The sequence below is a fragment of the Dipodomys spectabilis genome, unplaced genomic scaffold (assembly GCF_019054845.1).
Source record: "Dipodomys spectabilis isolate Male_0828 unplaced genomic scaffold, ASM1905484v1 ptg000019l, whole genome shotgun sequence".
Classification (NCBI taxonomy): domain Eukaryota; kingdom Metazoa; phylum Chordata; class Mammalia; order Rodentia; family Heteromyidae; genus Dipodomys; species Dipodomys spectabilis.
In genome coordinates, this window is record NW_024870696.1 from 16,674,348 (window position 1) to 16,742,286 (window position 67,939).

Below are 67,939 nucleotides of genomic sequence, written 5' to 3' on the forward strand. Positions count from 1 at the left end.
CTGAGAAGCCTTATAGTGCCATGGAGGCTGGTGAAGAAAGAAATCAAACTGTTCAAAGAAGTTGACACTCTGGAATGCATATACTCTAACAGCTAGAACTCTTCAACTGAACATGGTCCATGGCAGGGTCAAAGTAGTAAGGAATGCAATGAATGGTAAGAGCTGGATAGGATCAATAATATCTATTCTGTTTAGGCTAGGGCTGATGATAGGAGAGGCCAACATCAAACTAGATTTCCTAATAGCAATGAACTTTATTAGTTTCCCCAAACCATCAAGAAAGTTGAAAACATTCTTGTGAAACAGCCATAGGTATCACAATGTGTGGCAAAACTCACATAGATTGGGCTGGATGTATAGATACTAACATTCAAAGAGCCAAAGAAGAAGTATTAGTGGAGTTTGGTATTCCCAGTGGCACATTAGATGAGAAGTGAAAGGGGATAATGTTTATTTTACACAAGCAAATGATGTCAAGGATAAATGAGAAGAAGTCTGAAGAAAGCCTCTCAAATGAAAATTTATGTCCCTTTGTCAAGTTTCCCAACAAAGAGACATTGGATCCAAATAAAAAGGAATCTTGCAACTCCAGAGCGATGGTATTCTGCTGAGATTTCTCCATTCCTCTCCCAAGGGACGACAGCCCTCTACTCAAGTGATTGCATTTGGCATAAGGAACACTCAATGATCACCAGACATTCCATCAAAAGTGATGTGGGTACTCAATAGCCCTCCTCTGAGTGTAGGACTGTGTGGAGCACAGAAATAAATGGAATCTTAGAATCTTAGGTCTGGATCATAGTGTGTCCACTGAGCCCCCCCCCCTTCACCTGATGGTCATTTACTGGTTAATTGCAACAAGTGTTGGAATTTGGTCAAAACTTTCACTTGGTTTCTTATTCTATAAAGTAAGTAAGCTAGTAATAGGGAAACCCAAGTTAAAGCTTCTAGTCTGTGCTCCTACCCAAACTAAGATCGTAAAAAAAGAGTAGTGCAACCTTTGGGAAATGGCAGATTAATGTTAATATCAAAGATGTAAAGAATGCAAGAGTGATGGCCCATATCACATCCCCATCAGCCCACCAGAACGAGCCTACAAAAATAAAATGATTCATGACTGAATGAATTACTACTGAAAACTTAATCAAGTAGAGGCCCTAATGGTGGCTGGTTTGCCAGATGTGATTTCACTAAAACTGATTAGGTATAGACTCCGGCACATACCAAATGACCATTGATCCGGCTAATAAATTGTTTTCCATCCTCATCAGAAAGGAAGAACAGAAAACAGTTCACATTCATGCGAGATGGACAAGACTATTCAATTATGGCATTGACATTGGTTATGTTAACACTCTGATCCTCTGTCACAACATTGCTAGAAGGAAGATGGAGTGTCTGGCATTCATTGAACATCACAGTGGTTCACTGTATTTACAGTATCCTGCTAATCAGACAATGTTAGCAGTAAATGGCAAGGATATTGAAAGTCTTGGCAAAATGCGTGTGTTCCAGAAGGCGGAGGTTAATGCTGCAAAGTCCCAGCATGTTAATGAACCTCTTAGGTTCCAATATTTTGGAGCATTCCAGGACATCCCTTCGATTTAAGCGACAAAGGAGTGCATCTTCTACTTCTCATGGGTAAGAGAGTAGCGCAAAAATAATAATATCTCCAGGTTCTGGAAGCAGCATATTCTGCACTAGGGAATACTACTCCTTATTTGCATAACACAAAAGGCTGGAAGCTTTGACTAAAGACCAAAGTAGGGAAGAGGTTGATAGGAGGATCAGGCTACGGTTAAAGTGGGCTTGACGCTTTAACCGTGTAACCCAGGAGATTCTAGAGGTCAAAGGCATTAGGACAAACAAAGACTATGCAGCAGGGCATTAGGAACTGACTCTTATAATCCTAGCTACACAAGAGGCTGAGAGCTAAGCATCTCAGTTCCAAGCCAGCCCGGGGAAACAAATCCAAGAAACTCTTATCTTTAATTAGCCAGCAAAAAGCCAGCACTGAAGGCACCTGCCTGGAACAAAAAAGCAAGGGAAAGAAGCTCTGAATTCAAGCCCCAGTACACTCTCTCTGTGTCTCTCTGTGTCTCTCTCTGTTTGTCTCTCTCTGTCTCTCTGTCTTTCTGTCTCTCTGTCTCTGTCTCTGTCTCTGTCTCTGTCTCTCTCTCTCTCTCACACACACACACACACACACTATGTAGAGTCTATGAAAACCCAATAGAAAAAGAATCATAATATAGATGTTGGGCTTCTGGGCCAAGCCCTGTCATCAACATCAGTGACTTACACTTCAACAGAGAGTCCTTCCTACAATACTACTTGACCTAGGTAAACACAGAGCTTCTCACTATCAGACACCAAGAGACCTTATCACTCGAGCTACTTGTTATATAATAAATTCGGCAAAAGTTACCCAATCCTGAGGTGGGACCATCTTTATACAAATCAACTTTTGTTTATTGAGAAAAGGCCTTGTTATGTCACCCAGAAAGGCCTTGTACTCACTATGCAGACCCGGCTGACCTCAAACATGCTATCCTCCAGCCTTAGGTTCCTCAGTGCTGGGATGATAGTTATGTATCATCATACCTGGCTTGGTGGCAATTCACTATAAGAGAGCAGACACAGCGAAGCATAGAAAGCACAAGTTAAATAAATAGCTAACTTGAAATTCCATGTCATCTATCACTGATGTAGAGGATCATTTCTCCCACAGTCATATCTGTGGCTTAGACCTTTCTAGCTTGCTAACACAGAAATAAAAAGGTCAAACTTTGTTTATAGGCTACTTCTGATGGATGGTCATCAGGGAAAATCCTCTTAATGGTCAATGGTCTTATGTGGGTGGCAATTGGTCATCAACTTTGTGCAGGAAGAGCAGTGACCTGAGATAAAAAATATACATGAACACACAAGCAGTGGCTAATGACTGGTTTGGGTGCTTACGGACCCATAAAGAGAAAGATGAAAAGATCATGTAATAGGACCAGACACCTAAATATGCTCACAACCTAATAACTAACTCACTCCACTAGCCAGCCTGATTTCAGTTATGCATGTTAAAAAAAAAGTTTAAAACATGTTCAAAACCCATTTTCTCCACTTTGGAACTTGTAGATTTTGAGCTAGCTCAATGACATCTTCATTTTTGCCTTGGAAAAATGAATAAACCTTGACTTCCTTGTCTTCAAAATCCTGGTCTCATTGTTTGTGCATTATTATTGAATCCAGAGGACTGAAAATCTTCAGCATCAATCAGATAATAAGGAGGACTGGGAAAGAAGCCTGTATCAGGAGCTGTAGAAGTGGACAGGACATGTAATGATGTTTGAATTAGCTGTTGATGACTACCAGAGAGTATTTAGTATGAAAGAGGGATGAAGTACTAAACAATTAGACTCAATGATGTGGTCAGCTGGTGAAAGCCAGTCTCTTGCACTGGCCAGGTAATGAAGGGGTGCGGGAACTAGACAGCCAAGTGAGCAAGGGAAGAGAGCATGCATGGTTTCCATCAATTAAGATGACACAGCCCATGCTACCGTACACTTAGACAGCTAATAATGTTTGAGGTGGGAAAAATTAAATAAGTACTCTCTCTTGTTGATTATTCTCACCCTTTGCACCATACCCCATTTTTGGATAATTTTTGTGTAGGCCTACAGACAATTGGAGGAACAACATATTCTTCTATAATCCAATCTAACTCTGTAATAAAATAATTTTTTCCAGGGCTTCTTGTAAGAGCACAAGAAACAAGTCTTTCTATATTTATTCTGGCAAGAAGAACCAGACTACTATTGCTGAGAAAAAGGCCTTATAAATGAAGGGGGCAGTTTGTTAGATGATATGATCCTAGATATAGAAAAAGAGAGTGTGTGCGCGCACGCACCCACACACCCACACACCCACCCACCCACACACACACACACACACACACACACACACACACACCCTAATGAACAAGAATAACATGTTCAGCACAGTTTCAGATCCACATACAAAAGATGATTGTAGTTGTATATGCACAGACTAATCCAAAAATGAAATCAGAGACACAATTTCATCCACAATAGCATCAATATAATAAAATACTTAAGAATAAATTGAACAAAAGAAGTGCAAAACTTGTTCATTAAAACTACATAATATAATTGAGAAAACAATCGAAGACTTAAATTTATGGAAATCCATTCCTCTGTCTAATAAGTTTAAGATCACAATAGTCCACAAATTGATCTGAAGTTTCATAACGATTGATAGCAAATCCCACCTGGTTTTTTGGAAGGAATTTATGAACTAAACCTAAAGTTCAGTTGTGAGAGATCCAGAAGAGCCAAAATATCTTGACCTTAAATCAAATCACTATAAGGCTTCAATAGTATGATACTGACATACGAATAAAAACATAGCTCTATCATATGAATATAGATAGCTAAACTGGATTTAGGATCTGGGAATCAAGCCTATTTTTATGGTTTATCACTTTTGATACTTGTACCAAAACAATTCTATTTCACAGAGCTGGATATTCACATGCAAAATATTGAAGCTTAAATTATTGAGCTAATTACACAAAATTAGCCTGAAATGCATCAGAGGATTACAACTGAGAACTAAAACTATTAATCACTTAGGAAAAAGAACAGAAATATTGGTGACCTTGGATTTTGTGATAACTTTTAAATATGACACCAAAAGTATAAGTAATGAAATAACTAGTATATAGGTTGCATTTCATCAAAATGAATAAAACAAAGCTGGGTGTGGTAGCTCAAGCTTGTAATCCTAGCTACTCTGAGGCTGACATTGAGAAGATCACAATTCAAAGCTAGCACAAGCAAAAAGACCCCATTGCAAGCAATAAAAACCTTGATAGAGTAGCATGCATATGTCATTCCAGCTGTATAGGAAGCAAAAATAGGAGAATTATAGTCCAAATTTGCCTGGGCAAAAAGAGAGATGCTATTCAAAAAATTATGAAAGCAGAAGGGTTGGGAAATATGGCTAAAGTGTTAGAATGCCTACCTTTTGAAAGAGCAAAATCCTAAGTTCAAACACCAGTACTACCAAGGCATGAAAGTAGGAAAGAAAGAAAGGAAGGGGGAAGAGAAGGAAGAAAAGGAGAATGGAAAAAGAAAGAAAAGAAGGAAGGGGAGAGGGAAGAGAAGGAAGAAAAGGAAAAAGGAAAGAAAGAAGATGATAGAAAGGATAAGGAAAGAAAGAGAAATAAAATGAAAAATCTCATTTAATGAGAGAAAACATTTATAAATTATATATTCAATAAGGGCCTTGTATGCAGAACATATAAAGAAAAGCTTACAATTCAATCATAAAAACATTTATTTTCATCTTAACAATGAGGAAAATATTTGAATAGACATTTCTTCAAAGAGGAAATACAAATAGCCAAGAAGCATATGAAAACACGCCCTGTATTGTTCCTTGTGAGGGAAATGCAAATAAAATACAAAATGAGATACCACTTTACATGCACTGGGATGGCTATAATCAAAAGACAGATAATAACATGTGTTGGACCGGATGTGCTGGTGAGAATGTAAAATGGAGCAGCTGCATTGGAAAACAGGCTGACAGGTCCTCAAAATGTTAAATATAGAGTTACCATAGTACCCAGTAATTCCATTTTAAGTGTACACTCAAGACTAAACACATATACGATCTTCATGGCAGTATCATTCATTAATGGCATCGAGTAAAAACAGCCCAGATATCCATATCAGACCAATTAATAAAGAAACAATGATATAGCTATTTGCTGGAATATTATTCAACTACTAAAAGGGAATAACATTCTGATGTATGCTACAACACAGTGAACTTGGAAGCCATTATGCTCAGTAAAAGGAACCACCAGAAACAAAAGGCCACATTTTGTGTGACTCTGTATATCTGAAATATTTGGAGCAATACAGACAGAAAATAGACTCAAAGTTGCCTAGAGTTAAAGATTCAGCAGGAATGTCAAGTGCTTGCTCATGTGTGATGTAATCTTGATTATCACTTCCTTGGACTGAGAAGTTCCTAAAAGATTAGTAAAGCACACCTGTGGGTATGTCTGCCTATGATGGCATTTCCAGAGAGGATTAATAAAATAGGAAGAGTTGGCCTGAATGTGTACCTATTACACTAGGGACCTGGATGGAATAAGGGAAAGAAGGAAGAATACAGCTAGTACAGTATTCTCTTCTTCCTCCTGACCACCAGGAGATGAGCTGTTTTACTCTATTATGTCCTGCCTGCCATGATGGACTGAGACAGAGAGCTTTCCTCTCTTAATTTGCATGGTCCATGTATATTGTCAGAGTGGTAAAAATATGACTAACGGGTACAAGATTTCTTTTGGGGGTACTGCAAATGTTCTAGAATTAGATAGTGATCATCTGTGCACGTCGCTTTCTGAATGAAAATGACTGAATTGTGCACCTTAAAGTGTGAACTTTAGGATATATACTTTACATATCAATAATGAAGCCATTTTCTTTGGAAAAAAATGAGGGGCACTGTATCTGGAGGCTAGTGATTTGTCAGCATGTCTGTGAATATGTTCAGAGACATATACTATTACCACTGCCTAGAATCTTTTCTCTACCTTTCTTCCTATCCATACCTAATACTTCCAATGTAACTGGTATTTAGATTCTGCCTTCCTCATGTCTGTATCTAAAACCTTATGGCAATACTACACCCAGGTTTCCCATCAAATAATTCAACCAGGAATTGACTACACTTTGGTACTTGCTTAAAGTGTACTTAAGGTGCACTATTTGAAGGAGACAGTCTAATGGCCATGTTAACTAGCCATTCTCTTAGACACTTCAAACTTTCTATCACTATAATAAGTTATATCATCAGAGCAATGTTCCTGGACCACATGACCAGCTGGACACAGACATTGCGGAGATGACCTATGGTGTGATATTATATTCTCTGCTTTTATAGAGGGTCTATGTAAGAAATATCCATTTGAATGGCTTTTCTGTGTCCTCTGAAAAACTGTAAGGGAGACCTATTTACCATTATAATATTCAATGACCCTATGAAAGGGCCCAGATGATAAATTTCTGTTTCCAGAAAGATGTTTGCTTTCTCAGGCAAGTAAAATATCTCTTCCTCTTCTCTTCTCTTCTCTTCTCTTCTCTTCTCTTCTCTTCTCTTCTCTTCTCTCTCCTCTTTTCCCTCTTCCCTTTCTCCCTTCCTCTTCACCCACTTCACCCTTCTTCACCCTTCCCTTTCTTTTTTGCCTTGCCTTGTCATATATTTTACCCAAACATACACACTAACACAATAATAACAACCCATACTCGTTGAGATTGTATATGCTTGCTCTTAACTGGCCATCAAAAACATCCTATGAAATATATGCCATTATGGTCCTTCTTTAAAAGGTGTGAAAAACAGCTGGCTGTCTGTGGCTAATACTTATAATCCTAGCTACTCAGGAGGCTGAGATCTGAATATCACAGTTCAGAGCCAGGCTATGCAGGAAAGTCTGTGAGACTCTTCTCTCCAATGAACCATGAAAAAGACAGAAGTGGATCTGTGCCTGGAGTGATAGAGTGCTACCCTTGAGCCACAAAGCTCAGGAACAGCACCTAGGCCCTGAATTCAAACCCCAGGATTGACCAAAAAAAAGCGCATACCAAGATTAAAGGAGTTTAAGTGGAATGTGCAGCTCTGTCTGTGTAATAATTGGCAGCTTGAGTCATGGCAGCTCGACTCCAGAAAGCACAGTGAGTCCAGTTTCTGTTTACATGTAACTGCAGAGCTTCTCCTAAGTTTTATTTCCTAAGTTATCTACAGGCTTCTTGAATAAGGGAAATGTATGCATTCCATCCATGCTGGCATTATTTCCTGCATATCCTAGTTGAAAATGCTCAATAAATAATTTTGATCGATTGATTCTTCCAAGTTTTGAGATCCTTGGCAGAATGGCCCTCCATAAATCTTGGTGGATTGTTTCTATTAATGATGCATGGGTGGTAATCACACAGGTTGGAGGTGAGAAGAATAGAACTGGAAACAAAAAAATATAATTCATTTCTTTTCTTTGATGAGGTGGCTAGAGTTCTCATGAAGTACAGTCTAAGGTCCGGGGCCTCTGGGTGTTTGTACATTGCTAGTATGGATTTTAATAATCTCATCTGATATATGTTTCCATAGCATGACAGGTATTCCCTGTCTCTCTTCTGAGCAGATTTACTGTGATAGACTTGGGAGAAAAGACCTTTACTCAGCCAGCATGATTCAACTAGTCCAAGGGACTGCCTGTCTGTAAACACATTCATAAGTGTGTCAGTTTGGAGACCTCAGAATTTTTATTTAGTTGTGTTTCCTTTCTTTCTCTTGTCTATTTTCTCACTTCCTGAGGTGTGATAGTGTGTGTGTGTGTGTGTGTGTGTGTGTGTGTGTGTGTGTGTGTGTGTGTGAAGGCCATTCATCTTGCTTCTAAATGCTACAAGAATTAAAAGCCAGTAAAGCATCAAACTTTTTTTTTATCAGCAAGGTCCCTATTTTAGAGCTATATGCAATTGACTCCGGTTTCTTAGCCCATGTATCTCCTGGTAAACTCCTGTTTCGAGTCCCAAGTGGAATAGAAAAATAAGAGACATAATTTCTAAAAGCTTTTTCTGCCAAGTCAAGTGTGGCCCCTGGTCTAGCAGAATTAGCATCACTGGAGAGCGTGTCACTCTGCCTTGACCTTGTGAACCAGAATCTGCAGGTCAATTAAAGTTGAGGAAGCACTTGTTAAACACCACTGTTCCCTTCAGGGGTGGAGATGTCTCACCTACCAAAAGTACCATCTGCGCAAATCCCTTGAGAGATCTTAGGTGAGAAACAAGGAACTGATCTTGTGTTCTGGACAGAATGATGGGCGTTTTATGGGGACATCGGCCTGCTTTGGGTCTCTGCTATTAGCTCTGAAATAAGATTGGGTACATCCAGGGGTTGGGGGGACTGCTCCAATAGTTATTAAACAGTTCATAGCAAATCCTACCATGGTCTCTTTAAGGGAATGATTTGTGATCTTTCTGTACCCCGTACTATGTACCTCTACTGAAGAATGCTATTTGTTGAAGCTTCCTCCTCCGTTACCTACACATATCACCTTGTATAACACATCTAACACATGTTTCTTAGTTTTGAATATCTTGCATTCAGTCTAGCATCTAGTATTTACTACTTAAAGGAAGGAAAGGCAAGAGGGGGGAAGGAAAGGAGAGAGGGAGAGAAGAAGGAATGAGGCTCAGATTTAGTGAATCAAAAGGGTACATGTATCCCAGAAGTTAGGGAATATGGATCCAAAACATGCAGAGGTTCACACAAGCAAGGAAATAAAAATTGTAAGGCGGTAAAAATGAAGCAGTTGGGCTGCAGATAAGAAGACAAATGAAGAACAAAGGTCATATAAATGATAAGTATGAATCAAGCATACAAAGCAAGATCTGACCTTTGAGCCACACAGTGTTCTCCTCCATACCATGAAGGATAACTGTAGAAGGACCCTCACTCAGTACCTGAGTAGGACTCCAACTTCCTCTTCCACAGGAGAGCAAATCAGGGCCAAGTGAATTAGAAAGACTCACTCGTGGTCACAGAGCTGGCTGTTGAGAGGAGCAGACTGAGAAGCCAGAAGAAATGGGTGCTTAGTGCCATCCAACTACCTACAGATTCCAAGCCTGTATTTCCTCCTTAGCATACCCAATGTCTGTTTTTTTTTTTTTTTTATTAATTTAATTTTATTTTATTTGTGAACATACTGTACAGAGGAGTTACAGTTACATGGGCAGGATAATGTGTACATTTCTTACCAAGCATTGCAGCCTCCTCCTTTGTTTATCCTTCACATCCACCCAATGTCTGTTGTAGAGAGACAGAGGCTGTCCCAGGAGCACAGTGCTGTGTCTTGGGTGAGGTGAGTCCCTCCATGATGATTTTCTGCACTAAGTTGTGGGAAGGAGCTGGAACTCTTGATGTAAATCAGCGTGTCATTTCATTTGTATGCTTAGCCACCCTTCCAGATGTAGACCACAATGTCCATAAAACCCTGAGAAGAATGGTAGCTGGTGATACCTAGACACTCCTGGCCTTCACAAGGAAGATGTGTTATAGAAACTATCCAGTTTAAGTGATATTCAAACTCTCTGGTTAGGGTTTTATAGGAAGCTATCAAGAAATTAGAGGCAGAGTGTTACAATTAAAGAAAAAAAAGTGAGCTGATAGGCCCGTTGGGAACCCAGCAAGTTGATTGCACTATAACCAGCCTAGATGGGAACATATCTACTTTACACTTAAAGCTTCTCAGGAGAGACGCTTCAGTCTTTTTCCTTTCCCTATTATGGTAGTTGATGATTTTTGTTCGAAACAACCAATTGGGAATGCTAATCAGATTTCCCCACCCTTTGTTAGTCTTTTTCTCCCTTCTTCTCCATTCAAGTCCTGAACTGGGTATCTCTCATTTCTCAGGACCCTGGGGTGACATTTACTGTCAAAGAGAAGAAGAGGAGAACCCAGAAGACAATGCCGTTCCAAGCTCTGTTTGTAGATAAAACTTGAGTCAAGCTCTTTAATCTCTCAAGTTTTTAAAAGTCCTGTTTTTTCATGTTGGAAATGAGTAGATTGGACTGAATGCTTCTAAAACTCTTTCAACTTCAAAAATACCTCTAGTTTTGCCATTGGGTTAATTCGTAAGGTTTACTTTTTCCAAAGGGTATTTTCATTTTCATGGAGAATGTGAGAAAAAAAAAAGCTTCTGAAATGCAGGAGAATGGCCTTATAAAAGTATAGACCCAAGTTGATATTCAGGGTAAGACATCCTGTCTGAAGTATATTCTGTCCATTCTCAAGGTAGCTTTGCCTATTATGATCACTGTATGTTTTAAAAGAGGCCAATAATTGGATCTAAACTATTTGTGATATCCAGTGTTGAAAGAGATCTTCATTTATATTTTTGGCTCAAGATGTCTACAGAACATAGCATTATAATATTCATAGCAGGTGTTAAGTATATTATTTAGTATTACAGGTATTAGTCTAATGCTTAGGGTAGCTTAGCATTTTATGTATTAGTTCTTTGGGGTTACAATTAAGGCTTTAATTCCTGACTTTTTTTTAATGTAGTGCATGGTAGTTACTGAATTGGGATCTAGCTTTTAATTCCACAATGAATTCACCAACACTGACAAGCCAGTACTAATTAATGGCAATTCTTTATTTGCAACCATGTCTCAGAATTAGTGCCTCACATTGTTTGATTATTGTATGTTTTACAGGTGAAAATTTCAACCGGGGGCAGCCTTTCCTTATCATAGCAGTTCTCTCAGTCTAGTTTTATGAGAAACTCTGAGTTGAAGTAATGGCCCTAAGCCTTTAAAACCATTCCTCTTAAGGGACCCTGCTCACCCATTACACCTCCTTTTCTCCTCATCTGTCTTCTAAAGCGAAGTCTTTGGTTTGTTGCTTTGACCCAAGCTCTTCTACATCAAGCACCCTATCACTGTTTCAGAACAAATGAATCAGACATCCATCACAGATAAGAAATGTGTTAGCAAAATATTAAAGTTTCTATTGCTGTAATTACTAACGAGTGCTTAGACTTTCTATCAATCTTACTTGCACTTGAGTCAAAACGGCACTCCTAATATTTACCAATGTTTAGTAGTACTTTCAGATGGAATTGTTATACTCAGCTCCATAGCTTAAACCTTTAAGCAGGCACAGAGTAGAAATCTCTGTGTTGTGATGGATACAAACCACAATCCATTGTACTGTTTCTTCCCACAGGTCTCCCATGATACAGCTCTCATCTCAGAACATTCTTAGTAATTCTGCAGGTGTATTTCTTCACTGTAGTGTGGTCTCTGATTCAAAGCTAGAATAGGTTTCCTATCCCTCAGCATTACTGTGGAACTGGGCCCAGGTGAGACCTGAGCCCCCATGCACAGAGTCAGCTCCCACTGTGTGAATCACGTTCACACCACCATGACTCCACACTGCTAGCTCTGCGCATAATATCTTCTCACTTTCTGTCTTCCCGTTCTGAATACCGCTGTGCTTGGCAGTTGACAATTTGCCACATGAAAAAGTGTGCTCGTAATGCACGATGGAAAGTTTCTGTCCACCCACACCTACAGCATGTAGACATAATCATTTGGAGTGCTAAAATCAGACTCTAGTCTGTTTTATACCTCTCAAAGCCTACCACTGAATGTGTCAAAAAGCCTCCCTACCATTTGCAACCCCCTTCCCAGCAAAAGTACCTTCCTTGGGTACATCTCAATATCCTCATGGAGGAAGATGTCATCTGCTGGCTTCAACAGTCAGGTAAGAAGCTTAGTATAAACTCCACAAAGTAAGCCATGACTTGAACTAGAAATAGACAGTCAGTAGCTGTTTTCAACACCTCGATCATTTCATTACTGGTTTTCCACCCTAGAACCCCTTATGGGAGTAGTGAAGAAATGACCCAGGCTGCTTATCTACCAAGGATTTCAGGTTCTTGTAGGTTGGAGGATGGTACAATATTTAAATGCAATATCAAATTATTCTATGTGCAACAATAACCATAAGGGTAGACAGACATAGCATCTTCTCCTTGTCTCCCATTTTATTTTCTACCAAACTAAGATGAAACATAATTGTGGAATAAGTATTGATGTGGCAGCCTTCTCTTGAACAAAATGAGGGTTGTCATGCCTGTGTACTGTGTTGGGACATGTGGAATACAGACAGAAAAAGAGACTCTCCAAACGTTGTGTTATCAAGTGATTGATTCTCATACCGCTGGACCCCTGGAAGGGCCACTGAGGGGAGAAGGGTGCACTGTTCTCTGTAGGAGGCTAGGAAAATGGCAGGCAGAGTGGAAGAAACAAATGCCACACTTGTCTCTTCCCCAATTTCCTCAAAGGATGTTCCTGGACCATCAGCTGTGGCGTATGTAGATTTCTCTTAATGTCTACAGTAAGCATTGATAGAGAGGATTCCCCTTAACAGACATTTTCTAGCACAAAAGCTGAGGTTTCTTTGCGAATGGGAACTTTCAAATTCTTGTCCTGATAATAGGATATCCTGGATGTAAGTCCTGGGTTAGTTCTCATATTTTGGAAAGTTACAAGGGAATATGTATAATGAGATAACTCTCTGGCCAAGCTTGGCCTTACTGCATTTAATCTGTCTTTCTTTTTTATTTGGGGGGGGGGTCTGGTCGTGGGGCCTGAACTCTGGGCCTCTCAGCCTCTTCAGCTCAAGGCTAGCACTCTACCACTTGAGCCACAGTGCCACTTCTGGCTTTTTTCTTTTTGCTTATGTGGTGCTGAGGAATCGAACCCAGTGCCTCATGCATGCAAGGCAAGCACTCTACCACTGAGCCACCTTTCCAGCCCCTTTAATCTGTCTTTCTGTCATGTCTACACACACACACAAATATACACATGCACACACACACACACACACACACACACACACACACACACACACCTGAGTCATCAACAGAGGCAGATACTCATCAGCAGTATCATTCACCCAGGAAAATTCCTGTGTTACACCCATGACAATTTAAAGTCAATCTAGGCAACCCACGGAACTATTTCTTTCTCTTTTCTTTCTTATTTTTTTCCCTCAAAAAAAGGCCTTTAAAATATATTAAACCAGGTAAATTTTTACTCAGATGTTCATGTGTCTGAAGCAAGTTGACAAGGAAAACCATCACAAAATACTTTTGTTATTTTTTTGTTTTGTTTTTAAAGAAACGTATCCCTATACATTGTCTCTCTCTGCCTAGCTGGATGGAACTGCTTTCTTAGCACAAGTGTTGTGGGAACAGGAAGTCTGGATGGACCATGAGGGGTACTTGGAACAAACCATATCCTCAAACTGAGGAGGCTGAGGGAGTGGGGGCTGGTAGGAGGGTGGATGAGCCAGGAGGCTGCTGCCTGCCCTTGCGGTTGCTTCCTCGGTTTTTCCACTTCTCCCACTTCCTCAGGAAGTGGCTGTAGGAGCAGTCAGCACAAGCCTCCAGGATGCAGAGGAAACAACATACAAAAAGTAAGATCCAAGGTAAGGAGTCACAAAACAACATTGTAAGAAATCTGATTAAAAAGAATACAAAAGTGACTCCATAGAGCGAGGGGAAGAACTCCCACCCATCCCATCTCTGACCCCTTTTGCTTTCTCAGATGACAAGTATCACGTTGAAGGAATTCTCGTGGCTTGCATGACTTGGCTGGTTCTTTTCCTTAACTCTTCCTGGCTTAGATTTTCCTTCAATCGCATTCATTTTAGAAAGCACCAACTTTACAGATCTGAGGCTGTTGAGTTGTAGCCTCCCTGTGAGAGTGTACGTGTGTGTGTTTGTGTCTCTGTGTGTGTCTATGTGTGTGTGTGTATGGGAGAGAGAGTGTGTGCACAGGTGCACATATGCAGTGGCTGTTTCTTTCTCTCTGATCTGCTTCAGTCCAAGCCTTGAGGTCCCATCATCTGGGTGCTGAGAGACTCATGGGAACACCCTGTTGGCACTAAGGTGAGGGCTTGGATTATCTTCGCACCCTGGAGGTGTGGATCCACTCCCTGCCTAAGCACTGGGGTAGGTCCTCCACTAGCTACAGAGTTTGCCAGTCTCGTACTCCACAGGATTTGGCAGTTTGGAATTGAAGGCCCTCAGGGAGGACTGGATCCTGCCCACCTCATTGTTGGCTAGCTTGAGCCGATGTCGGAGTAAGCAGGAGAAAAGGTCAAGCCTGACTTTGCCAGGTGGAGAAAGCTGGTTCACCCGGTCCCTAAGCTCAATAAGCTGTAAAAGCGCAGAGTCCTGGGAACCTTGTGTGTATGGATAGTCCAACTGGAGAATTAAGTCCCGGATGGCATCGGGGTCAAAGGGAAGGCTGTAGCCAAAGACCTGTAAGGTATTGATTTTCATGTAGCCTAAATTCTTGGAGGGATCCGTCATCTCCAGGGGCTCGTAGTAGATTGTCTCATTGGAGCTGTCGTCCAGGGACTTGATTCGGCTCCGTAGGTAAACATGGACTGTCTCAAAGAATGTCTTCCACCGATTCCCCAGGGTTATTGTCCAGTTTTGGCACTGGGCAGCAGCATCCACGTTAGTCCTTTCCCAGTCAGGGAAGCTGCCTTCGTTCACAGGCATGAACCAACTCTCAGAGTGGCTGCCCCCAAAGGGGTTCACATAGATCGCCATGACAGGCTCCAGGGTGCTGTTCTTGGTGAGGCAGATCTGCAAGGACAAGGCCAACATCACATGCACCAGCCCGGGCTTATACTTGTTGCTCTTCAGGGTGAGCAGCATGCGCTTCCTCCAGGAAGGGTCAAACCAGCTGCCCAGACGCATGTCATTGCTGATAAAGATCGAGTGTACCTCAATGCGGCTGTCCCGCTTCTGCAGCAGGTACTTCAACTCCAGGTCCTGCAAGTCTGTTTCCAGTCCAAGAAAGTTCTCCAAGGACTCGGCCACTTCGGGCCGGCACAGCCCCTGGGCCAGCACGTAACCTGGGTTGCAGCTTCCACAGCGCGTGCTATTGTCTGAAGCGCAGTGCGCACATGCGGGCCCTTCACCCAAGGCACATGGGATGGGGCCCTGGCAGGAAGATTGGTCATAGGGACAGGTGCAGCTGTGGCTCTGCTCCAGGAAGGTGCCAGGGAAGGTGCTTTCTCCACAGTACAGGAGAGACTGGATTCGGTTCCACCAGTAGGACAAGGACCTTGAGGAGGTTAGATTAGAAACAGAGCAAAGTCAACGGAAGCAGCATACCACCACCTGCCCCCAACAGTCGCAGGACCTTGGCTGACAAGCAGGGAAGGTACTGACGGAAGGAGAAAGCCTTGTGTTCACTGAATGATGGAAACCTGACCGAGCTATTTGGGTCTGATTGAGAAAAGCTTGTTCAGGCCAAGTCTGACATTGAGCATCAGACTTGTACTAGAAGCAGCAGGCTACTATTCTGTTTCCCCCTTAAAAAAAATTTAGAGGACCTACATCTTCTACATCTTACATTAAATCTAGGTTTTCAACCTTCTATCTAGAGGATGACTCCAAGATTTCAAATTCTTTCCAGTTTTATTCCCACTTCAAGGTCTTATTCCTTTTTCATTCTCTCTGCTTCTGTCACTCTTCCACCAAGGCTTAGAATATTCTATTGCCAACCCTCTTAAAACTTTAATAGCAACTTTTACATTAGCTCTTCAGAGAGGGCTTTCCTGATGTCTGTTTCAAAAGAACCACTCTTGTCACGATCGCACCACCTGGTTTTTATTTAATCCATGACGATTATCAATATTTAAACTTAGCGCATTTGTTGCTTACTTATTTATGGGCTGCTTTCCCTGGAGAAGCTACAAGAACAGGGATGCTGTATTACTGGCTAACATATTCTCAGAGATCAAAATTGTTTCTCTTGTGTAGTAAGCACTTACTAATTATCTTTGGGGGAAAATAATGAATCCCTGCCAAACAGCCCCATTGCACTGTCCTGTCCTTATCATCCTTACCTGTGCTTCACTTGGAGTTACGTCTTTGAGGAGCTCTTCTCTCCTAGAATAGTGTCTCACCTGTGTGTACCAGCCCATCATTTCTGCCCAAGATGGCCAGGACTTCCTTCTCCAAGGAAACCTTCCTCCTGGAGACTGTGCCACCATGAATCTGAGTAGCTGCTCTTTAGTCATAATTTTCTACTTTGCCATATGCTTACAGCTAAGTAGTAGGGCATGGGATATAGCCTTAGTAAAATCTTGCGGAAGGAAGGAAGGAAGGAAGGAAGGAAGGAGTGGATGACAGTACAACGAGAGTACAGTGCTGAGAGTACAGTGCACACTCCTCAGCTTTCCTGCCTTCTAGGGCTTAGAGTGAAAGATTAAAAATTAGAGTTGCGCAAACGTCAAATAAACTCCTCTTGCTTGTTGCATCTCCTGGTCTGGAGTCTGAGTTTCTGGGGCGCCCTCCCGTCGACGGAAGTATCCTAGGGGGCTAGGGTCTTTCAAGAGCAGTTGCTTATTTAAAATCATTGAATGTGTGCATTTCCTCTTAGATGTACAAGACTTATGAATAATAGACAATGTGAGCATCATTAGAATAATATATGAATCTACTATAATTTTGTTTTGGTAAGAAGGAGGTTGTCTCACTTCGGACATAACAAAATTGAGAATGACACAGGGGAACGGGTCAAAATCACAGGAGGTTAAAAGCTGTGTGTCTCATACTTTCTCACCCATTTTGGACAGGGGACTCGCCCCGCCCCACCCCAGCAGCCATTGCCAGGGCGATGCTGAGCCTGGTTCTCGAGCCTGGGATACTCACCTCTCCTTGGGTAGCCGGAAGCGAGGCTGGCGATGGCAGCGCTTGCAGAGGTTGAAGAGCCGGCGGATGATGCGGTGGGTCTTCTTGAACAGCACTTTCAAACTGGCTCCCAGCTGCTGGTAGCGGTGCTGCAGGTTAGTGTCCATAGCCCAAAACTGAGAGATGGCGGTGGAGTTCAGGAACCGGTCAGCAGGGAGCCTTTTCAGCAGGATCTGGAACTCTTCTGTGGGCAAAAAAAACACAAAAAACAAAAACAAAAACCGGGCAGCTGAACAAAGGGCAGTTCTGAGGAGTCCTGGGAGACAGGTCGGTGTTGCCTACACCCAGGGGGATGTGTATCTACTTTCCTTGTTTCCTTTTCACTAATAGCTTTATTGAGAAACAACTAACATATAATGTATGGTTTCAGGATTGTTTCCATCCTTTCCCACTCTAGAATGTCTCTGAGTTTCAAAGAGATTTGCTATCATGTGGAGGGCAAAAGATTCTACCTTTGTTAATAGCTTGTGGATGTACCTCTTTGCCTCTTTATACCTCCTGATAAGTCATCCACAACATTATCACAGGACAATCCTCTTCAATGATGCCGGGACACCCTGATGCAAGAAATAAAGCATGCAACCAGACACACAGTGTAGACACAGCAAAGGTACTATATCCAGCTCAGCTATTTTAGAACTATTTTCAGGCCCCTGAAGTTGATTTTTCCCTCCAAACTTTTCTATCTGAGCATGTAACTCTTCTCTTTGTTCTCTTGGTTAGACATTGTTTTGTATTCCGTAGCTGATCCAGAAGCTATATGCTTTGGAGTTTCTAGGCCCAAGTCTGAGCTCTCCTCGGAGCTTGCTGAGCATAGCTTTTCTGAATTCATACTCATGTCTCTGTTCTCTGCTCTTCTTGTACTTGGGACCCACAGTCACCACATCTCCTGCCTCTGATAGGAGACCTACTCTGGTTTCATGGTTAGCAGTACCTTACAATGCTGAACAGCCTGCAGTCACATATTCTGCCACCATTAATCCAAAGCATGGGGGTTGAAGAACATTTTTATATTCTCCTTAGCTAGTTCCAGCAGCCTATTTTTACTTTCTCTCTTTCACAGGTGAGGATGCTGAGGCGTTGAGGTGCTTCATGGTTACCAAGACAAGTGCAGCTGGCCAGCAGCAAGGTTAGGAAGGGAAAGCAATTCCTTTGAATCTGCATCTTAAGGCAATGTTGACATGAGTGACAGCAGCAACAAACGGCACCTAGCTTTCACCAGTGTCACTTTGAGCCATTCTACACACTTCATTTATTCAACAACTACTTATTGTGTACCTTGTGTGCAAGCATTGTTCTAGTAGGCACTGTGGATTCAGTAGCAAAGAAGACAGACAAGAAGATCTATACTTAATATTTATCTCACCTCATTAGGTCCTTAAAACACACTTGTTAGTTAGAAACGATGTCCATTTACATGAAGGAAGAATAAACCACTTGAGAGTCTGGGAGAGGGATATCGCCTCCCTAGGTCCTAGGGATGGTAAGTGGCTGAGATGGGATCCGAGCCAAATTCCTATGGTTTTTGCCTTGCACTTCATAGCCATCTCTCTTTCAGGGAGGAATTCTGGGACTAGTTGACTGCTTACCTGACTCCTCAAACTGCCGGTTGTGAGTAGCCCAGGAGTCCTGGATCTGTAGTAAACTGTCTTCCATGGCCTGGATGTCAGCGTCAGGACAGTTGCATTCTGGGAACGTGGGGCTGCACTTGCACCAGCAGTCATTCTCCTTGCAGACCAGCTCTCCCTCAGAGCTGCATGTGATGTAGCTGAGAGCTGCAGCCACAAAGCGCTCACGCAGGTACTCGGGCAACAGCACCTGCAGGCCTGTTCAAAACGATGTATCAGAATCGCTGGGGAAAACCAGGGGAGACTCAGTTTCCCACACCTAAGGCCAGAGAAAGCCTATCTGGGGGTTCTGCTGACTTGTGTGTCCGGAACTCAAGAATGATCACCCCAGGGCCTGATCCTGCTAGGCTGGTTGGGAGACAGGGCTGTCCCTGCACTGTGACAGATGGAGGATGATTGGAAAATGCAGACAGGGAAGATCAAAGCCCAAACTCCTCACATCAGCCAAATTAAGAGTGTGCAGATCATAAGAACAGACTTATTGGCTACACATCAGCAATTCTAGAGAGAAACAAAATGTTTCGGATAAAAGAAGAATTTACAGCCTTCATAGGGAAAGGAATCAAGTCTTGCTGGGCTGCTCTGCCTCCAGTAGCCATCCTGTTTCTAGCTTAACTGAGACAAATAGTAGTCATAGTAGAACATTACTGAATGATGCTCTCATCTTATCCCCGATGAATGATGAGGCTCAGAGGTAGGGTTAGGTGTTCTGTGTGTATAATAGCCAGGCCCTCTGCCAAGTACTTGCTATATATAACTGCATGTAACCCTTGTGGCCATACTGAGGTTCTTAAAGGTAATGAAACACAAGCCCAAAGACCACAATGACCTACCCAAGTTTCAGTGCTAATATGCTTTTCTTCGTGGCGTACCCTGTCTTTATCTCAGAAAGTCATGCTGCATGCCTGATTGTAGCTGTCCATTCTCAATATGATTTAACTCTTAAGGAGATCTAAAACTAGGATGATGATCATTTCCCTGAAGACCAGTAAGGCCTAGATAGATATGAATGACTCATGGCTCTCTTTCCATTGCCTTCCTCTGCTCTTGAATATAATACACAAAATTATCCCAAGCTTTGGTTTTCTCACTGATTTGTGATGAATATCCATACCAGTAGCAGAATGTACCCCTAGTTGGCTTCAAGACACAAATAAGATAGCTGTCTATTGGAAACTTAGCAAAGGATGAATGAAGAGTAGATCAGACTTTGAATGCATTGTGGGTCATGTTTGAGGTCAGACCTGAAGGAGGTTCTCCTCTAATAGGAAGGCCGTGGGTTCTTAGGCTTAGAGGGTGAGGGATCGGAGCACCTCTGCATACAGTCTCCTTTCCTCAAAAGTTTGCTACCTCTTTTATTTCTACACTCTTGACCTTGTCTGGCAGGAAATCACAAAGCCCACAGTCTATATCCTAGTCTCAGCAGACCTCAGACTCTAACTAAAAATGTCATCCACAGAGGATTTTTTAAATTCTTGCTGGAGGTCTACCTTTTCTTCTGAACTGCGTTTAAATTTTCTTTCTTGACTCTCTGCCCATCTTGGCACTTGAGCAAGTCCTCCTTCCGCACTGTGCTCGCATGCTTGCTTTCAACGCTCACCCTCTCCAAGCAGTTTCCTTCTGCTTCCCCCTTTCATCCTCCACCAGAACATTTCCCATCGCTATAAAATAAGTGCCCCGAGCAATGTCTGCATGAGTGATGGGCTATAAAATTAAATGGCATAAACTATTTCAAATGAACCACCAGGCATTTCTAACTTCACTCATTGGTAATTTCCAGACACAAACCAAGCCCATCCAGGGACAGAAGAGAAGAGAGATGCTAATTGTATTAGGTAGCTCTAAATAAAAGTCTTTTACTCTTCTTTATTATACATTTCTTGATTCCTACAGCATTACTGGGTCACATCTGGCTCAGATTGCCTGGAATTTGTAATCGTAGATCCTGAATGAGGGCTATTGATTTTGTAATGCTGGGATAATAATATCTTAAGCAGAGTCCAATTCAGTTAGGCCTGAAGAAAAATGGACTTTTCCCACTGAATCAGTGTGGGTAGGCCTTTCCCAAAGATGCTTACAAAACAGAGCAGGAGATGTATACCTCCTTTATCTTCCACCTTTCAGACCTACTGTGGTTGCCTTTCTTTTTTCTTTCCCTGTTTTGTATGTTCTTTCTCCAGAAAAAAAGGCTCCCATTCCTTTAAAATGCCTCTTGGCTTTGAAACTACCACAAAAAACCCACAGCCTAATAGCAGAAAGCAAGGGCCACCCTTGAGGTATGGTTACAATAGCCAGTGGTACCTGTAGTAGATCCCTTGTTTGAAATAGAGATCGTTACCCCATTTTCACTCTGCAAAGGCAGGTTATTCCTCATTGTGTCTTCAAGATAAAGAAGAAGAGTTTGGAGGTAATAAAGATGATTACTGAAGTGGGTCCAATTCTCTAAGGATAGATGTGCTGTTTCTTATAGGATAATGACAGAGTGTTTGAGAAAGAATAAAAGATGAGAGGACTTTGGTGTCCAGTGATAAGAGCAACAGGTCTTGGCTGTAAGATATACTATCAGATGTTTGTTGTATTGTTTTTCAAAAGAATGATATAGTCTGGTGCTTATAGTTTATGTCTCTAATCCTAGCTTCTTGGGAGGTGGCAATTGAGAGGATCTTGGTTCAAGACCAGGCCAGTCAAAAAGTATGAGCCCCATCTCAACCAATAATAGGTATTCTGTTGTGTGCCTCTCATTCCTGCTATGTGACAGGCTGAGATCAGGAGGATGATAGTTCTAGGCCACCCTGAGCAAAATTAATCAAGACATGGATACTAAAGATGAATAAAACTTCTATTTAGAGCTACCTAATATGATTATTACTTCTCTTCTTCTCTTCTTCTGTTAGAAAACATGAAGCCCTGTGTTCAAACACTAGTACACACACACACACACACACGCACACACACACACACACACACAGAACACAAAGGAAAGCTGTTAGATACAGGTCTCGGAATTTGTGGTAGTTCTTCTCTTAAGAAGGGTTTAACAAAGTGGGAAAGTAGGCCCCTTTCTGTTCTTTGGTGACCCAGATTTTTCCGCCAGGTGTGAACTATGCGAAAGCCACCCTGGAGCTGCTTACCTAGTAGCTGCACTTTGTTCTCTGGACTCTGCACCAGGACAGAGCTGACTGAGTCCAGATTATCATAGTTGCTGCAGCCCAGAGGACCGGTCCTCGTCTCTGTGACCTACACAAAGAAGGAACAGGATATGGATTTAGAAAACAAGCAAGGTACCTTTGTCCTTTTCTTCCAGTCATCCTACTCCATCCACATTCTGTCTTTGAGCAGCCAAAGAACAGCATGTATCTTTGGTTACCCACCCCACAAATCCCTGATGCTCCTCTCTCAGGAATATAAGGTCATTTCGTTTTCTTGTTCTACAGTACCTGTGATATGTGACCAGTGTCACAGTTGTACATAGATAGGAGCTTGTCAGATACAGCCAAAGAATATTTGTGAATAGGAAGAAAAACAGAAAGAAGGCAGAGGATCCTGGAAAAGAAGTGAAAGCTGGAGTCAATCCCATCCCTCCCTCCCCAGGAAGGACAGGGGCAGGGCAGTTATAGTCCTTAATGGCCTGCAGGTGAGCGCAGTTGTACTATTTGATGTGGTCCTCATGGGCTTTAGGGGTCCTGAAGATGGAAAGCACTAGAGAAATATGAGTTATGAGTATTATTATTAGAATTAAACATTTAAGTCCCACCTCAGCACTGAGATGTCCTCAGAGAAAATCAGCCATGGGCTTTCTGCATATTTTAATAAGTATATTAAATATACATAAACTCTTATATTCCAAAACACCGTAGTCATTTTAAAATATTATAAAGTTAGCCCATCCATTTTCCCTGATGTTTAAAGTCTAAGATGAAAAATGGGGAGTTTTAAATGCACAGAAATAATTACGTAATAAGAATGATGGGGACCTGAGGCCCTTTCTTCTCAGGATCTCTGAAGTCTTCGCCAACAATCAATCAACCAATCAACGAGAATTTATTGAGCAGCCACTGTGCAATTGCATACAATTCATCAAGCATTCATAGAATGCATTTCAGGAAGTCCTTTAAAGAAGCCTGCCTGATACCTCCGACCTCCTCCTATAGTTTCAGGCATGTCTGTTTTGCAGCAGACTTGGGAGGTGTAGTGTTACATCCTTTTCTGAGAGTATTGGGTTCATGTCTCGGTCCTGTATACTCTAGTTTATTTTATCCCCTAAGTTATTGACCACGAAGGTAATATCCAGCGTATTACAGGCACTCAGTGTGAGAGAATGCATGTGAAAGGTGTTCTAAGGTTCACAGCATGGGAAGGGGTACACAAAGATGAACCAGTTATGCACTGAGTCTTTTAGTCAGTCAGGTGAGTATATGTACAGATGATTGATAGGTATTCAAGTTGTGGGAAAAGGAAGTGCCCCAAGGAGCACTGAGCAACATATATCTCTAAGCAAGGAAAACAAGACAAACAAAAATAGCAGAGGAACTAGCATCTGATCTGCTTTTAAAAACAAGTAAACTAGCAGGGTGCCAGTGGCTCATGCCTGTAATCCTAGCTACTCAGGAGGCTAAGATCTGAGGATCACGGTTCAACGCCAGCAGTGGCAAGGAAAGCCCATGAGACTCTGATCTCCAATTAACCACCAGAAAACTGGACTTGGTACTGTGGCTCAAGTGGTAGAGTGCTAGCCTTGAGCTGAAGAGCTCAGGAGCAGCACCCAAGTGCAGAAGTCAAGCCCCACAACAGACAAAAATAAATAAATTATGGGCCTGTAAAGTTTACTTCTCAGATAAGTAAACTTCATTGGCCAGACAAGGTAGGTAGAGGAAACATGCTATGAGGAAGAAAAGACAGAGCAGCAAGATTTATAGCACACCAGCTCCCAAGTGCATAGACTGTATACATGTCTAGCACCCTGCTGATTCCAACAGGGAAAACAAATATACAAGTAACACAATTGAGAGGGTCTTGTCTATCCAGGCTTAAAAAAGGGAGATGTAACAAAGTAATCAGGGAGAGATGGTGTGATGCTAGCTAAATATACAGGGCTGAGGAGACAGGAGTTTAAAGTAGTCTGAGAAGGGCTTAGATTCCTCAATGGACGAATAGGGGTGTGACAGAGTTGGAAGGGGATGGAGGAAGAACAATGTCTCTAGGCAAAGACCAAAGGAGAAACAACACACCAGGCCTACAAAGAAGCAAGAAAACAAAAGGACCAAGACCAGTAAAGAGTTGGAACAACTTCTCCACAGCTTTCCATACTTGTAGAACCATCACAGAAACCTTTTGATAGAAACCTCACTACTTCTACTCTCCAAAAAGGGTGCCATGGTTTCAAGAGCCAAAATACCTAACACCATAGAGTTGGAGTGTGGTGGAATCTCCAGATTCTAGTTCAATACCTTTTGGTCTCCTGATAATACTGGAGCCAACAGGGACTTTAAGCCACTCAAGACATGCCCACTTCCTAAAATAATAAATGTTCTCAACAGAGACCAGTTCACCCAAAGTGAGTTAGCAATCTGCCCTCTCCTCAAACCGTTTCTCTTCTGAAGATTGAACTGCATGGACTTAGGATCAGTATTCTTATCCCTGAATGAGGGGAGAGGCCAGATCATCATGAGGAAGGCTTGTTTAGATTTCACTAGATCCCAAGATAATACCTCTTTATATCCGAGACCACCTCTCTCCCCCTTAGGAAGTTAAGGGAAGAAGAGAGGAAGTTGGACAGGTCTGCCTGCAGATACAAGAGCAGGTTGACTAGAGTAAACAGTTCCCCTCCCCTACCCCCAAGCCCCCTCTACAGCCCCAGGGTGACAAAAGCTGCAGAGACTCTGATGTCAGGAGAATCTTGCAGCTTTCTTTACAGAAGAGTCAGACAGCTCCTGGAGATTATAAAGAGGGCCTATAGAGGAAATGCCAAGTGCAGTTCACTCAGGTGCACAGTTTCAAAGCATGCCTCTGATAAGCTTTCAGAAGGGGAAAATAATTGTGTGCTAATTGGTCTGTTGACAGACACCATCCTGCCTTCAGAAGGTCCCTGATGGATCCAGGTTCATTAGCACATCCAATTTTCCATAAATCCCCGATCATGCAAACCGTAGCTCCAGCAAGCCTGTTTGCCTTCCCCTGTTCGGACTTCCAGGCTGCTCTTGTTCTACCTGGGAGGATACCTGTAATGCCTACGGGCAGAGTAAAAAATGGGCTTCTAATGATGAGCAATGGGGTTGAGCTTAGCATAGCTGATGTGGTGTGTACTAAAAGAGGCCAAATGGCAAATCCTGGGCTACTGCAGTGAAAAATGCCCACAGGTCGGTTTGCAGGATGCTTCGTGACAATGCTCCTTTTCACCAGCCTGGGGTGCAGCTGAACTTTCGTGGGGGGATCCTCAGTTAGCTTATAAACATCTCCATTTGACTGAAGGAACTCTATGTAATAGAGAGTGAGCTATAACTAAGAAAAGGGCCCGATTTCCCCCTTGGTGGCCTGACTCCTTCCCAGAAATTGCTGATGAGATGCATACACACACAAGCTGGTGTCATGACCCTATAGCACAGATAACATTCACCATATTTATCATTAGTCCAGAACAATCAGTCTGTTCTTATTGCTCAGTGGTCAGTCTTGAATGGCCAAATAGAGTTCTGCAGGTGTCTTGGGCTGCATGTACACTTTCGTTGATATCAAAAGTTGGGCTACGGGTTCCAGGAGAGAGATAAAGGTGACTAGGGTAGCATAAGTGGCTTGGAATATATCAGTGTTTCAATATTCCAAAGCCCGGTGTTGCCATCTTAGCGGAATTTAAGTCCTGTGTACAATTGAGTCAAATAGTTGGTAATTCTGACCTTCCACAGACACATGGGGTTCAATGATTCCTCAAGGTCATAGAGGAAATATCAAGGCTGAAACCCAATTCTAAACATTCTGACTTCAATAAGTTTGTCTCCCCCTAAATTGTATGTATCAGCTGCCTTCACCAATGGAGAATTTTACTGAGCATACTGCTACATACCAGATGCTGTAAAGGAACCTGGAGCTATGTGCATGCTGCCGAGTCTCTACAGCTCTAACACCTACTGTCATGGCTAACGCAAGGAGGGGAGGAACAGGCTTAAATGTAATGGGACAAATCCTATAATAGACGTGTGCTGATCAGGGCAAACCTTCCAACAGTGATGCTTTATTGGGGTCCCATTAAACATGACGAACAAGCAAGAGAGGGCCCCTCTTCTTCTATGTTAGTGCAGAAAGAGTTTCTAGGAAAGAATTTTTAAAAAAAGAAAGCTAACTACACATTTGCTTGGAGGTCAAAAGAAATGGACACATATGCTGTAGATCTTTCATTTCCTGAAGGCAGAGCCGGTGATCAGAACCTAACCCATTAGCAGAGTAATGACTGCGCTGGAAGATGACTCAACTACTAAGGCATATTCAGGACAGGGAGGGAGATGAGGGCCCACAACACCAAGGAAGGACTGTTAGGTAGCAAGAGTGTGTTGCAGAGGACAGCAGGACTACTGGCACTTCCTATCTGAATCTGTAAATACTAAGCACTTTAGAGCAAAGAGATGGCATTTTGTGGGACACTACCATTTTGGGTCAAGAGCATCAGATGAGCAAAGGTGTGGGAAGGGAAACAGGGCAGCCTTGTCCTCCTGACTCAGGGGCTACGTCCTTGGGTATGTCATTTCAAGCCTGTAGACCTCACTAAAGAATTGGGATGAGTTGAAGGAGAGAAAAAGCAAAGTGAAATCACCCTCATTTACCCATGTTTTTTAGAACTGTATCCCATAGAGAGGATCCATCACGTTCCTAGACAGAGAAAAATCCCAGGTCAGTCAGCCCGGTGGAAACTGAATATTCATCTCACATTGAGTGTGCCCTTTGAGGAATTCCAAGAAGAGGCTTCCAAGAGTAGTGGGCCCCTCCTTTGAAGGGATGAGCAGTGGCTCTAGCTGTGGAAAGTGTACCCAGAGGACTTCAAACTGATGTGATTTGAAGATCTACCTACCATTTACTCTACTGCTTTTAACTTAACAAGAGGCAAACCAGGCTGGAGACAATGCAGAAAACCCCACCCTTAGGCTAAGGTTTGACTCTGAACCAGAGGGGGGGGGGGGGCGGGGAAGGTTTGAAAAATGACTGTAGGTATTTATAAAATTCCGATAATAAATAATTATCAAACACTTTCTAGGTGCCAGGAACTGAAAATACAGTCACAAACAGGGAATAAAACCTCTGCACTGGTGGCACTGGCTGACAGACAAAACAGAAAGAATAATGTGCAGTCAGGGCTAGAGACAGTTCCAGAGCAAGGCAAAACCATGAGTTAAGTTGAAGCCACTGGGGTATAGAAGAGTCTGGGATAAACAGAGGACATAATTCTTGCACAACGGAAGCAAGAAGATGAAGCAGATGGAGATTAAAAAAAATAAGTAGAAAGTAGAGGCATCTATTCCAACAAGAAACAGAGATAGTAACCAGAGTGCGACCATCATTTTACAAGTCCCAGATGTATGATCTGGATTTAGCGTTCTGCCCTTGCAGATCTGGGATACTCTTCACCAGAGTCCTTTTAATAAACTTCCTTCCTATCAAGCTTTCTTAAGTAGATCTCTGTTTCTTTTAACTAAACATGCTTGAAGGTATTTGCATACACATACCGAGCAGGCAAACCTAAGCCATGTGGAAAGCACCATGTCCAGAAGATGCCTTTCATTTATTCATTCGTTCGTTTGTTCATTCCTTTGACATCGTTGGATGATGAATTGTCCATCCATCATATAGAGTATGGTGCCCTCTATACTATGTAGCAGGGAATCAATGCTAAACAAGACCATAGTCTCATGTGGCAATAACCATATTAGCTAGCAATTGCAATCCAAATATCAAGCCCTATAAAAGATGCATGTGTTGGGAACACTAAAGAGGAGAATTTATCCAGGTTAGGATTCAGGTAAAGCTTGCCTTTCTGAGCTAATCAATGATAGGTGAGGAAGAGCTGCTCTGGTCCACAGACAAGCACTGCAAACACAGTGGCAAATAAGAGTTGGAAGCAAGATGTGACTGAATGAAAGGCTGTTGGGTAGACGCGACTGGGTTACAAGCAAGGAATGGATGGTGGAGAGTACAGGGAGGTAAATGAAGATGAAGAGATGGGTAATAGGATTGGTTAGAGATGACACTAGAGACACCGAAATAAATCTTTAGTTGATCTCACTGTTCAATTGAGAAGAAAAGAAACCGGCCCTTTCGAAGCTCCAACTGTGTTAATGGTTTGCATTAACCTTACATTTTAATCTTACTTTATTTTATATTGTTCCCTTGCATTTTATTTTTGTGCTAGTATTAGAGCTTAAACTCAGGGTCTAGGGCTCTTGCTTAGCTTTTTCACTCAAGGCTGGTATTCTACCAGTGGAGCCACACTTCTACTTCTGGCTTTTTGTTGGTTTAATTGAAGGTAAGAGTCACAGATGTGTCTGCTCAGGTTGGTTTGGAATTATGATCCTCAGATCTCTGTCTCCTGAGTAACTCAGATTACAGCTGTGAGCCGTCTACACTGTGCTTACATTTGTGGTTGAGCACTACCTCATGCTCTGTCTCTTAATTGGGTTCATTCCTTTTTCCTATGTTTTCCTACTCTGACATTGTGTGTTTATTGAACCATGTCTCTGCTACTCCAATTCAGGTTTTATGAGTGCACATATTTTATGTTGGTTCACGTCCTGAATATCAGAACCTAGAAGAGTGGTCTGGCACATAATAGGTGCTCAATAAATATTTATTGAATGGCTGATGAGGAGAATTTCCTTAGGATATTTTTAGGTGAAACCAAAGCCAAACACATCATCAGTTTGAAAGCTATTCACCATCCTAAATTTATACTTAAAATGATTTTTAAAGGTATTATTCAAGTGTTTTTATTTCAGGAATCCCAAGTCTTCCATAAAATAATACAAACTTTAATTGAAATGTCCTAGGGGTAAGTAGATGAGATAGGATAGAGATTATAGATATTTAAAGTCACAATGAACACTATTCTTTTTAAAAACATGAATAAGATATCACTCTTCTGGTAATACTTATAGAAATTCATTGCCATCACCATGTGCTGTGGTTTTAGTCTTCCTCGGAACCTCATTGTGTCCTTTTCCTTCCTTCCTCCTTCCCCCCCCTCCTTCCTTCCTTCTCTTTCTCTTCCCTCCCCCTCCCCTTCCCTCCCTCCCTCCTTTCTTTCTTTCTTTTCTTTATTTCTCTCAGTCTCTCTTTCTTTCTTTCAGTCTTTTCTTGTGCCATTCCTGGTGCTTAAACTCAAGAGTCTGGGTGCTCAAGACTAGAGCTCTACCACTTGAGCCAGATCTCTACTTCCAGGTTTTTGGTGGTTACAGGTAAGAGTCTGCCAGGGCTGGTTTTGAACCACTATCCTCAGATCTCAGCCTCTCTTGTAGCTCAGAATACAGGTGTGAGCCACCGGCTCCAATGGCTTTCTTGTTCCCTTGTCTGTAGTAACATGTCTATACTCAGCCTACAGTCATGTCTGTACTCTAGCAGTGAGCTGGATTCTGCTTCAGGCCCTTAGCACTTACTGTTTCTGTGCCCACACACTGCTTACACACACACACACACACACACACACACACACACACACACACACACACACACACAGAGTCATGCCTTTTAGATCTCAGCCTCAAAGTCTAACCCCCTAAGTACCTCCTGATCTACCAAGATAATAGTAGCTGCTCCCTCTCCTCACTCCACAAAATAGAAACCTCCTAACTGTCTTTGCTTTATAGCTCAATGAAACTTCTTGATATCTGTATGCAACGACTCTGCTGTTCTTCCAATTGCCCCATCCCCTGGCACCTGTGACACCTGTGGGTACAGGGGCAGTATCTATCTTTCACAGCCAAGCAGCGGCCATCTCGGAGCCCAGTAGATGGCCTTCCCACGAGTGTTCCTGCTCATGTAGGAGGGGTGACTCCAGGCTATTTGAGAGCTGTCTGAAACCCCATCAGAAAACTAGTTTTCCCTGTGATGGGTTTGGCCTGGCCGGGCCTCAGCTGGCTAAGCCCTTTGGCCAGGGCCCCCACCCGCCCTGGGCCTGGCAGGCTGCTGTTACCTTTATGGCCCCCGTGGCTATCTGGATGTGATGGAGCCGGCGCAGAGTGCTCTCTCTGTCGATGAAGTAGGACGCTGCGAGCTGGTGCAGGGTCTCCAAGGACACGGCTGAGCTGTTCGCACTGCCTCCCACGGCAGAGACGCCTCCCGTGGGCTCTGCCTTCCTGCTCAGTTTCCGCTTGTCCACAAAAATGGTCAAGGACTCTTCTCCTGTAGCCAGAACAGAGGTGGACTGAGTGAGGCCTCCCTCGCTCCATAGCCCCTACCAAGAAGCACAAGGGAAGCCTGAGCCAGACACAGGGGCTAAGAGGCAGCGAGGCCCCTGCTGTGGGCCTTGGCCCCTGTGTGGTGGGGGGTCACAGGCCTCCCTTCCCTGGAAGGCCTCCGTCTCTCCCTTTGCTCCTAAGCCTCCCAAAGCTCACCCCCATTCACCCTCCATTTCTTCATTTAACATCTGCTATTGATCTCTGTCTCGGGCAATCTGCCTCCGGGGGCGAGATACAATTCTCTCTCTCAAGTTGTTGATAAGAAGCCACCATGGCTATTTCTGCTCCCTGGGAAAGGACAAAATCGTTGAAGCTCTAGTTCTCTCTTCCCCATCAGACACTCAACCCCTACCACATGCTGGCAGCCAAAGAAGCTACTTTGTTCCAGCGGGCAATGAGCTAAATGTGACAATAAATCCTGCTTTCTTCATAGCAGGCCTCTTCAGAGCTTTCCAAGGGTGTACCTCCAGCCCCATGGTGTACCTCCCTCACCCTACCCCCCATCCCCCATCACTAGCTCAGGGTCCATGGAACTGGTTTGGGCTGGTTCCTGACATACATAGGGACTCGATGGGTCTTAAATTTGTTAGCCACAGCAAGTATTAGGAAGTGGGGAAGCCTTGGAGTTAGCTGCTGCTCAACCAAAGCAATACTAGGAGCGCCCCCTGCTGGTATGGGCTTAGCAGAAATATGTCCTCCCTCTCCCTTCTCCCCTCCCTCCCCCTTCTTCCACCCCCCCCCCCCCCCCCCTCAGCCCCAGCTCTTTGGGAAATGCTTACAAGCAAATCAGGGTGTTCTGGATGAGAAAGAGAATGCACTGTTCTCCAAAGCACCAGATAGAAAATATTTCCCCGGCAGCGATGTGTCAGCCAGGATAGAGAGACCCAGGGAAACAGTTGGAGGTATATTAAATAATTCTGTCTTAAAGTTGATTTTTTAACAATCTAGCCACCAATTACTTGGGACCGTGACACCGCTTACCTCCGAGGGTGGCAGAAAGCAAGAAATGCGTGCCGTATTTTTTGATCAGGTTCTCAGTAACCTGTTGCAAGTTGGGTCTCCTTCCAAGGAGGCGGATGTTCCGGATGAATTCTGGGGCAAGAGGCAAAGGCAAACTAAAGAAGTCCTTCCTTTCCAAAGCCAAGTTGTTTACTTTCCAGCGAGCAAACTCCCTGAAGGAAAAAGCAAGGGACACAGGAAAACTCGTTGCTTTCCAGCACGAGAGGCCACGATCTCAAGTGAGTGATAAGTTTTTTCCATCGCAGGAGATGAGTCTCAGGTGATGTTTTCCCCAGGAGACAAGCAAACCTTGGAAGGGTCCCCTGGACCCTCCCATGACCCGTCATTTCCACACTGAGAAAGCTGTATTTCAGTTGTCCATCACAGCTTCTCCCCCAACTTCTCATGGAAGAGCAGAGGACCAGCTTCTTCCCAGGCCAGGCCTGCCAGCATAGAGTAGTAGACAGGAAGAAAAACAAAAACTGCCAAGTATTGCAACAGTGCTTTGTAGAGAGGTGATGTAGTCACAACTGTACTTAGTGGATGAGTCACCACATGCCTCGTGGCTTCATGGGTAATGACAGGAAGAGTGTTCTAGAACAACACTTCTTTAGCTTTCTGGTCCCAGATCCCTTCACACTCATGAAAATGTGTCTCCTCCATATTTATTTACTGACTTTCGTCTATTAAGAAAAGTTACCATTTCAGAAATTAAAATGGAGAAAACTAAGTTTATTTACTTATTGCTTCATTTGAAGATAAAAGAAACCTATTACATTATAACACAAACCTGTTTTGGACAGTAACTATATGTTCTGAAACAAAACCAGCGTACCCAGAAAAGTCACATTGCTTTGTGTGTTTTTGTAAACTCTTTTCCATCTGTTTGAGTAGAGGAAAAATTTGCATTCTCAGATGTGCTCTGCATCCAAATTATATCATCCTAATTGTGGATTTCTGTTCTCAGAACTCTACTAAACAAAAGCAAGTTTCTTAAAGGCAAGTTACAGTGTAGCATATGAAGGCACATCAACAAACATTTTAGACTCTATCATATTGAAATCTAGTGTGGTTTGTTGTAGTTTCAACCGATTTTTTTTTACCCTCTCTGATTTTATAACAGCATTGGTCATCTTGAAACTATTAGATCACTGAGTTATGCAGAACTTCCACATTTTGACACTTTTCATTATATAGTCTCCAAACATCGTATTAGTTAATATCACCACCAATTTCATCACAAATGTCTTTAAATATTAGGAGGTTGTCAAGCTCACAATGACAAATACATGTTTGCCAAAATTCTAATTTTCATTTGAAAGCTGAAATTGTATCATTGGTAACAAATACTGTCAGTTCTCCTTATAGAAGTTAGATTACTTTTTTTTTTCTTTTTTAGAAAATGTCTGCCAAACACTCAAGTCTGAATAGCCATAGATTTTTCTGCTGGTTGTGCTTTCAAGAAAAACAAAAAGGAAAATCATGAAAAAGTTGCTTGTTCAGCTTGCAAGTCAATCACATATGTATTTTTCCTTGATAGAACCATAGTTCTTTGATAGCCTTGGACAGGCTTAATGTATCCTACCCAGTTCATCACACAGAAAATTAAAAAGCTATGTACTCAAGGTCAAGATGGAATGAAATGAATAAGCTTTAAGGACTTTCCTTAATGCAGCTAGCATGTGTGTGGTATGTACATGTGGATCAGGGTGTGCTGTATTCAGATGAAGGGCATATGTGTACTAGCGTTTATGCTCATTCAAATTAAGATGCCAGTGATTTCCTTCACCTGTGCTTTTACACCTTAAGTTCGACTGTCACAAGGGTAATGAAAAGAATGAAGAAGGCACTTATGTTGAAAAAACCCATTCCAGAAAATACCCAAGTTTTATACTAGTCTCATCTAAGATTTTAATCTTAATGCTATGTAATTCATAGGTGAGATTTTTTTTTTTTTTGTCGGCATGGGGCCTGAACTCTGGGCCTGGGCGCTGTCCCTCAGCTCTTCAGCTCAGGGCTAGCATACTACCACTTGAGCCACAGTGCCGCTTGTGGCCTTTTCTGCTTTGTGGTGCTGAGAAATCGAACCCAGGGCCTCATGCATGCAAAGCAAGCACTGTACCACTGAGCCACCTTCCCATTCCAGGTGAGAGATTTCTAAGGGGAATTTGTCCTAATGGCTTGTAAAGGACCACATCCATGTGGGAAAGCTATTTCCCAGAGTTACCCATAGTACATGGAAAAGGACCAGCACCACTGGCTTAGAAAGCAACCATGTGTAGAGTCCTGTCCCTCCTCCATCCCTCCTGACCCTGCTCATTGCAATCTTGCTAAACTGTGATCTAATCTTCCCCCCAAACCAAAGAGTATGGAGCTGCAGTAAATTTAAAGGATTGGAAGTAAATAAATGAAAATCCATGTCCCATTTAAGTCTATAGCCTCTCCCACCCTACACACACACACACACACATCTAACTCAGGAGGCCAAGATAATGGGAGGAGTACATAGCAAACATCACTAGGCAAACAAAGGACAATGGTGACTAATAATTCGGGGTTTTCAATAAAGTCTTTAAAAATTCTTGCAGTGTGGCTTTATTTATCTAAGCAGGCAAGTTCATAATAATATAGTATCAGTTATTTCTTTTGTGCAGGAAATACTAAACTTTAAAGTGCAGGGTATCTGTCAAAAAACCATTTTCTCTTTCAAATAGTACTGCTGAGTTTAAAAACAGAACAAAACAAAACAAACAAAAACCAGTTATGCTGGGTGCCTGTGGTGCACACCTGCACTCTTAGCTGTCTGGGGACTGAAATGGGGAAGATCAAGGCTCCAGGTCAGCTTAAGCAGAAAAGTCTAGGAGACTCCATGGAGAGAAGTTACACAGGGTGGTGACGTGTGCCTGGGTAGGAAGTGAGACTCTATCTCAAAAAAACCAGCAAAAAGCAAGGGTAGAGGCAAACTGAAGTGTAGAGTACCAGCTCCACAAGCATGAAAGCTGTGAGTTGAAACTCTAGTCACACACACACAAACACACACACACACACACACACACACCCCACATGACTACTGCCAATACCACCACCACCACCACCAAAACCCAGTTTCTCAATCTCATTTCTAATTGGTTGGATTTAGGGGTCATCAGAAACAGATGCTGTGACATTTCATTTAGGACTACCAACTATTACCTTCTGACAAGCATTTTCTGGCCATCCTATCTCAAAGCGTGCCCTCCCTTACTGTGTGTTTCTATGCTCTGTTCTATGCACTCATCTCTACCATTCTCTTCTTACACAATTAAAACTCTGCGTGGGAATGTTGTTTGTTTTACTTTATTCACCTCTATCTCCAGCAGTAAAATGATGATAAGTAATCTAGCAATTGAACAGTACAAGAGTTCCAACATCTTCCTTCCTTCCTTCCTTCCTTCCTTCCTTCCTTCCTTCCTTCCTTCCTTCCTTCCTTCCTCCTTCTTTTTCCTTCCCTTCCCTTCTCTTCTTCCTTCCTTCCCTTCCTCCTTCCCTCCCTCCCTTGTTTCTTTTTCTTCTTTCTTCTTGTCATTCTTTCTTAGTACTATGGATTGAACTTAGGGCCTTACTCTCACTTGGTTTGCTGAGCTGGTGCTTTGCTATTTGTGCCACACATCCAGTCTGACATTTTGCTGCTTAATTGAAGATGGAGTTTGTGGACTTTTCTGCTTGTGCTGTCTTCAAACTACAGTCCTCTGGGCCTCAGCCTCCTGAGTAACTGAGTCTGGTAACTGGCATGAGCCACCAGGGTCCAGCTTCTAACATATCTTTGTTGAATGACTGAGTCTCATGTCACTTATTGCACATCACATCACTCCTAATTGACTAGTTGTTTGCAAGTTACAGAACAATCGATTAGAAATAGTTTTAGAAGGAAAATATGGGAAGCAACAACCAATTAGTGATTGATCTGAAATGAGATAAAGTATTGTAAATGTGTATGTGTGTGTGTATATATATCAATGAGACAATTAGGTTTGATTTATAAAACTGTAGCAGGAATAATTTTGTGCAATTGAAAACATAAATCAAGATACTGCTCTATATATTTTTGCTTTGCCTGAGCCCTCTTATTATTGTCTTCAGCAGACATGGACAGCTTCTAATGACTGTCTACTGGTCACACTCCCAAGTCCAATGAATGAAGGAGTCTCTCCATTAGATTCTGCTGTAATTTACACTTATATATTAATGATCACCAGGTCTGTTTCTCTATAGTGAATCTTGCAAGCTTCTGTCACATTCATTGTGTTAAAGACTTCCCAAGGAAACAATAATCTTAGAGCTTTGCACTTCTACTCACTTCAACATCAGATTTGGGAAGTCATATATTTCATTCAAATCAATAGTTTTTAGGGCATGATAGAATCAAAGCTCAGAAAGTTAAGTTAATTGGCCCAAGATCACACAACTACTAGAGGAAAGCCTCGGTTGTTAGAATTGGAAGAGACATGTGAGTACCATTTGCCAGTCTTTTGAACATTATGAGGTACATGGAAAACTCCTTTGATTTGACACGCTGGAGTCTGGAAGCTGCTGCTCAGGGTAGAAGAGATCAGAGCTAGAAATCTGCTTCTCTAGTTCTTACTCAATTGCCCCAACAACTGAGGACATGGGGGAGGGGGGGTTGTCAATGAATCAGTATACCTACAATCCATTAGCAGAATGCCCTGATGCCAGTGTGCACACTGATCAAGAAGTCAGTTCCAATTCTCTTCTGTTATAAGCAAACCATGGAACCGAGAGGCAAGCTGATTGCCTAAAGCAATACAACCAGTTGATAGCTGAACCAGAGCTGCTACCACCCTGACCTTTCCTCAGTGCTCTGAGCAGCAACTGTGATGATGGTGGTGATTATAACAGTGAAAACCCAGAGAGGTTAAGAAAGTAGCTAGAATGGAGTCCCAGTTAGTGAAAGTGTTGAGGTTAAAACCCAAAGCTAGTGTTTGAGGTCAATACCGTATTGCTATTTGTACAAGTGTTTTCCCTTGTGTAGATGAAGTTAAGTGTATTTTATTGCACTCTAATACTCTTTAAATGTTTGTTGCATTGGAACAAAAATAGTTTCATTACCCAGGACATTCCATTTCTTTAATTATCTAAACAAACCATGAATTTACTCTATATTCAAGTTACAATGCAATATTTATACTAGAGCGAAACCTATTTGGATTAAAATGGTTTCATGATGCTCATTTTCAGGAGGAGAAATTGAGACTGAGACAACAGAAAAGTTCATTTCCAGAGTGCAATGGGAGGGAGAAGAGACAAAGGCCAGGACACAACTCCCGCAGCCATTTAGGAAATCATAACCAAGAATAACAAATGACCTAGAAAAATGAATGCTATTGTCCTAGAGAGCATTTTATGAGCAACTAAAAAAAAAAAATAACAGTTAATATATAATGAAACCTTACTATGTGCTAGCCATTCCAACCATCTTATAAGGACTAGCTAATACAATATTCCTATAAGGGGGTATATAATTACTCTCATCTTTCTATCAGGAAATTGAAGGACAAATACATTGATACATTTTGTATGCAACAGCCATAGGTAAAAGGATAGGATTTAAACACAAGCTGTCTTTTCCAGACACAATTGTGACCACTGTGGTGATTTGCTATCTCTGTTCGTGGATGTGTGTGTGTGTGTGTGTGTGTGTGTGTGTGTGTGTGTACCTGTGTGTGTGTGTGGGGGGGGTTATCTCTGTGTAGTATGGATGTGTGCTGTTGAGAGAGAAAGTGTTTTTTTGGGGGGGTCCAGTCGTGGGGCCTGAACTCTGGGCCTAGGCACTGTCCCTCAGCTCTTCAGCTCAAGGCTAGCGCTCTACCACTTGAGCCACAGTGCCACTTCCGGCTTTTTTCTTTTTGCTTATGTGGTGCTGAGGAATCAAACCCAGGGCCTCATGCATGCAAGGCAAGCGCTCTACCACTGAGCCACCTTCCCAGCCCCAGAAAGTGATTTTTATTGTGTGAAGAACACATAAGAATATGGACTGTATTTGAAAAAAAATCACTGGACAATTCATTGAAGAAAGAACCGAGAAGTGTGCACAGAAGGGGGTATATTTACAAAAACCAATGAAACAAAAGGCATAAAGCAGAACCTGTTTCCATAATGAATCACAATAGCAGTTGCTATGGTCTAGATGCAATTGAACCCCTCAGGGTTGGAAGCTTGATTTTCATCATGGGAATGCTTAAGAGCTGGTGGGACCTTTGAGAGTCAGAGGGAAAAGTCAATAGGGTTTTTCACCTAAGAAGGGATTAAGGGGTTCTTTTGGGACTCTTAGTTTTCCTGAGTGGGTTGTTACAATGGAACACAATTCCTTCCTTCTATCTCACCATTTGGTCTCCCTCTCTTCTATACAGTCCCCATGACACTGTATGGCAGGTGACAAAGCCAGTGTGGTCCTCTCAGAGGTGAGTTGGTGCTGGTGCCAAATCCATGAACCTCTACAAATGTGAGCTTAATAAACCTCTTTTTCTTACAAAGTGTCTAGCTCAAGATAAGTCTGTTATAGTCATGGAGAACTGACTGATACAGGTGTCCGCTCAGAATTAGGAACAAATCTTCTGCCATAGGAAGGTTTAGATCCTAAGACTCCAGTGGTTTTATGTTCTACTCCAGTAAGTTTCTTCCCTGCCCTTTGGGGACCTTCACTGAATCAAAATAATGAGGAAACATCTGTGAATGGTGTTTGATCCAGAAAGAGGTTTTTTTTTAAAAAAAGCTTATAGCACTTATTAACCTGATTCTTTCCAGTATCTGAAAATCTCAGAAGGCAATACTGGAAGGCAGCCTGAGCTATTCAAAGAATAAATGTTCATTTCTGAGTTTTCATTTAGCAGGTTTTTTTTCCCCCAGTAATAAAATAATCAAGGCCCTCTTTTCCCTAAGAAAAGGAATGTTTTCTATATATCAATTATATTAACATGCACTGCTTCAATTAAGCCATCATCTTTGTTTCAATTAAGACATCAAGTAAATCTCTGTTTCAATTTAGCCATTTCTCTCTCCCACTGTGTTTGTTATACAGTAAACAGTCTAAGAAAGCAAATACTTCAAACCGTAGTGTGGGTCTTGTGCAGAGTACCTGCCGAACAGCAGAGCTTACTAGATTCTAGAAAGACACACAGGCCAGATGCTAGGGATTCACATCTGTAATCCTAGATACTCAGGAGCTAAGATCTGAGGATTGTGGTTTGAAACCAGCCTAAGCAGCAACATTTGTGAGAAAAATCTGGAAATGGAGCTGCAACTCAAGTGGTAGAGCACTGAACTTAAGCCAAAAAGTTAAAGAACAGCACAAAAAAATTCTCCCCCCACAATACAAACAAAAATGAAAAAAAAAAAGACAGAAACCAGCAAGTAGTTTGAGCCAAAGGGTGAACAGAGCTATTCAAAAATGCTTATGGCATTTCAAAAAAAGTGCCTTGGGAGAATGCAGAAAATTACTTCATTCTCATTCTCCTTCAAGCATATTTTAAGTTAGCTTTGAATGAATAATCTCTGTTTCTGTCAAAGGATTAACATACTCATGAAATCATGAAAAACAGCCAAGTTGAAGTCTCCAAAAGTCTACATCCTGATTAGAAGATATAATCCAACATATTATATCAGCTACATGCAAATATTTTAAATACAAAGGTACAAATAGATTAGAGATAATTATTCGGCAATGATCACAAATGTCTCAAACTGTTTCACACTAGGTATACAGATTGACAACATACAATGGTTGGCTCTGATAGTTTTTCAGTGATGCCTATACATGGATTTAGGGGTGTCTCAGCAACTCAAAGGGGATTTTGCCACAGGAGAGTTGAACCATGTTCATGTCAAACCTCAGGCAACAAAGTCATTGAGCTCAATCATGAACTAGCCAGTTCTAGGTTTGAAGCATGGGGCAGGGTGTGGTGGGGGGAACGGGTTGTCTACAATGAGACTGTTAAGTTGCCATAAGGTAACCTTTATTCAAAAAGAAAAAAATAAAGGCAAACAAAAGATGGTATCTCCCAGTCACCAGCTATGGAGCAACACAGTGTTCCTTTGTGTTCCACAAGATCAACAAGAAATCTTCCAGCCAGAACCCCTCCTGCAGGGTCTCAGGGCTCCAGAAGATGAAAGACCCAGAAAGAGCACAGCTGGGGCCATCCATTCTGCTGCTATTTCCAACAGCTGCACGCTTAAGCACCACTCGTGGAGCTTGTAAACTGAGAACATTGATCCAGCTCCCATGAAGAGTCATTACCTCTGAGGTCTCCCTTAGGAGAGGAAGTGTTTATAGATAGGTAGATAGATGCTAGCTACCTAGCATCTAGCTAGCTACCTAGCTAGCTAGATAATTTAAATACAAAACTATACATCAATGCAGCTGAAACGTTGAAGTCCTAAATATGAACATTTCAGTCTATAATGTTGCTGGTTTAGCTGAGACTTCATGTTGGCAGCTGCATTATTCTATTGCCAGATTTTTAAATACATCTTTTCCCTCTTTCCACCCCTCTAGGAGACACACATTGAAGCCATATCCAAGGCCACTCACATACGGTTACCATTTGCAAATCATATTCCATATATCCTGACCATGTGGCTCTCTCCACAACTCAACTCCCTGAATATGCAGCTGCCCCCACCCCCTCCACCGTGGCACGGGTATGGGTTTGGCAGTAGCCTGTCCCAGAGTTAGTGCACTCCTGTGTGTTAGAAGCCATCAGTTCCTCCTGAGGTAGACTCCAAGCTGAGTTCACTGGGAAGGGAATCAATGTTATTTCCAACAGAGCCAACAAATTATCACCTGTTCCCTCAGGTGGCATTTCTCAGACTCGTGCCTAGGACTCACAGAGTGGTTGTGGTGAAGTAGCCCCGTAGCACAGAGTCCAGGCTACCCAACATAAGCACTGATTTTCAAATGATGACTAAGTAAGTGGGCTCTCATGATAGCAAATCTCAGGCCACTCTATGGTTGGCCACCACTGACCTGTTTTCAGTCATTTCTTTGTGGGAGGGGGCACCCCTCCATTTTTTGTGCCATGCTGAACAAGGTTGAACTATTATTCTCAAAGGAGTTGTTTTTCTGAATAACATGCTTATAAGGAAACCATGGCTGGTTTTCTATTTAAAAAATTAAGAAAGACACAGGATTGGTTATTGAATAAAATATTTAAGAACTTTGCAGCAAAACAAGGAATTGGCCTTAAGCCAAAGACATAAATACTATTGTATTCTTGTTTTTTTTTTCTCCTTGTGAACTTATTTTGCCTACTTAAAACTGCCAACCAATGACCCCACAGAAAGTTTTCACATATCAACCAACCCTTGATACATGCAATTGCTTTATTGAGCCCTCTTTCTGGAGCATTGATTTCTTCTAGTCAGCTCAAAATTTGCCTCTTTGACACAGGAAACTCAATGAGCATGACTCTGTACTATCCCACTGATTTTCTAAAGAGCTGCAGACACACGAAAGCTTTCTTCTTACTTTATATTTTTATCACTGTACCTCACAGGGCTCCATCTACCAGTCTAAAATATTACTGTTTTTTTTTCTTATCCACGGGCCCACTTTTTTAATCTTGTAAAACTCAGTGTCACTATATACATTGAAAGATGCCTTTTTTTTACTCAGCAACTCAATTAAGAGGGTTTTACATTCTCTAGCTGTATCATTTGGGAGCTTTGGGATCTATGCTTTGGTTCCTGTACAGACGGCAGTATTTCTGGACACATCATAACATGAAGAGACTTCTTGATGGTATTAGTGTAATGTACTCAGCTCTTAGAATCTCTTCTTCTATAAGGAATAAGACATGGTTAATCTGAGCTATAAAAAAGAAATGACAATAAAAAAATCCATAATCTCTTATGTTGGTATAGTTCATTCTTTTCAAGTTTTTTTTAATTGTAAACAATGTTTGCTCTACTTTTTCTATTTAAAAAAAGACCTTGGAAGAGAGAAGAGAAATATCATTAGTTAATTATTAGCCTTTTATAAGTTAACTCATGAAGGGAAAAAGAAACTTTAGGGAAGTGGCTAGGCCTAAGGCTCCATTGATTAGTGGTCAGATTTTAGCAGAACCCAGGCTGTACTACAATGAGTTTCTGCCTTTTGCTAGCCCTGTACCCTTGCCATACATTCTTCCCAGGTAATTCTTCTGCTTCATTTGCCATGGTGGATAGGAAAAATCTCTAGGCAGGAAGACTTCAATCCAGGAATCATTTGGTTAAATAAGATCTCAGCCCCTACAACTCTTGAATGCACAAGAGCAGAAATGAGGCCAGCCCTCTCCTGATGTCATGGTACCTCATCTTTCCCCCCTGTCTGGAAGAACTCAAGAAGCCTGGCATGGAGGTAATTTAGCAGCCTGCTGCGTTCTCAAACAACGGCCCGTAAACAATGATTGGCCAATTTCATTCTAATCTTTTCAATTTTGCTCTAATTAAAATCAAGCTGCAGCTTTCAAACAGTTTAATTAAGGCTGATTGGGAGAGATGGGAGGGGTGAGTCAAGCTTATAGGAGGAGGAGGAGGAGATCAGTGTTTGGTGAGTCTGACACTGCCCTGATGGGGGCTCCGGGACCTGGACAGGACCAGGAGTGATGTGCTTACAGAATCAACAGGAAACAGGATAGCCACGTGAGAAGGAAGGGCCAGTGAGTCTGTGAGACCGGAAGGAACTGAAATGGGACCTAGGATGTATTTTCCCAGGCGAAGTAACTGCAGCTCTTCCTTGGCCATTGACCTGTTGCTCCAAAGGTCATCTGTTCATTTATGGAGAAAATGGCTCTCCTTCCTACTATATACCTCCCATTGTGCTGGTTTCTGCTCAGCAAGCTGACAGCCTTGCCAGCCTTCTGCCCATCACATTTCTTCATAGGCTTGCCATTATCCATTTTACTCTAAGAGAACCCTACAGGTTAGCAGGCTCTCTCACTGCTCTAAATCTCTGCTCTTTCAGCAATGAGATAGGCTTTCTGATATTTGGGGCTAGCTAGCTAGACAGACAGACAGACAGACAGACAGACAGACAGACAGACAGACAGACAGACAGATAGATAGATAGATAGATAGATAGATAGATAGATACATAGATAGATAGATAGATAGATAGATAGATAGATAGATAGATAGATAGATAGATAGATAGATATGCCCTGGTTATTGGCACTATTTTTGGCTCTTTCAAGGGTCTTTGGGTATCTAGGCTTTCATGTTCAACCTCTGCTCCTGGCAATCTAGCTTGTCAATGAACTTCCTTTTAAAGATGGCAACCAAACTGAACACCATCTGGTTGCTACGTTCTGAGTCACTGAGAGTACACTTGGATACAAGATCTGAATACATCATTATCATCATCATGAAGACCATTATCACAGGTTCACTTCTTATTAAGCCCTGTCATTTTCAGGAATGTGATACTTTGCACACTTGAAATCGTAACTTTACAAGTGTCAATGTAGTCAGTTAACTGACAATTCTCAACCTATATTAGAAGTTCTGGTTCATGGCTCTATAGTATCCCTCACTTACATGGATGGTGCTTATTTCCTCACCCTATATATTTGGTTAAACCACTTTGTTTTGGATAAAGGAATGAGGGTAGCAGTGACAATGTGTGAATTCTAAATAAAGCCCTCAAGAGGCATTTCATGGTTTCACTCTCCCTGCTGTATACTGCCATCTCTGTGAGATGTTTCAGCTCTGTTTCTTCCCCACAGGCATTTCAAGTGTACTCCTTCATCCTGGATTCCAGAATAAACACCATAAGAAGAAAGGCCTAATGGCCTCCTTGCCAGTCTTCAGCCAGAAGCAAAGTTTGCAAGGCTGAATAGTAAGAATAAGAATCTAAGGGCTGGTGGTGATTCATGCCATTAATCATAACTACTCAGGAGGCTGAGATCTGAGAATTTCAGCTCAAAGCCAGCTCAGGCACTAAAACCTAACAGACTCTCTTATCTCCAATAAACTACTAAAATAAGAAAAAGAGCTAGAAGTAGAGCTGTGGCTCAAGTGGTAAAGTACTATCCTTGAGTAAAACAGCTTCAGGGACAACATCCAAGCCCTGAGTTCAAACCAGATCCAGCAAAAACAAAAAAAGATAAAGTATATTAAGTTACTAAATGTATTTGCGATTGTATATGTATAATTATGGCAATTGTTAAATGACACATATACCAGTTTTAGCCTTATTTTATAGCTGAGCTAGCTAAGATATGAATAATTTAAATATCTTAGTCAAGGATACAGAGTAAGAGGTAGACAATCTGTGTTCTGCTACCTATATTTACTTTATTAAAATGCACTTGAATATTGGGTTCATTTTTTAAAGCAACATATTATTGGCTAACAGCAATTTTATGGTCAACTAGTACACCATATTTCTTTCCAGTCCTAGATTTTTTTCTTCATAAAAATTGCTGTCGAGGCAGGCTTCCTCTATTCTATATCTGTGAGGTTGACATTTTAAAATGTGAATTTAGGGTTTTGTATTTCACATCCTTCTTGCATTCTACCTCTTGTGGCAGAGCCTGGAAAGTTGTCTGTAAGCTATTTGCATTTTCCTCCTAGACTCACAGATGGTCACTCTTCTTCCCCCAGTGATCTCTACATTTACATGTAGTCATGTGACTGAGTTCTGGCCAATGAAATATTAACTGAGGTTTAGCAAACGTCTCCCATGAAATTCTTCATGCTCTCTCTTTTTTCTTGTTTACCAAGATCTAGAAGAGACATTCAGGTCTTAAGAAGAGATCTTCAGATCTTAATGGATGGAAGAGGAACTAGGTTGAATGAGATCTCAAAATAATCTTTTTCCCATAAGTCATTCTGGTGTGTGAAATGAGCAAAAAAGAAAAAAGTAGACTAATGTTAAGTCACTGAGATCTAGGGGCTGTTAGTTTCAACAGCTAGTTACTTTGATTAATACTATCTTAATTGTATCAATCTAGTATTTCAGCAAGGTAAAATAATCTTGGCTTTTGATTGTATTGCCTTACTAGGAAGTATCCCTTTCAATAACCATTTTTAAATATATTTTTAATTGTAAAGATACTGTACAGAGGGGTTACAGTTAAATGAGCAAGGTGATAGTCCATTTCCTATGCAACATTGTTACACCCTCCTTTATTCCCCCCCCCCCCGCATTCCTTTCCTTACCACCTCCTCAACTCCTCCCTCCCCTCCTCCCCACCCCTGCAAAGTTGTAAAATTTGTTTTCAACCTACTGTCTTGTACATCTCATTGTTACAGTGGGTCATCCTGTATCCTTATTTCAGCATTTTGCTTCAGTAACCACTTTTTGTGTGTGGCCAAATAGCCATTCCTCCATCTTCTGTCAGCTCAGCAGTGTTCCTACATGGAGCCTCTCTTCTTGCTTTCTAGATACACATGTTAAATGGTCCTGGACTTGAGGCCCTAGCTTGTAAGCTGTGGGACTTTGCTGTGTGAGTTCTGCTCCAGAGGAGTGAAATATTTATTTTGAACTATCTATAATTTGTAAAATCAATAGACAGATTAACTATGGGTATAGATATGGAGACTAGTATGGAGATGTTAAGAATAAATTTGACTGGTGAGTGGAGTTGTACGCAGTTAAATAAGCTTGGTAGACTAAGACTGCCCTTTCTTCCTTTCTTGTTTCTCAGTGAGTCTCCCATCATTTTGGCTTCCATACTCTTTTGATATTTCCCAGTTAAGTATTTTCTATATTTATCCAAGGGAGGTCCTTCACAAAAACTATAAGCATCTATCTTGAAACAGAATAAATCATTTTCAGTAAGTAGCAAATAATCATATTGATAAAGTATTATCATTATATTCAGATACTTAGGAGAGAAAAAAAAGACAGTTCAGACATGCAAAATAGCTTATAAAAAGCCACGCATCTAGAAGCATAAGATAAGCAATTTAAACCCAGAAAGTGGATTCTGGAAACTGAAGTTCAAACTACTTGTTGCTGCTTTGCCTAGTTTAGTCCCACATCCTCCAATTGTATGTGTGTGCTGGTATAGGGGCATGAACTAAAGGCATGGGCACCGTACCTTAGTTTTTAAAAATTTTTTTTGGTGGGAGGTCAGTCATGGAGCCTGAACTCTGGGCCTGGGCGCTGTCCCTCAGCTCTTCAGCTCAAGGCTAGCGCTCTACCACTTGAGCCACAGCGCCACTTCTGGCTTTTTCACCTTATGTGGTGCTGAGGAATCAAACCCAGGGCCTCATGCACGTGAAGCAAGCACTCTACCACTGAGCCACCTTCCCATCCTTGTACCTTAATTTTTTGCTCAAGACTGGTAATTTACCTCTGGGGCCAAAGCTCTGTTTCCAGCTTTTGGAGATAAGAATATTATGAACTTGATCAGCCTTGATCAGCTCTAAACCATGATCCTCAAATCTCAGCCTCATGCATAGCTAGGATTACAGGACTAAGCCTCCAGGGCCTGGCCTTACTGAATAACTTTGTCCTCTAATTAATCCTTCTATGCAGCAGACATGGTATTGGAGACAGGAAGGTAAAACAAGGTGTATTCTTTGCCAAAAGAAACCCAGAGCCAAGTAAGGAGAAAACAGAGAAAAAATAGTACATTATAAATACATTAGAAACAAGAGCAAGAAAGAAAAAAAACACTTGTGTCGCTATCTTGGGATTCATTTCACTTAACATCATCTTACCTGGTCATATGTACAACATAGATTTTTACCTTTTCTGCTTGTTCCAGACATATACTAGTTATTGCAAATAGGGAAACCATGGGACCTATGTTTCTTTGTGCCTGGACTACTTCACTTAAGATAATTTTTTCCAATTCTTTCCATTTCCTAAAAATGGGATGATGTCATTCTTTCTGATGGAGGCATAGAATTCCATTGTGTGTGTGTGTGTGTGTGTGTGTGTGTGTGTGTATACACACATACATATATCACATTTTCTTGATCCATTCATCTACTGAGGGGCATCTGGGTTGCACAAAAGTAAGTGCAAATAAGCAGAAATTTGAAGAGAATAATGAAATCGAAATAACTAACTTCCTTGGAGAAGCCAAGGAAGAACTTTTAGGAAGATGCTATTCAAATGGTTTGGAAGGTAAGTTGGAGCTCAACTGGCAGAGGGGGATGAGTTTCTCAGGAAGAGCAACTGGGATATGAAAAGACATGGCATGGAAGGAACCTCTTGCAACTGAGCTAATCTGGAGATGCAATGGTGCTGGAACCAAGGGAAAACAGGAAAGAGTGGTGAGGTGTGATCAGTAGCTTCCGGTCAGTACAGGCATTCATTGATTATTTGTTGAAAGAGTGCAGAGGTGAATTTGAAAATGACTTTTATGTTAAGAAAATTGGTTTTGAGTTTTATCCTTTGGATCAGATGGATCAAGACAGGGCTCTAATCAAGTGGGGGAAAAAAGTACAAGTGATGAATGATGTACCCAGGATAAGAGAAGAGGCAGGAAAGGAAATTGTGGACCCACACAATTTAGATGGAGATCTGTGATGGAGAGGAGACACCATGTACAGAAGCAAGAGGGTGGGTCATGCAAGAAGGCACGGCAAAGAATATACAAGACATGCAGTAGGAAGAAGGGTATGTTCCTTTCTGGCCAAGATTTTATCGCAGTCCCTAATGATAATCATTCATAATCAAACCAAATAGAAGTTGGATGCCAATAAATAGCCAGAATATGTTTAAGACACTTAACTTGAATGAAAAATAAAACCACAGAAAAAACCTTCATTTTTTTCAACTCATCTCCAGCACACATTTCTAACTTTTCTTCAAGCTCTGCTGGCATGATTTCAGAGGGCAGTCACCCCCCATTTCCTGAGGTATGTCTATGACCTAGAACCGCCATGGCTCACCTTAAAGAATCACAAGGAATGTACAAAGCCAAAGAAGTCTGTGAAGAGGGAAAAGTCTGATCTAAGAGACTCTAAAATGGAGAACCAAATATTGATCCAAAGTCCTCAAAATTCTTGAGTACTCTGAAAAGTGAACAAGCAAGTAAGGTCCCTGGAAATCAGAATTGGCTTAAGAAGAGAACCGTGTGTCAAAATAAATTTCATGTACTTTCTTTATGAAGAAAGATAAAAAGGGGAGAGTTGGAGAAAAAGAAACAAGGGCAGCTTATGAGAGAATATTCTACAGGAGGAGCAAGAGAGAGAAGAACCCCTGGGAAGAGGGATTTACAGAGAGCTAACGAGTCTAAGAATCAGAAAGAATAATAACTTATTTCAAATATCTAGAGATCTGCTGTGAAGAAGAGGCGTTTAGACTTGTTCTGCAGAAGAGAAAGTTGAGTCAGGACTCATAAGTCAAGTTATGGGAAAGCAGGCTGATGCAGTTTCAGGAAGGTCTTTACAGTGTTTTGGTCTGTTCAACGGAAATTAGTTTAAGTGTGTCATTCATGGAGAAACAGGTGATTCTGAAGCTTCGTTCTAATTCACAGATTTGGGCATTCCCGATTCTTATTTGCTGCACTGGTGGGTTTTTGTCTCCCATCTTAGGCTAATAAATCTTATTATTCTCAGCTTTCATCTTCTTGCCTAGCTATGATTTATAGGCACAACAATATATATAGTTCTATCTTGTGCTGATAGAAGGTGATAAAGATATAGGTATAGAGGTATACAGATATATAGGTATTCAGCCTGGAGTAATTTTCTTCTGTCTAGTCCCACTTTTCAACAATCCAAGCCAATATAAAGGATTTTTTTCCTGTTTTCTTTCTAAGACTCACAGGATAAAATATACCCAGAACTAGAGAGCAAGAAGCTGGCTTCTGATGCTAAAGTTTATCTCTGTTACTAGTAAACCAACGATGTAGCCATGTCGAGGGATCAGTGTGTGTTTATGTGCCTCTGTAGAACCAGGAGAAGTCGATCCCCTGAGAGCCTTTCTTCCTGTCCCTTCTCCATCACTAGCTTGTCCCCAGGTGAGGCCAGGCTCTCCTGACACACAAGGAAAATGAGAGTTCTCCCAGGCACTGGGGATTGAAATGAAGCACTGGGAGCAGCACTAGTGTGTGGCAGTTTCACTTTACCCTCCTCAGAGCCTCCTGCCCATGGCGTGAGACTTTGTAGACATCCACAGTTGGTTTACAGGAGATGTGTGTGGGGAGGGGGGAGGGGTTTTGAAGCACTTTTCTGGGCTTGGGAAAGAGTTGCATCTTCATGTCCTGTGGAATAGAGTCGTGCTTTTTCCCCACAGCTATACCAACACCTCCTAACACGGACTCAGAAGTCACAATGTGTAGGTTGGGATGTAGTTTTGTTTTTCATTCCCTCATCTGACTATACCATGTACTGTGGATGTGATGGCAAGTAGTACTGTCCAGGAGCACACACCAATCTTGTCCCTGTTAAAAACAAAACCACCTTCATAGTCAGCCAATAAACAAGTTATTTGCAGCACTGCATGTTTCCTCTGGCTTTATGAAGATATTCCTTGAAATCTATGACATATCCAAGTGGACATGTATGTTTTTTAAATCAGTACCTCCCTGCTCCTAAAGGCAGGGGCTAGAGATTTACTTAACACTGAATTTTTATAAGCCATTTCCAGGCAAGAAATAAGATACTGCATCTTTGGAAATGGCACTAAGGGGGTCCCTCCAGTAGAAGATTCGATTTACAGAAATTCGATTCACACTACATCCTTGTAGAAACACACAGGAAATGCAAAGCCAACACACACCCCACTCGCAGAGGTGCAGTGTTTCAGGAAGATACATCTGTGGCTTCCTCCCATGCAGGGCTCCCCAGAGCTGGGGGCACATGGGGGATTCTGCTGGAAAAGAGGACTCCATAGTCCTTACGGGGATGAGCCACCTACCTGCCCCTCTGAGGCCCAACTCCTGCATCTCAGAGATCTACTGGGATGCTAGAAGAGGAGCAACGGGGGTCATCATTTCTCTCAGAACATTTATTATCACAGACATATACAGTATATTTGGTTAAATAATAAGCTTTTAATCATCAGACCCCCTGTTATAGGGTAATTGCTACCTCCCTCCTCCTGGTAGTGTCTTCATATTATGAGGATACAAATAGTGCACACCATAGGGTCCTTGTTAGAATAATTTTAATTCATGTACATAATCACTTTGTAAAAGGAAGAATCTATGATTAGTGTTCCATACATATTAGCTGTTATGATTGATCAATGTCATTAATATTAGCATTGAGAAAACTCCTTGCATTATTTCCCTAAGTTAAATAGATATTGGGCCAACTCCATTTTCCTTCTCAGAACTATCCGTTTTAGCTGGGCACTGCTAGCTCATGCCTCTAATCCAAGCTGCTCAGGAGGGCTGAGATCTAAGGGTCAAGGTTTGAAGCCAACCTGGCCAGGAAAATCCGTGAACCTCTTATCTCCAATTAACTACCCAAAAAGCTGAAGTGGAGCTATGGCTCACGCGGTAAAGCATCAGCCTCGAGCTAACAAGCTCAGGGACAGTGCCCAAGCCCTAAGTTCAAGCCTAGAACTTACACACACACACACACACACACACACACACACACAGACACACACACACACACACACCCCTATCAGTTTTCTTGCCCTTCCCTCCCTTCCTCTTTTCTTCCCATGGAAAAATCAGGGAGGTTAGAGAGAGCCTAGTGTTTCCATCAATGCTTCAAAACTGCATAGAGTTTATGCACTATGATTCCTGCTCATAACGAGTTCTTGTCTTTGGGACATGCATAGTCTCAAGTAAATGAACCTTCTAGCTACTTCCTCTTCCTCACAGGTCATCCATGAGGCAGAACTTCCTTGAACCTCCAACGAGGTCTTCTCCAGTTCACTTCACTTAGGATTGGGCCAATCAGTTAGATGGACAGTCAGATCCAGTTATTTCTAAGTAGGAGACAGTGGGGAAAAGAGTAAGATCGGAGTTCCTAGCTCAGACTGCAGTCCAAACCGATTGTCTTGTGCACCGTGGGAGCAGATGCACCTGCTTCTCATCCTGGAAGAGGCCCTGAGTGATTGGCATGAGGATCAAACTGCTCTCACTGCATGATGGACTCAGCCTACAGTTTCTCCCTGCCTGGATCTTCCATCCTGGCTGGATTCTCTGGGGCCCGGGCCATGCCCCATTACTTGTGAAGTGCTAGCACAAATAGATGCCAGCACACAGATATGCCCTGGATGAAGAACGCCGCCATCCTGTACCGCTCATTGTTCTAAGCTCCACATAGGGAAATAATTTTCTTGTGTGAGATGTGAGAAATTCTGAAGTGGGAAAAATGTAACAGAAGCTGAATTTTAAAAAAAAATTTAAAAAGTAACCGAGAGCCTCTGACACAGATAAATTGCTCCTCAAGAAGAAGAACGAGGAGGAGAAGGGGTAGGGGGAGGAGGAGGGGGGGAGAAAGAGGAGGAGGAGCAGGAGGAGGAGGAGGAGGAGGAGGAGGAGCTGCTGCAGCAGCAGCACATGCCCAACCTGAGGCCCTGTCTGCCTTAGGCTGGGGTGACAGTTTCCAGACACTGTTCCTCACTCCTTTTCACATACGTGTATCTCTGAGCAGCAGTTCATTCATGAATAAAATGAATTATTTCTCAAAGTGAAAATTAAACCTCCTTTGCTCTGCCTGATAGACTCAAGATCTCTTTGCTAAAGCTCATCTGAAAACAAAATTGGTATTGCCCTGTTCACGTGGCCACTCTGGGCCTACCTTTCACTTGTTGCATGATATCATTTTCATTTCTCTTTACAAAGCATCTTTGCAATCTTATCTCAAGCCAAGATAGCAAACTTGGGTATAGTCCCCAAAAGATGTGGGAAATTTGGGGGTTAGAGTTGTCGTGTACTGGGGGAACTTGGGAATGGCATCCTAAGACTTCTGACCAAAAACCTATGGACTGAATCTACCAGTCATTGAGAACATAGATGCTATGGCCTAAGGTGTTTCTAGTGCTATCACCAAAACTAGCTACCTATCTACCAGAAACTAGTAGGGCTGTATTTTCTCTATTTTTTTTTTTTGTATCTAGCTAGAGTTCCCAGAATAATGCTTTTCACAAAGGAGAACATCCATAAAACTTACGGGAGCAAATGCATGAGGTATTAAAATGGTGTTTAATTTAATTTTCAAGCACAATGCTGAAGTTTCATTTAAATCACTAGCCTTATAGAACCCTATAATACTGACCACTACTTTCTCACCTGGTGAGCATGTACTCCATTTCTGCGAAGGAAGAACAGAACGCATTTGCTTTGGTCCTGCCTTCTGCAGACACACAATTATTTTAGCTTTATTTAATTTCTCTGTAATGCTGAAAAATGGCATGCTCCTCCATGGAATTTTTTTTTAAAACTGCACCCTGGAAGAAATCAGTGCCTGAGGGACATTTTGAGCATTTGAGAGAAACAAAATACAAACAGGGAAAGGAGAGAGATGTACTTCTTGACAGTCATATTGGACAAGTAGCACTGGCTGCTCAGGTCCTAACTTAGAGCCTGTGCCCCATTTTCTGCACCTCATTCTGCAACACCACCCATCTCACCAGCTCCACATGAAGAGCCCTAGTTTTCCCCCACAGTTGCCTATGCCTGACATTTCATTCCAGACTTTCCCCTTGACATTTCTATGTAGAGGAATCGAGCACTTTGTCCAAATGAATTTATCTGTAAGTTCCATAAGATCAATTGCTCACATCTGCAATCCTAGTTACTCAGGAAGCAGAGATTGGGAGGATTGCAGTTTGAGGTCAGCCTGAGCATTAAGTTCCTGAGGCTTCACTTGAACCCATAGCTGGGCCTATCATCTCAAGCCAGGAGGGAAGCAAAATGTCTGGTGTGTTGACAAGCACCTATCATCCCAACTGCAAAGGGAAGCACAAGTAAGAAAATCATAGTCCAAGCCAACCTGAACATAAAATGAGACCTTACCTTGAAAATAACCAATGCAAATAAAACAAAAACAAAACATTGACTGAATGAAGGAATATAGCACAAATGTCACTCTGGAACTGCTGTTGTTTCTATGCTCTCTCTACTGTTTCCAGGAGCTGAATCCTTTTTTTTCATTCAGTGCTATTTCTTTGCGTGTCTTGCATAACTGGGACTTCATATAGGTCTGCTATTTGTGGTGTGTTTCCACGCCAGAGATGGAGATGAGATTCTCCATACAAGGATGAGGATTTGCTGAGACTTCTGGAAGAAAATTCTTTGATGAAGGACTAAAAATGCCTTTTGCTGGGTCTATAATCCACATCAATATTTACCTGCCAGAGGGGGGCTATACAGTTAAGCAGAACGAGACTTCTGATTAAAGCAACTTTAGCTATCTTTTTTCTAGCCCTGACCTACCTCATACCTGTGAACAGAAAGAATACCTGTGATCAGAGATGCAGCCTCGTGATCACCAAGTAGCCTTATATGTTGACTAATTTCTATCACAATACTACTGATTCATATACCTTCCTTTTTCACCTTCTGCTCTAACCAACTCCAGTAAAGCCAAAATATAATCCCAGGAGAGTTTCAGAGATCGGCCAGATCCTTCTTCCAGAAGAGCTAACCTCCTTCCTCACCCAAGCATCCACAGGAAAACGAGGCCTTCCCTCTCAAAGCCTTGCAGCTGCATGATAATGCCACCTCTATCTCCGGAGCTAAAATGAACGTCTCAGCAATCACTGGGATTTACCTAAGCAGCCCGTAGTTGTCTTTGGTTGCCATTTATTTATGTGGATTGTGATCTCTTAATTGGAGATGGTGTCTCTCCTAGGGTTCGCTGTTTATCTAAATCAGTATTTGTTAGTTGGCAAGACGTGGTCTGGATGATAAATCAGCTCCAGAGCTCCTCCGGTGATTGCTTCCACAGCTGCTCTCTGGCTCCTCACTTCCCCATTCCCAGGAGGCACCCACGGGCTGCTTCTAGGCGCTGCAGCCTTTTCCACCTCTAAACTTTTCTCCCAGCTGCAACAACTATTCTTACATGTTCACAGGCCGTGGCACTAATAAATCCTACGTGTAACCTCCCATGACTACAATTCTCTTCCATTTGTAACATACTGTCTAAGTACAGTCAAGACCACAGATGGATTGTGGAGGAGGTGGCCTTCCCATGATGACACCTTTAATAGGTGTCATCACACCTATAGAGGTGTGGGATGGGTCTTCCTCCTCCTCCTCCTCCTCTTCCCCTCCTCCTCCTCCTCCTCAAATGTGTTCTTGGATATCACACTCAAAAACTTGACATTTCCATTGACTAACCTCTCAGTGTGTATTAAAACTTCCAGACCATGATTGAGCCATCAGCTCACTTCTCAGACACTCTCTTCATAGGCTAGTGGCAAAAGTTCTTAGATGATTCTGAGGCTACTGGTCTCCAATTAGCAGTCAATACCAGTCATGAGGGTGACACAAATACCTGTGTCTTCTTATTCCTAGCTTTTCTCCACATAAGTTAACTCCAAATCTTACTTTTTTTTCCCTATCCTGATAAATTTCAAATACACTGTCTTCTCACAGGATTATTGTTTCAATGCCTGCTGGAAACTTTTATCTTGACCCCCATACCATCTGATTCTAGCCTTGTATATCCTACATTGTCTTGTTTTTCAGCTTTGTTCTATTTGCGTTGTAGAAATTTGCCAGGTTTTTTCCAGAAACTTGGTCCTCTTTTTTCAGTGAAGGCAATTATTTAATGTTTTTTGTTTAGTTTCTATTTTTTCCCCTCAAAAGACATGTAATACATCCCCAAATCCTTCCTTTATAAAAAAGATGTAGGTAGAAACATAGGTAATAATGACTAAGTTCAATATTTTGGAATTATATCTAGCTTTGCTTTCCACTCAGCCACCATATTACATGCACTTGTTCTGTATAATTCCTAATGCTGTCTCTTAATTTTAATTTATTCTTTCCGAGTTTTAAGTGTTTCATCGTAGTGGCTTGGATATTTTCCAATGCCATGATTATCTCTCTATTAAAACCTTAATACAAAAAGAAATTAAAAAAAAAAAAAAACAGACTGCTTCTTACTTTGATTTGTAGCAAGGAGAGAATGGAACATTACTGCTAGAGTGTTTCCAGAAACCATATTTACATTTGCATCGGCTCAATTTAAGGGCCTGATTAGGTGGTGTGTTATGATGAAGATGCACTCAGCAGTCATAGGGAAGTGGCGTGGTCTAAGAGCAATGAGCAGGAGACTTCAAGTCAGGAGCCCTGAGTGCTATTTCTGGCAGTAACTAGCTACCTCTCTGACCTTGAACAACTCTGTTTCACTGTCTGAGACCCCAATAGTCCCATCTCCCGTAATGCTCCTGAGAGGCTAGCCACTTAAGCTTTTATTACAGTGGGGACTGTGGAGGGGAAACTTAGGAGTCACAAATGGAACTAGAGTCAGACTCTCTTCTCTTCTAGCTCTTATTACTACCCTGTTAAAAGACAGTGTCTGAGACGTGGGCTGATTGCTCAAATGGTGGTCTGACAGCTGGAGAACACATTGAGAGGTTTATGCAATGGATTATTAAAGCTTTTAGATGTGATAACCCCCCAAACCCATCCTGTTGTTTAGGAGGGCTTAACTGGTGAGTATATTGTCTCCTCTTACCAGCACCAGCCTGTAACTGTATATTCATTCCTTCCTTTGGACCAGGAGCCCACAAAGAACCAGCCCACAAGACTAAGGACTGCAGCTCAATCATTTACTGTCAGGAGAAACAATTGCTACTTGCTACACTGGGGGCAACTCTAATGTACCCTGGATACCATCTTGCTCCCTCTGGTGGCACCTTTGGCCAGAGAAAATTCACTCACTCTTTAGCTGGGATTCTCTTCCACCAAAGAGCTAGATTGAGTGGTAAGGGTTAATGTGATTCTGAAAGGTAAACAGAAAACACTTTTCCCCTTCCTAATATAGGTGGTGGATTACTAAGCCCTTGGCATATGTTATGGCAAAGATAATGCCCATTACGTTATGGTTCTTGTATAGGCTAATATTTATTGAGGACAATGTAACAATAATAGGTACTACTTACTGAGCACTGTTCTAAGTGCCTCATAGCAATTAACTCATTTGATTTTCACATCAGACCATTAAGGGGGCAATGGTTTTGTGTCCACTTTACAAATAAGGAAATTAAGAAAGAGAGAATTAAATAATTTGCCCAACATTGTAAGGGCCAGTAAGCTGCATCCCCAGGACTAGGAACAGTCACCTGACTCGGAGTTTTCACCCTTAATACAAATATGTAATGGAGCAAGCAACACTCTGTGGGGGTCCACGGTTAGAGAGGCTGGAGCTATTCTGGAGTGATTACTCATCTCCTCGAAGTGATAGCACACTCAGACACCCAATTAAGAATAGGTGGGATTGGGGGTTATTGAAAGCGCCTCGCTGTGAAGTTGGCATCATCTGTTCTGCAGCTAGAAGGGAGGAAAGGTTGTTCTCCAGTTGTGTGAGAGTTTTAAGAAATTTCTTCACCAAGTCTTGCAGCAGCACTGGAAAGTCTCATTCTCTCCTGTCACAGCTAGCCCTTCTTACATGGTGGAAGGCACATGCAGATACCAGCTGATTTCTACGTAGTCAACGTTTCTTTCACAATGAAATGAAGTCAGGCACAGTGGCTCACAGGAGGCTCCCTTAGCAACTCAGGTGGTGGAGATTGAGAGGATGATGGTTTGAGATCAGCCTAGGCAAATGTTGATGAGATTCCATCTTTACCAATAAAAGTATCTGCAAGGATCCATCCCAGCCAATCAAGCTGAGTGTGGTAGTAAGCACCTGTCATGCTACCTAAGCGGTAAATGTAAATGATGATAGTGTACTCCAGGCTTACCTAGAAGTGAATGCAATCCCCTATTCAAATAAATGACTTAAGTTTTTTTTTTAAGTGAGGTGGTAAAGATAGAGACAAGGCTCAAGTGGTAGCTCTCCAGCTTAGTAAGCAAAAACCCTATATTTAAACCCCAGTAAAGAAGAAGGAGGGATGATGACTGAAAGCCTAATATTGAGACCCTAATGTTTCTCCAAAAACTTTTCTAGTATTCTCTGTCATCTTTTTCTCCCTCCGCTCTTTTGGGAAGAAATTCGGAGATGACTCAATATATATATTTACTAGTTTTCTTGCTTCAGTCAGTGGAAACAAGGTCCTGAATTTTCCAGAGGCATTTAACTTTAAAAAAAAAAAAAAGAAAGGCTATGAAAAAATTCTCCATAAGAATGGGAAATCCCCAAGCCTCCATGAAACCACCATTTTACTTAATCACCAAAGGCAAAACTCTCAGAATAATTATGCAGCAGTGGTGTGTGACCATTCCCTGCCCCCTCCAAGGGATCACAAATCAGAATAGTGCATTCCTGTCAGAATGACTGGTTACTGTTTCCCCAAGTACAGGTTCATGTGCAATAACTGACCCCAGAGAAACAGAATGGCACAGTTTAAGAGCTTGTCACATTAAATGATCAGAAAACCATTACCAACCGATAGAACAGTAGATGGTGCAGAAGTGATTACAGACTTTCCCCATGGGCTAGCTACAAGCTGCTGCCTAGGCGTTAACTGGCTGCTAGACTATCCAGATTTGGGACTGGGGCTTGGTGAGCAAAGAAAAATCTACTGAGGGAGGACAGATATGAGTGGTATGTCTCTTCTCATTTCTGTAGCCCTTCGAAGGGGCTAGTGGCGTTAGGATTTTAAACAACTTTAGTTTCAATATACTTTTAAAAAATAATTTTATTGTTATTATAAAGGTGATTACAGGTAAAGTCAGGTAAACTCTTTTTGGATTCTCTCTCAGTTTTTCCATCCCTACCCATAAGTTGTATAGAACATTTTCAACATAGCATCCAGTGAGTACCACCACTGCATTTGTCCATCCTTTGCCCAAAAATTATTTTAAAGATAACAACGTTTCTATGAGATTTGGTAGAAAGCAAATAGTCTAAGGTGAATTAAATCTTATTTTACTGGACTGGAAGAATTTTTTGCTTAAACACAGTCTAAGAGTTTCTGATTTATTTTTCTTTTTTGGTGGGATGAAAAAAGACTTGCTTTGAATTAAAAAAAAAGAGAGAGAGAGAGCACGCTAAATTTGCCCTATAGGATATTTGTGGGAGAATATGACTAGAATCTTAAATATTACACAAAGTTGAGTTGATCCTCTGTTCCATACCTCTGTATTCATCTGTTTATACCTGAGCAGGTGTTAACTGAGCCACTTTCAGCCTGAATTGTTCTTTTCTCTCAGTGATACTGTGGGAATTTCAGCTGTAGTCTTAGGAGAATGAAAGGACCAGAGGCAACAAAGCAGGAAGTGTGAACTGTAATCTCTTCCAGGACCCAGCAGGAGCTAAGCACACTGAGAGAGAAATGGCCTGAAAGGGAAAATGAGCAGACTACTCCTGAGCTCAAGATTCCATGTCTCCATACCTCTGCACTTCACAAAGTACCAGCCCCTTAACTCTCTGAACTTGCTCCTTTATCTGCATCTAAATGAACCAGGTGAATGGCCTTTAGAAAAGGTTATACTCTTCCATTTGGGAATCTTCCAGTGCTAAATATTCCTAAAGCCTTATGTTTGAGGCTTCATACTAATCTAAACAGGGTATATAGTTGCTGCAGATTAAAATAAACTCCTAGGAAAGGGGGGGGGGGGAAATCCCTAACTGTATTTTAGGAAATCAGAGACTTTGGAGTCTGACTACTTGGGATCTAATCCTAGATCTACCAGTTATTTACTGTGTGTGTGGTTTTTTTTTTTTGTCTTTGTCAAATTGTGTAACTTCTCTGGATCCCTTGTGGGGTCCCTGAGCCTTGCTGGCTCACCCAAAGTAGGGACTAAGAAGAGCATTCTATTTTTGAAGCCGCCAGGAATACACACTTAGTTTATCCCGCATCAGATGGACCAAGCAGGGCTGCTGCATTTGACTTTCAAATCGGATGCTCCCAGATACAGGCCTCAAGGACCCAGAAGGTCCCTTCTCTTGGCATACCCAAGGCCAGCTGTGCTGCTGGCCAGGCTGAGAGAGTGAGGTCTCCAAGGGTAAGGACAGGTTTGTCCCTGCCTCTGCAGGTCAAGAAGGTCCTCTAAGGCAGGAGCTGGAGCTGCCCTTCCTTCATTTGCATGTCTAAGTAATTACCACTCATAAAAGTATCTAACCCATTAGTTAAAACTCGGCCCCAGCATTTGACTCTGACCTCCTAAGGCAGCCTGGGCCACATGCTGACTCCATGCTGCCTGATTTGTCCTCAATTTATAAGCAGCACAACCTATAAATAGAAACCCTTTTGCTAAGCCCCCAGGAGACATCAGCAGGTTTTCCAGCTGTGTGTGTTTTCTTCTTTCTTTCTTTCTTTTTTTTTTTTATAACCAGCATGGCAAGCAGACTTCTTTTCCCTGCCTGGTGTCACTCCAGTTATTTGTTTGTTTGGGAAGCTGGGCTGGTAGGGGAGAGGGAGGGCTGGGCGGGGTCCAGGTGATCTCCACTCACCTGTAGATCCTGTACCTGGTGGTGAAACCCTGGCGGTAGCGCTCCATGAAGTCTGCATACTCCTGAGCACGGTGGAAGGGGCCTCGGTCTGTGAGCAGCCAGTCCAGCGGGGGCTGGCCGGCCGAAGATGCATGCTGCTCAGGGACCACAGCCACCACTGTGGCCGAGACAGCCAGCACCCAGCCGGGCAGGCCCAGTGCAAGCAAGGCTGCCCATGGGGCGGCGGCCGGCCGAAGCCCTCTAAGCTGAGAGCCACACTGCCACCTCATGCTTCTCCCAGGCGATTGGTTTCTTCATTCTCTCGCCACGCTCTCCCCCTCTGTGCTGCTCTTCCAGGGCTCTGGAACTAGAGAAGTAGGAAAGGAGATGTCACTTAGGTGTGTTGACCTTACACCCTGGGCGTTCCTATAAGCATCAAACACAACTTAGGCGGCATCTACCTAAGAATCCTTTACCCTAGCAGCTCCAGGTGGTCCCAGGCACTTAATTCACTTAGTTCTTCAAACAAAGCCAGGGGGAAACACTGTTGTCATCACTTGATAGATGAGAAGGAAAGGGCTTAGAGAGGTTAGGGCAGTTGCTTATGTGCCGGACAGGAAGTGGAAAGACCCGATTGTGAACTCAAGGAATGTGGTGTAACTCAATCCGCATGCTACATTGCTTCCATCTTTCCTTCCTTGATTTCATCCAGCCCTGCTGTCTGTATTTGTCTCTTGGAAATGTTCGATATGTTCCTAGGATCACCTCCTAGACTCACTGCTGTCTCTAGAAGCTCCATAGCAGTCAAGCCACAGCTTCATTTTTTTCAAATGGAGAATTATAGGACAGAAAAGGACCTCAGTCCCATTGTTGCTATGAAGTGGGATGAAAACTTGGGCAAATCACTTCCCTGGAGCCTCTAGAAATAAAGAGAATTGATTAATAATATCTAAGACCTCTTCTTAAGTTAAAAGTCAGGCAGGGATGAAGATAGAATGGAAAATGACATCTACATTGCCATCTTCAGAGTAGAGCTGTACCTGCAAGGCGATCAGACTCTCCTCATCCCTCAGCAGGTAAGCACTACAAGGCCAGTACTGTGTCTCATTCTTGGATCTTTCTGTCCTGGCTCCTGAGAGCATAAAGTCAGCCCTCAGACACCCTTTTTGAAGAAATGAATGAGTCTCTTCCCTGCTTTGTCTGAGTTGGAGGGAAGCTGCCAGGAAAGAAGTAAGATTTGAGACTTTGCATTTCCTGGCTGCCTTGTGACTCATCACAGACCTCTGATTTCCAGTGCCTGCACTTTGTCTAAGGACAACTAGTCACTGTTATTAACCTCTGGGCAGGAGCATGGGATCCTTCAATACTTTGGGACTTCCCAGAATTGGAATCCTTTCTTCAGTCCTTGTTTTATAGCATACACTCTCGGAGTCCTGCCCATGTCCCCTCCCCTGCCAGCACCACTTTAGCATGTGCCAGAATAACTTCCAACTCCCAGTACCTGTAATTCACCACATGAGGATTTTCTATGGCTGCCAAAGCCCAGATAGAGGCTGTCTAGGATGATGAGTGTTAATTCCCTGGCACTTTCAGACTCGCGTAACGGCGGGCAAAGTGGGCTTCAACACCAATTCGCGCACCTTTTCCAAGGCCCCCAGGGCAGTCAAAGATGGTTCTAGCTCACTAAGCCACAAGATTTCCTTAAAGCCAGAGAACCCTGGAGGGACTGCACAGAGGCTGAAACCGAGTCCGAATCCTAGAACTCTCGGCTCCAAAGTAGATTGAAATCTGCAACATTTGTAGAGGATACTTTTGAGAGTCCTTGCTCACAAGGATGGAAGGATAAAAGATGAGAGGCTGGACATTCAGACTAATCCCTCCCCTCCAGCTGATAGGCACTGACTTCCTACAATGTGCTGAGTGATGCTCAGATGCTTAGAGACTCACAGTGAGTTTGTTTTTATAGGGCGTTCTTATGAGTTTCCATTTTTACTGGGACTCAGTGGAGCTGAGCTGGGCAAAGGCAGAGGCAGAAATGTAAACCTAGATTTGGCTCCATGTTCAGATCTTGCAAAAGAATGCTGTGCTGTCTGGAGAGAGCTAGAGCAAGCAGTTAGACAGACCCCGGCTTAATGAACTTGCTGAGAGAGGGTACTGAAGAAATAATGAGTCGGCACCTGCCACCCCTCAGATCTTAAAACAGGATACAATTCTCGTAATTAAAATAGGTGGTACTGGCTCACAAATTGGACAGGCAGATCAATGAACCAGGACAGCCCAGAAATAAACCTTATATGTAAGAACTTCGTATATGAACAAGAGAATCTCTGACTAATTGAGTAGGGATGGGATATTTTACACATAATATTAGGAACTTAGTTCCACTTGGATTAAGAAGTTAAGTATGAAAACAAAACCATAGAAAGGAGGAAAATTCCCCAGTGTTTTATAGAAAGCATGTATTACCAGGGGGAAAAAAGTGATTTGAAACTAAGAGGAGGAATGGTCCTTGTACTTGAAGAGAGTAGGCATCTTTATATAAATGCAATTTGATAAGGATGCCCAAAATATTTCTCCTTTAATCATTCGCATATTCATCTATTGAAGAAATGTAAATTGAGGAGGCCTAAGTGCCAGACACTAGGCTAAGTAATGAAACACAAAAACAAGTGTTCATTACATTACCTGGAACTCTACCATTAGTGATTAATTTCTCTTATAAAACATCTCTGCGTTTTTCAAAGGCGTATTGATGGAAGAAAGAATATTCACTTGGGAGATGGTGGCTGCTTGGTGCAGGAGGCCAGGGAGCAAACATTGTGAGGTGGAAAGGCACAGATATAGGTGGAAAGCCACATCAGGATTCTAAATAGGTCTTCCAAGATCCTCATGTCTTTCTGTGTACATCTTAGTTAAACCCTGTCCCTTGAATGTGTCTGGCAAATACCTGTGAATATGAGGGGAAATCAACCCCCCCACCCCCATCGGAGTACCGATCAGTTGACCTTTGTTTGAGATCTGAAGAATGTGGAATGCATTCAAGTCCACATAGACAATCACTTAGATGGTAAGGACAAAGACTTATAAATAACTTGGGGCAATATCCCAGATGAGTCTTCACTTTCCATGGGGATGGGGTGGGGAGAGAAGAGCCAAGTAGCTCTTCTATAAACTCCTGTGGGTTCCATGTGGCAAGGAATTGAGAGTAGCCTCTAGGAGCTGTGAACAATCTCACTATTCAACCAAGAAATAGGAACCTCAGTCATACAGGTGCATGTAAAGAAACAACTATATGAGCTTGGAAGAGAATTGCTTCATTTCAGTCTTGGGAGACCCTGAACCAAGGACCCAGACAACTTACATACAGATTCTGACGCAGAGAAACTGAGATGACAATACTGTATTGCCTTATGGTATGTTAAGTTCACAGTAATAATAATGCAGGCCATTAAAGTCAACCTCACCCCCTCCCCAGTTGTGCCAAATACCTGGACTGATAATGGCTCTTTGTGATCCCTAAAGACAGGCTGTCTGTCTGAATGAGCAGTTAGCGTGCCAGTTTCGTGAGAAGAGTGCTACTGAGTTTCAACCCCAACTCAGCCCTAACTACACTATCCTACCTGTGAAGGTTCATGGTCAGAGGTCACGTCTCTACTTTTTGTCATCTGGACATAAAGTCAGTCCTTACATATATCTGGTGGAATTCCATGGTTTAGCCAGCCCCGAGCCTCTGGTAGACTGGCCTCCAAGGCTTCCAATGAGGTGGTAACCCTCCCTTTACCTGTCAAGGGAAAGTTTCCTAAGAACAGGTAAGCAGATATGCAGAAAGCTGTGTGCTCCTTGGAAGAAGCAACTATATTAAGGGTGCTTCTTGTCATTTTTTGTTTGTAATTATGCTTTTTCAGAGCTCACAATGTGCTGGAACCTGCCTAGTTATAGGAATATCAGCCTTAGAATCAAATGGTTTTGATTGCTGGGCCAAGTATGCTGAGCACAGCAAGAATGACTGAATTCAGTGCTCACTGCGCCTCTGAAAAACCTGGCCTGGGAATCACATGGTTTCCGCTTCGCTGCTTTTCCTCAAGATCCAAAGACATTTTGACTTAAAAAAAAAATCTCTTTTTTTAAGAAATAAGAGTTTTACGTAAGCTTCAAAACTTTCTTTAAAAAAATTCCTTGGAACATATTCCTTCACCTTAAAGAATAGAAATAATAGTTGCTATGTTGACAGTTATTTAAAAACCTGACTTTTGAAGGGGAAGAGAGAGCTTTTGGTCACTTCCTGTTTATTCTGCATGGTGAGATCACTCAGAATTTTGTAATAGCAACCTGTCAAGCAAATTTCAATGTCTAAATTCTGCAGCTTCTAGTGGTACTGCTAACAGGCAGCAGTATAAAACAATTAGCATCATGCTTCTTTTTTTTTCCTTCTTGTCCTAAGGCTGTCTATACAAGCAAATCTTGGTGTTGTAAGTCTGTATATTGACACAGCAGTTGAACTAGTTCCTCTGTTTTTTAAAAAAACCATTATAAATTTATCTGTGAAAGCCAAATCATTTCCTTTTACTTTCACCATACTTAAGTCAGTTTTACACCTAGACAAATAGTAAACTGGCTTTGCACCAAAGGTACAAGTAAAACAAGTCATGGGTTTTTTGGCTGAGTGCATTAGCTCAAATCTATTCTTTAAGCCATGAATTAAGTGGGTCACAGTTTGGTCAATAGAAAAAATCAAGTATAGATGAGGCCACATGAAAACAGGCAATGTAATCTTCATAATAGTCACGCCTGTAAGAATCACGTCTCTTACCACTCTGAGAACTTAGCAGCGGGGGTCAGGGGGCGGGGTGGGGGTGGAGGCTCTTTTGTGCCTTCCTGGTGACTTTATCCTCTATCAAAAAGATAGAGCAATTAGGATTTGAGGCATCTGTGTAAAGTCTTGACAAATGAAATAGAACATTTCCACAGGGGAAATTGCTGTAGAGGGGGAAGGGTTAAAGCCTTGGGGAGTTAAGTGTATGGCTAAGCTATGCGTGTGCAAGTATTATAATTAATCAAATTGCGAATCATGCCATCGTTAATAAATACCAGTGGAAGTCTTGTGACGCAGGAACAATACAATCGTCCCTTTTCGCAGGTGAGAGCACTGAGATCAGGAGTGGGGAGCAAAGGGCACAGGAACTCAGATCACAGAGGCACATCCAGGTTTACCTGTCCCTCACTTCCTCGATTCCATGACTTACAGTTATGATGAGAAAGAGTTGCTTTGCTATTTACAAGTGGATGCCCTTAGATGAGACCCTTCCCCGAGGGACCCACATCTTAGTCAGCAGGAAAATGATTTGAGGTGAGATGATTCCACGATTGTTCTCAATGCTGGAATCCCGTCATTCTAAGCAAATGTAAAGGACCCGGGTATAACAGGAAAAGCATTCAATAAATGTTTAGTCTTCTTTGGAAGGCAGCTCTGTGTTTCAGAAAGAACGGAGTGGAAGAGAAGTGAGGTATAAAGCAGAATTTTTTTTCTGCTGGGGCAGTGACATTTCCTAAAATGATTAGGCAGTGACATTAAATAAGTTTTCAAGCCATTTAAGTGGTTAATTGGCCAACTCTGTTGAGGAGATGTTTTCTTGAATAAATCTGAGAGTGTCAGTTGAAAAAAAAAAATCACAGAAGTGTTATTTGTTCTTGTCATCCACAACATGTTGGAGCAAAACCTGTTTTTCCTCGAAAGGGAAGGTAGACAGGAGAAAAGACAGAATGTTCTTATGGGCAATGGTGGGGGTGGAGAGGCTATTGGCTCAGGTCAGTGGCTACATCCTTTCTTCCTTTGGGCTGCCTGCCTGCCGCCACACAGAGGAACACAGGCCTGCTCCAGGCTGGATCTGACAGAGCGCTAGCAGCTTCCATCATCCCCCATTTGAATCCAGGCAGGTGTGACACTTCTATTGTCACTGTCATCCCAGGGTACAAGATGTGACCTTTGGCTTCATCTCCAGGACTGGCACAGACCCATCAAGCAGTATTTGGTGCTTTACCCCACTGCTAGTCAGGAAGTGACTGAAGATTGGTGAGGATGTGTATATTCTCACTGCATAGAATCAGGTCAACAATACTAATGATTATTTATGCAAAGGAAAGAGCTAATCGTAATTACTATTTACTAAATGCTCTTACATTAATTCGAGACCTTTAAGAGGAGAGCATGAGAGAAGCAAATGAGCTCTCTGTGGGCCACTCCACAAAATGTAGATGTGAAACTTCAATATTCTGACTCTGAGACCTATAATTCGGCTCTATTTTTTTCCACCACTGTCCATCAAGCAGCCAATCAGATATTAAGCAAGGTTGGTGCACAAGGACTATCCTCAGACATGGGAGTAAATCTGGTTAGCAGGATAGATATAGCTTTTGGCCTCCTGGGGCAGGTAAGCAAAACAAAAACAAGTTTTTAAAAACAAGAGAGCTCAAGATCCTGTAATAAGCTTTAAAAAAATTCACACACACATATTTCACACATATAGACCACACACACACACACACACACACACACACACACAGCTTCAGTGATATTAGACCTTGTTGTAGGTTCCATCCCCTTGAGACCCCAAATTTATAGGCTTTTCCAGGTGATAACCAGCCTTTCACATATCAAGGACAGAGTTATCTGTCAATATTTGAGGCTATGTACTTGCTCACCTGAATGTCCTTGGCACTTTCCTTAGCCAGACAAGCTGACAGACTTGCCCAGAGCCTTGAATGATGAAGGTAGGGTCTCAGTGTATAGACCAGAGGGACTCTCTAGCCTCACAGACTCTTGAGGGTAAGGACAGCATGTTGATCAAAGAAAACCTCTCAATGAAGAGCTGCCCAATTTGAAGCCTTTAAAATCTCATTTCTACACAGATAGGATCACTTCCCCAAAGCTAGCTCTATCCTTCTTCTGCTATTTATATGTATGTATGTATGTATGTATGTATGTATGTATGTATGTGTATATATATTATATGTACATGAGGTAGGTAGGTAGGTGGGTAGGTAGGTATTTATTTATTTTTAAAGAAATCCTGGCAGTTTTGTGGCCCAATCTTCCTTCCTCTTCCAGGCAGAGTAACCTTCCTGTCAGCTGTTCCAAACTGGAGTCGCTGTGAGAATAGACTTTAAGGAAAAGCAAATACTAACCATACCACTTCATAGGGGTATGGAGATTCAGAGAGTTCATATTTATTAAGCTTGAAAAGTGCCTGGCCTGTGCTGAATACCGTGTGGGTGTGTGTTTGCTGTTCTTTTTATTTCATTGTTCCATCACAAATTATTAGAGTGGAAAGTGTTCCATAGTCACCAGCTTACCCAATCCGAGGGATTTTGTTGTTGTTTGTTTTGTTGTTTACAGGTGGGAAAACATCCTAGGAAGGTAAAAATGGTTTCCTCATGGAGCTCCCTTCAAGGAGTTGCCAGTGTCTCTCCCTTGGTGCTGCTCAGGCGGTGGCTGTAGTGGCAGATTTAGTCCAGGCTCCCTTTGCCTTCAGACTGTGGTCACTTGACTTCTTAGCTTTCTGGCTCTATTCTTGCCTGACTCTCTGCATCTACAACTATCATTGTGCCTCTGACTAGTTTTCACCAAGAACCTTTTTCAAAACTGGGATGTGTATTGGGTGCTCCTTTGTGACCCCTGATGAATTTCCACCCAGTCATATCATAAAACTAGATTGCCTGGCTCAGCGATTACCAGCAGCCCTGAGTGTGTGTGGTCCTGAGAGGATATGGGGAAGATGCGATTGGAACAGAAATGGACAGAGAATGTGGGGACATATGTTTATAGTTTGGATTATTCTGAAGCGCCCTCTAGGAGATTTTAATACAGCTCTCCAGTTGAGAGCTAGTGATGGGACTCCATCACTTTGTATAATGGAGGAAAAATCTTGTGACAACACAATGGTTCAAAGGTACACAGCTGGTTTGGAGCAAAACCAGGCTTCAACCAGATTTCCAGCTTAAGGCATGGAGCTTGTTCTATTCCTATGTCCACCTGGGCTAGTGGTACACTAAAAATTTCAAATTAGAAACCCCCTAAGATCACAGCTGTCACTACAATCACCTCTGATTAAGTTTAGAGTTATAGCTTGCTATAGACTGGACTCTGATCTAAACTCTATCCATCAAGTTGATGCTTTAACAGATGGACCCTGATTTATTGATGGTTCAATGTATGATTTTTAATTTTTACACAGGTGCTGTGGGGAGACATAGCTCTCAATTGGCCAATGACCACAAGAGGAAAGAACTAATACTCCTGAATGCATGGTGTTGTTAAACCATGGTGTTTAGTAGTCAGGCGTAGTAAATGCACTTTACAATCTTGTCAGATTTCAGTGGGTTTATCTGGACAAAACCCTCTCCAAAGTCAAGGGTCATCTGGATTTTGGCTTATTTTACATAGAGGAAAACATAAGAGGAGAAGACAGAAATGGTCTTCCAAGAAACTCCTAATGTTGTCTAAATGACCTACAAACTTCCTCAAAGCCACTGACTTCCGTAAGGGAAATGATTCTAATTTCCTTTAGGCCATTCTTACTTTAAAAAACAAAAGAGATGTGAACTAGGTAAAAACCTAAACTCTGAGAGTTCAAGAACAGACTAACCTATAATTATTCTCCCAGCTTGACTAGCCACACTTAAACCTCTTGCTCCTTGGAAGCTGGGTGACTCCTGTTTAGCCAGCCTGTCAGCATGACCTCTGAGGAGGCGTTTGTGCTATCCCCAAAACCTTAAGGTTGGTTAGAGTCCCACAGCCCTGCCTGCTGAACTTTCTGCTGTGTTCTTCAGTGACCACGCCCATCACTCATACCTCTAAGGCAATTGAGTCTGTGCGCGGGGTTTTTGTACCCTTCTTTCTGCCCAGTCTCAGGTGCCTCTAGCTAAGGAGCAATGGACTTATATTTCTGATAGTTCCTGTGCTTCCTGCTGTAAGATATCTTACTTTTTTTTTTGGTTTAGGGAGACAGACCTCCAAGAATGGCAGGCCCTTTGCCTGATACTGAAATGCACTTGCCACC

The 67,939-nt window shown here is 42.2% G+C and overlaps 1 protein-coding gene across 1 annotated transcript; it reads right to left on the bottom strand.

The window, feature by feature from the left end:
• Window positions 1-13,855: 13,855 nt before the first annotated feature.
• Brinp2 (BMP/retinoic acid inducible neural specific 2) lies at window positions 13,856-59,242 on the bottom strand. Its single transcript, XM_042674479.1, has 7 exons — window positions 58,905-59,242; window positions 31,416-31,606; window positions 30,170-30,378; window positions 22,134-22,239; window positions 18,964-19,200; window positions 17,336-17,558; window positions 13,856-15,740 (listed from the first exon to the last, which is right to left on the bottom strand). The coding sequence occupies exons 1-7, from the start codon at window positions 59,171-59,173 to the stop codon at window positions 14,624-14,626; spliced, it is 2,352 nt and encodes a 783-aa protein (XP_042530413.1). The 5' UTR covers window positions 59,174-59,242; the 3' UTR covers window positions 13,856-14,623.
• Between the last annotated feature and the right edge of the window lie 8,697 nt (window positions 59,243-67,939).

Bases quoted from the DNA above. Each gene is read 5' to 3' on its own strand.
- Brinp2 (XM_042674479.1), bottom strand. From the start codon at position 59,173: ATGAGGTGGCAGTGTGGCTCTCAGCTTAGAGGGCTTCGGCCGGCCGCC. The intron at 19,201-22,133 runs GTAAGCAGCTCC...CGTTTTGAACAG, and splicing joins GAACAAAGTGCAGCTACTAG to GCCTGCAGGTGCTGTTGCCC. The intron at 15,741-17,335 runs GTGAGTATCCCA...AACCTCCTCAAG, and splicing joins TTCCGGCTACCCAAGGAGAG to GTCCTTGTCCTACTGGTGGA.